The following is a 72,089-nucleotide window of genomic DNA, read 5'->3' as shown; positions in this document are numbered from 1 at the left end:
TCATCGCCGTAGTGGGATGAGCGACGAGGATGTTTTCAAACCGCGATGGATAAATATTTTTAGGTTACGTTTTTTTGAATTATGTAATGTTTAGTTTTTTAATACTAATGAATTTATTTTTATATCTTATTTAATAAATGTTAAAAAAGTAGATGAAGTTAAAAAAAAATAAATAAATAAAGTTGGTGAGGTAGGCTCATCCTCCATTTCCCATTGTTTCTACCTTGGAGGGGCGTCCTCCAAGGACTATGACGTGGCGTCTACGTGGCGGATTATCCTCCAAGAGATGACCCTCTACCATACCGCATAGCCTAAGTGCAATTGCAGTCTCTGCTACAATAAAGAACTTGACTCAAAAGTCTCAGGGTAAAACCCACTCAAAGCTTGTTTGCCATGGGAACAAGCAGCACAAGGAAATCTTCAAAGGTGAGAATCTATTTTGTCTTTGGTAGCATTTTCAAAAGTCTCAAAGTCTATAAATTGGTGATACCAGATGATTTTGTCTTATATGATTTAGTCTTATAAAGTAATCAACTGGTCTAGAGTAACATATCATCATGACATTAGTTTAATGAAACTTCAAAGTTATTAGGTTTGTAGATTGATGTCACTGGCAGATTCTCAAGTACATTCAGGGGCGTAGCATATAAGGGGCCGGGAGGGGCGCCCGACCCCCCGAACTTTTCGTTTAGTAGTGTTGTACATGTAATTTTCGTATAGAAACTTTTGGGTATATACGTTTTCGACCCCCCGGTTCTATAGAAATTTTTGGATATATACGTTTTCGACCCCCCTGACGAAAACTTCAAGCTTCGCCACTAAGTACATTAAAAATATTACTCATATATTTGCTTTCACATGTTTTAGATTCTACTTCCTTGCATAGGTTGTGTGCTTTCTAAAACCAACCTTTGCTCTATGACACTAATTTCATTGCCATATGCCTCGGCTTTTGTCTTCATAATGGTTTTATGACATGTCTACATGTGTCATGTGTGTATACTTGCACACTCAGAACAAGGAGTTTCCATAGGGTAAACTTTTTGTAACCTAACTACAGATTTATGGCATAGAGGTCCGTTGCATTCTTACTTACTTTTAGTAAAATCTTCTTTTTCCAAGTAAACTTGTTATTAGCATGGTTGAACCTTTTATGACCATTGGTGTTTTGAGTAGGGGTGTGCATGGGTCGGTTTGGGTCGGTTTTGACCAAAAACCATAACCATAACCACGATGTCGGTTATTGGATAACCATAACTGTAACACCCCCAAAATCCCACCTGCGGAAATCCCACGAGGCGTGTTACGCATCAGAGTTCGAGCCACCAATCACATTGAACCAATGGTAAATACTTAAATAAAACATAATATCAATTCCCAAAGTGTTGTGTAGCGGAAGCATGTAATAAATCGTTTAGCAAATGTTTCATAATAATACTTAAAACCAATGTATTAAATGTAAGTTAATCCAAGAGATTCGATCCATGACCACTCCAGCACTCCCATATAGCAAGTCCATGTTCCAAGGTTAACGACCTACAAGCATGCAAACAAGTGCGTCAGACTACGCTGGTGAGTTCAAGGTTTTGTTAACGTGTTTTGTTACCAGAGGTATGTTAATGCGATTCAATGTTGCGTTACGATGTTGCTCATAACATGCTAGATACCCTAGGGAGTGTGCCCATATGTATCCGGGGAGTGTGCCCCTTAATAACCTGGAAGTGTCCAGACCCCAATGTTCAATAATCAAAACCCAATTTAAATGTTTACCCAGTGTTGCCTTCCAATGTTTACTAGTTGTCCCAAACCACCGGGACGCATGCTTGAGAAAATGTAATGAACTCGCCTGGGATTGCTCGGTATGATACACAACAGTTCAATTAAGCTACGAAGTGATCAATCACGTCCTATCACAGTTATCATACCAATCAGATTTATATACTAGTATTGCACGTATGTTCTACACGTCTCGTAACAAGTTGTGTACAAGTATTGACCATTGTATTCACGTATAAACATAGCAGTTCAACAGTAGCTTCACATAAACAAAGTCCAAATATGCGGCCCAATCAGATGGGCTCGTGACAGTGTGCAAGTCCAACAGTGTGTACGTGTATATGGTCTCGAGTCGAGACCAGAGATCTCGAGTCGAGACTAGACGGTCTCGGGTTGTACTGGTTTCGGGTTCTCGAGTCGCAACAAGGAGTTCTCGGGTCATCTTGGTCTGACCGAGACTACACGGTCTCGAGTTGTGTTGCCATGTGCCGGTGTTATGGTCTCGAGTCGAGACTAGGAGTTCTCGACTCGCAATCTCTTGTCGAGACAAGGTGTGTAACAGATTTCCATGATTAAACAGCAACAATCACTCCGTAAATCCAGCTAACAACTTATCGGTTTCACAAGTCGGATCAAACACCATGTTCAACAGTTTCACTCATTCAAATCATCATCAACAAAAACAGTAATTCAATATCAACATAGTATGCAACCGGATCATTTGATTAACAACTACACGGCTCCAAATCAATGACATGTAACCCGAATCATGGCAACATACGTTTAACATAACATGTCCGATTTAACAAGCATTCGGTTCAAAATCAACTTAACAAGAATTCGAACAACATATTGCAAGATATCCGATTATCATGTAAACATCCCTACTCATGAATTCTAACACATAATCATATACAATCAAATCATCATTTGCGAATAATCAAGCACTAACCGGTTAATAAAGAGAATAATCCGAACAAGGAGATCTTCGATAGTGGAGGGTGTTCGGTTGCCTTGGTTTCGGTTGAGAGAGAGAGAGAGCTAGGGTTTCTTTGTGTGTGTGTAAAGTGCTTTGGTAACAACGGATGGTGGTTACAAACACCCTAATTGTTAAACAATCAAAGAGGGATGGGCCGAACCCCACTTGGGTTGCCCATTGGTTCCGGTTACAAGGAATACGGCCCAAATGGCCTTGTGCGTTCAAGTAAGTGTTGTGCGTTCGTGAGTCTTGTGCAGTCGGGTCACTTGTACAAACACACATTCACATAAAAATAAACATAACATTCAATCAACATAGTTCACGTAAGCACGTAACGTTACACAAAGTAGGTTCAAATTACGAGTTGTCACAGTATCCCCAACTAAAAAGAAATTTCGTCCCGAAATTTGGTACGCACTCACTGACAAAGCTAGGTAAGTTAAAGCAGCTAGATAAGTTAAAGCTAGGTAAGTTATATCGTTTGCTGGTTTTCCTGGGGTGTCACATCCTCCCCAACTTGAATGGGAATTTCGTCCCGAAATTCACTAGTTGCATCAACATTAAGTTTGCTAGGTTTTGCCTGGTCTTTGGGGAACAAATGTGGATACTTAAGTTTCATCTGGTCCTCGCGTTCCCACGTGAACTCTGGACCACGTCTTGAGTTCCAACGAACTCTCACAATCGGTATACGGCTGTGTTTACGAACTTTAACTTCCCGATCCATAATCTCAATTGGTTCTTCGATAAACTGCAATTTGTCGTCTATCTTCAGTTCTTGAAATGGTACAACTAGGGTTTCATCAACCAAACACTTCTTTAGCTGCGATACGTGAAATACATCATGGACATTACCCAACACAACCGGTAATTCCAACCTGTAGGCCACCTTTCCAATCCGTTCTAAAATTTTGAATGGTCCTACATAACGAGGGTTTAGCTTGCCGCGTTTCCCAAAACGCACCACACCCTTCCAGGGTGAAACCTTTAACATAACGCGGTCATTAACTTCAAATTCCAGCGGTTTACTACGCTTGTCAGCGTAGCTTTTCTGGCGATCGCGAGCTGCGGCCATACGGTTTCGGATCTGCACATTGCTTTCTGATGCCTCATGCACAAACTCAGGGCCTGTGATCTGACTATCACCCACCTCAAGCCAGCAGAGAGGTGAACGACATTTCCGTCCGTACAATGCTTCGAATGGAGCTGCCTTAATACTTGTATGTTAGCTATTGTTGTAGGAGAACTCTATCAATGGCAAATGTTTCTCCCACCCTTTCCCAAAATCAATCACACACGCCCGCAACATGTCTTCAAGTGTCTGGATGGTGCGCTCGCTTTGACCATCCGTCTGCGGGTGATAAGCGGTACTCATGTCGAGTTGGGAACCGAATGATTTATGCATTGACTGCCATAACTCTGAAGTGAAACGCGGATCTCGGTCTGAAATGATAGAAGTTGGCACCCCATGCCTAGAAACCACCTCCTTAAGATACACTGCTGCCAGCTGAGAGAATTTGTCTGTTTCCTTGATTGCCAGGAAATGTGCTGACTTTGTGAGTCGATCAACAATCACCCAAATGGTGTCATTCCCAGCCTGAGTTCTTGGTAGTCCTGTCACGAAATCCATGGCGATCTGTTCCCACTTCCATGTGGGTATTTCTGGCTGTTGAAGTAGACCTGAGGGCTTTTGATGTTCTGCTTTGACTTTAGCACAAGTCAAACATTTGCTGATGTAGGTTGCTATGTGTGCTTTCATGCTAGGCCACCAGTATGTAGTTTTCAAGTCGTGGTACATCTTATCTGATCCAGGATGTACGGAGTAACGTGATTTATGCGCTTCTTCCATTACAAGTTCTCGTAAGTCGCCATAGAGTGGAACCCAAATGCGTACAGTTACGTAGTAAGCACCGTCTCCCTTTTGTTCTAGTCGTTGCCTCGAGCCACGTAAAGCTTCAGCTCGAACGTTCTCTGGTTTCAACGCTTCTAACTGAGCGTCTCGTATCTGGGAAGGAAGGTTGGACTGGATGATGAGTTGCAATGCTCGTACACGCCTAGGTGCATTATCCTTTCTGCTGAGGGCGTCAGCTACAACGTTCGCCTTGCCCGGATGGTACTTGATGGCACATTCATAATCGTTCAATAATTCCACCCATCGTCGTTGTCGCATATTCAATTCTTTCTGGTCGAAGATGTGCTGGAGACTCCTATGGTCGGTGTAGATGGTGCATTTGGTACCGTACAGATAGTGCCTCCAAATCTTCAACGCAAATACCACTGCTCCTAACTCCAAGTCGTGTGTCGTGTAGTTCTTCTCGTGCACCTTTAGCTGACGAGAAGCATAAGCTATCACCTTCTCGCGTTGCATCAACACGCAACCGAGACCCTGAATCGAAGCATCACAATAAACCACAAAATCTTCGGTACCCTCTGGTAATGACAAGATCGGTGCACTGCAAAGTTTCTGTTTTAACAACTGGAAGGCCTCTTCCTGCTTCGTTCCCCAAGAGTACGCCGTGTTCTTCTGTGTCAGCGAGGTGAGAGGTTGTGCGATTTTCGAGAAATCTCTAATAAACATCCGATAATATCCAGCAAGACCAAGAAATTAGCGCACCTCAGAGGGAGTCTTTGGTGCCGCCCAATTTTTAACCGCGTCCACTTTCGCAGGATCCACATGTATCCCTTGTTCATTAACAACGTGGCCAAGGAAATGTACTTCTCGGATCCAAAAATCGCACTTAGAAAACTTCGCATACAGCTGCTCCCTTCTCAAAAGTTCCAAGATGAGACGTAGGTGTTGCTCGTGGTCTTCCTTGTTCTTCGAATAGACTAAGATGTCATCGATGAATACTATAACGAATTCATCGAGATAAGGCTTACATACGCGGTTCATGAGATCCATGAAAACCGCTGGTGCATTGGTCAATCCAAACGGCATGACCAAAAACTCATAGTGTCCGTAGCGCGTTCGAAAAGCCGTCTTGGGAATATCCTCTTCCCTAACCCTTACCTGGTGATAACCCGACCTTAAGTCGATCTTCGAATAGAAACTTGACCCCTGTAACTGGTCAAACAAGTCGTCGATCCGGGGTAACGGATAACGGTTCTTGATGGTCACCTTGTTGAGCTCTCGATAATCAATACACATACGGAATGACCCATCTTTCTTCTTTACAAATAGTAGTGGGGCTCCCCAAGGCGAAGAACTGGGTCGAATGAAACCTCTATCCAACAACTCTTGTAGCTGATTAGACAGCTCCTGTAACTCTCCAGGTGCTAGCCGGTAGGGAGCTCGAGCAATTGGAGCCGCTCCCGGCGCAAGATCAATCTGAAATTCTACTTGACGGTGAGGAGGTAACCCTGGTAGCTCCTCTGGAAACACATCGGCGAAGTCTCGCACCACTGGCGAGTCTTCGATCTTTCTCTCCTCAGACTGAGCGTTAGTGACTAACGCTAACATTGCAGGGTACCCCTTTTGTAGGTACTGTTGTGCACGCATGGCCGAGATAATACCAACCATCGTCCCACTACGATGCCCTTGAACTAATAATGACTCTCCATCAGGGAGAGGAATACGCACAATCTTCTCCTTACACAGAATTTCTGCTTGGTGTTTAGACAACCAATCCATGCCTACCACTATGTCGAAACTACCGAGCGTAACGGGAAGGAGATCAATATCAAACACTTGACCCACGAGATCTAGTTTGCACCCGAAAAGGACATTCGAGGCTTCTATCGTCTTACCATCTGCTAGTTCTACTACTTGTTTAACTTCTAAAGGTGTTGGGGTTATCCCTAATCGTTGACTAAACTCTAGGGACACATAACTCCAATCGGCACCCGAATCAAATAATACAGAAGCAATACGATTGTTAACAGGGAACGTACCAGTTACAACGTTGCCGTCATTCCTGGCATCCCCTGCTCCAAGCTGGAACACTCTGCCTCGAGCACCACTACCCCCGTTGTTGCCGTTGTTGTTGTTGTTGTTCCCAGCATTGTTATCATTCGGGCGGTTGTTGTCGTTAGCGTTCTGGTTTAGCTGAGGGCAGTCCCGCTTAAAGTGGCCCTCGTCACCACACTGATAGCACCCCTTCCTGAAACCCTGGTTCTGCTGAGGTGGTTGTCCCTGTTGTCTCTGGTTTTGCTGGTTCTGTTGGTGCTGGTGTTTGGGCTGGGAGGCGCTACAGTCCCTGGCCTCATGGCCCGCCTTACCACACCTGTTACATATCCGACCACACGGCCTGAAATGATGATAGCCACACTTGTTACACCGTGGCTTCCTCCCTGCATATGAACCCTGACTTTGGCTACTTCCCTGACCTTGATTGACAGAAGACGACTGGCTGATGTTGCGGTTGTTGTTGTTGTCTGGCCTTTTCTGAGTCTGACCAGCACTGGATGCTTTGTCGTAGTCGCTCCACTTCCGTTTGTTATCATTAGCAGATGTAGTAGCAGTGGGTGTAGCTGCAGTAGCTGAAATGCGCGAGGGTAACGAATTGCTCTCTACCTCTTGGTCCACAATCTTATGAGTCAGTCGAACAATCTGTGTCAAATCATTGAGATGGGCTGCAGTGACCAAACTCTTCACACGCGGAGGCAACCCTTTGATGAATAACTCAATCCTCCGAGACATAGGCCGGGACAAGTTCGGACACATGTCGGCCAATTCATATGATCGCTTCACATATGCTTCGACTTCAGATCCAACCATCTTCAAGTCGTAGTACTCGTTTTCCAACTTCTGGACTTCATCCCGAGGACAGTACTCCTCCCTGATCAGTTCTTTAAAGTCTTCCCAGGTTGTGGCATTCGCTGCCTCGATGCCCAACAACTGTACCTGGGCGTTCCACCACGTTAGGGCGCCATCCGCCAAGGTACCCGCAGCATATTTCACCCTGTCCCCAGCGGGACAGTTACAGATGGCAAACACAGACTCTGCTTTCTCGAACCATCTCAGAAGTCCCACAGCCCCCTCAGTTCCGGTGAAGGTCTGTGGCTTACAGTCCATAAACATTTTAAACGTACACGCAAGCTGGTTGGGTTGAGGTTGCACTTGCTGACCTAAAGGACGAAAGAGAACACATTATAGGAGTGAAAAGACGTGTACGCGGTATAAGAGTAAAGAGTACTTGGTACGTTCCGTACCAGCTTGATAGGCTGCTAAGGCCTCAGCCACACGGGTATTGATTAAGTCAGTCAACTCAGCCTGAGTCATGTTGATGTTGCCACGTCCGTGTCCTCGTCCACTCATGATTCTATAGTTGGAAATGAACTGATTTAGGAGTCGATCAAGGTGGAATTCATGTATCATACTAATATCTATTCACTACCAAGTTCGTACACAAAATAAGGCAGAACCCTTCTCACGCTCGATAAGCCTCACTGGGACTTGCATGCACCCCGCGTTATTATTAAGTGTGCACCCATAATAATAAGGCAATTTGCATGCTTATCTCAGTGCCTCTTAGCTTGCGCTCGAAGCTTCCCCCGTTCAAGCAACACAACAGATGGTATCACAGGTCTATGGTTCACATGAGTCGAAGAGTAGTGTCACACTATCAAGTCACTATAGTGTTAAATGTTTCAGTTCATATACGTTGTGAGGGTGTGACTGCTAAGCAAGTAATGTATAAAGTGAGAGAGACGAACCTTGCAATCTGGAGCTGAGTGTCATGATCGATCTTCGAAGTTGTTTGGTTATAGTCTGGTTTTACAAAACGTTTTAAAACCTAGTTCACTATAACCAGTGGCTCTGATACCAAACTATAACACCCCCAAAATCCCACCTGCGGAAATCCCACGAGGCGTGTTACGCATCAGAGTTCGAGCCACCAATCACATTGAACCAATGGTAAATACTTAAATAAAACATAATATCAATTCCCAAAGTGTTGTGTAGCGGAAGCATGTAATAAATCGTTTAGCAAATGTTTCATAATAATACTTAAAACCAATGTATTAAATGTAAGTTAATCCAAGAGATTCGATCCATGACCACTCCAGCACTCCCAGATAGCAAGTCCATGTTCCAAGGTTAACGACCTACAAGCATGCAAACAAGTGCGTCAGACTACGCTGGTGAGTTCAAGGTTTTGTTAACGTGTTTTGTTACCAGAAGTATGTTAATGCGATTCAATGTTGCGTTACGATGTTGCTCATAACATGCTAGATACCCTAGGGAGTGTGCCCATATGTATCCGGGGAGTGTGCCCCTTAATAACCTGGAAGTGTCCAGACCCCAATGTTCAATAATCAAAACCCAATTTAAATGTTTACCCAGTGTTCCCTTCCAATGTTTACTAGTTGTCCCAAACCACCGGGACGCATGCTTGAGAAAATGTAATGAACTCACCTGGGATTGCTCGGTATGATACACAACAGTTCAATTAAGCTACGAAGTGATCAATCACGTCCTATCACAGTTATCATACCAATCAGATTTATATACTAGTATTGCACGTATGTTCTACACGTCTCGTAACAAGTTGTGTACAAGTATTGACCATTGTATTCACGTATAAACATAGCAGTTCAACAGTAGCTTCACATAAACAAAGTCCAAATATGCGGCCCAATCAGATGGGCTCGTGACAGTGTGCAAGTCCAACAGTGTGTACGTGTATATGGTCTCGAGTCGAGACCAGAGATCTCGAGTCGAGACAAGACGGTCTCGGGTTGTACTGGTTTCGGGTTCTCGAGTCGCAACAAGGAGTTCTCGGGTCATCTTGGTCTGACCGAGACTACACGGTCTCGAGTTGTGTTGCCATGTGCCGGTGTTATGGTCTCGAGTCGAGACTAGGAGTTCTCGACTCGCAATCTCTTGTCGAGACAAGGTGTGTAACAGATTTCCATGATTAAACAGCAACAATCACTCCGTAAATCCAGCTAACAACTTATCGGTTTCACAAGTCGGATCAAACACCATGTTCAACAGTTTCACTCATTCAAATCATCATCAACAAAAACAGTAATTCAATATCAACATAATATGCAACCGGATCATTTGATTAACAACTACACGGCTCCAAATCAATGACATGTAACCCGAATCATGGCAACATACGTTTAACATAACATGTCCGATTTAACAAGCATTCGGTTCAAAATCAACTTAACAAGAATCCGAACAACATATTGCAAGATATCCAATTATCATGTAAACATCCCTACTCATGAATTCTAACACATAATCATATACAATCAAATCATCATTTGCGAATAATCAAGCACTAACCGGTTAATAAAGAGAATAATCCGAACAAGGAGATCTTCGATAGTGGAGGGTGTTCGGTTGCCTTGGTTTCGGTTGAGAGAGAGAGAGCTAGGGTTTCTTTGTGTGTGTGTAAAGTGCTTTGGTAACAATGGATGGTGGTTACAAACACCCTAATTGTTAAACAATCAAAGAGGGATGGGCCGAACCCCACTTGGGTTGCCCATTGGTTCCGGTTACAAGGAATACGGCCCAAATGGCCTTGTGCGTTCAAGTAAGTGTTGTGCGTTCGTGAGTCTTGTGCGGTCGGGTCACTTGTACAAACACACATTCACATAAAAATAAACATAACATTCAATCAACATAGTTCACGTAAGCACGTAACGTTACACAAAGTAGGTTCAAATTACGAGTTGTCACAATAACAATAACCAATCGGTTATGGTGGTTATGGTTATTCGGTTTTGATGGTTATAGCAGGTCGGTTATGGGTGGTTAACCGTGTATTTAGCTTAGCTAAAAATAACTTAATTTTTTTAACATGGAATAAATTGCTATTGCAGATTTGTATATATTAGTATATTACATAGTATTAAGAAATACATATAATCTATAATATTAATACCAATTATTATCGAATATTAAAATAAAGTGATATGATACATTCCATAAATTCAAATAAACATTCAACCAAAACCAAAAAATGATATGAAAAACCCATAAGTACCAAAAATCTTCGGTCAAAAACATCAAATATTAAAAATATGGTGAAAAGTCCTAAATCCTATAAAGATTTATTACATGTCGGTTCGGTTCGGTTATGGTGGGTATAGAAAAAATGATAACCATAACCGACCTGCTACTTTCGGTTTTCAATAAAACCATTAACCGATCCACCGGTTTTTTATTTGGTTCGGTTTTTCCGGTTCGGTTTTGTCGGTTAATTCGGTTATCGTTTGGTTAATTTGGTTTTTTGCACACCTCTAGTTTTGAGGGATAGGTTGAAGTTGTCTTTGTTAATTGTGATTGCAAAAAGTATAGTACTATGATAAGTATGTAGATCTTTGAATTAAAGGATATAGGAGGAGGTGATATGAATAAAAATAGACTTTTGATGATTTTGAATGTGTTCGATCCATTATATTATGTTTTCCCATTGGATATAATTTTAGTGGCCCATTGAAATAAGAAAAGGAACAACCCAGAACATCCATGTTGTAATGCACTGAAGTTATTAATCTTTAGTGTTATTTGTGCAGGACCTGATGGGCTCTTTACGTGTCACCATGTTAACAGGTTGCCTCTATTTTTCATAAGAACTTTTATTATAATGTTTATAGCCTTTTCTTATTTAAAATTTTGTTGTCTACATCTTTTATTGCTTTAAATTTTGAATTATGTTCTCGTCCTTTATTGTCGATTTCGTTGGAATGCGCGAATTCCCCACTATTTTAGGCTACACGGTATGGGGGTCGTCCCCCTACCGTCTCGGTCCGGCGACGGCAACAACACCAAGCCGCCCCTCCCCGTCCCCGTCCTCAACGTCGCTTCCTGGACGTTGGCGACGAACCAAAATTGTGGGCCCCAGGTTTGCTTTTTAACCGTTAGATAAAAAAATAAAAAAATAAAAATTCCAGGTTCGCCGGAATCTTGCCTGCTTCGTCAGAGAGGACAACGGCCTTTCAAAGTGATAAGGTGTTCCAGGTTTGCTTATTTACAACAATGGTCCCTGTAGAATCAACAATGTTTTTTAAGTTTATTTTTTTTACAACAATGGTCCCTAGGCCTTTCAAATTTTCTGTTTGAATTTAAGTTATAACTAGGATTGCGACCCGCCGTAATGCAGCGGGGATTCTTTAGTTATAACTAAGTGGATCTAGGACCCGCATATTATGTTAAACCTGTCAAACGTGGAAAAATAGACGATGTAAAAACGTTAACCCACACACGCACGTTGCGTCGTGTTAACTCGCAAAATTTAGAATGAAACGTACAAATGTTAAACCAAAGACACAGCTGCGATGTGTTAAGTCACAAAATTTAGAACCAAACATAAAGCGAAAAATTTGCGAAAAATGAAAACTATAAATGACCAAAGTTGAAAGTAAAAAAGTTATAAGGATAGATTGCAAAAGATAAAAAGTTTTGGGTTAAAAGTAAAAAACAAATAGTTTTGGGTTAAAAGTAATTTATGAAATATTTTGGGTGAAAAGTAAAAAAAACATTTTTTTTGGAAAACCCTCAAAGCCAACGTTACGACAACAATATACATAACCATTTTTTCTTTGAAAACCCCCAAAGCACACCCCGCGTTGCGGCAGGACATAAAACGGTGTCAAATAGTACTAATGTCACACAACCGTCATCGACCACCAACACTGACTCGACCTAGGATATGCGTGTTGCGACGAACCTGTCAAACATGAAAAAATAGAGGTAAAAATGTTGAACCACACATGCACGTTGTGTCGTATTAACTCGAAAAATTTAGAACTATACGTAAAACAAAATTTTGCGAAAAATGAAAAGCATAAGTGAAAAAAGTTGCGAAGCTAAATTGCAAATAATGAAAAGTTTTGGGTTAAAACTAAAAAACAAATTATGTAGGGTTAAAATTGAAAAAGGTAATAACCTTGAGGTTAAAAGTAAAAAAATCAAGTTTTTTTTTTTGAAAAACTCACAAAGCACAAGTTACAACTAATAATGCACAAAAAACTTGTAAATTTATATATGGAATAATGTTTTTAAGTTTATTTTTTTTAAATTTATTTTTTTTATGATTATGTAATGTCTTTTAATATTAATGATAATTTTTTTATTAGTTTATTTGTTAAATGTTAAAAAATAAGTAGAAGATTAAAAAAAAAAGTAGAAGATTAAAAAAAAAAACATAAAAGTGGTGGGGAGGACTATGACTAGGACCATCCTCCCATGCCCTCTAGTTTTGGAGGATGATCCATCCTTGAGAGGACTATGACGTGGCGCCTACGTGGCGGATCATCCTCCAAGGATGGACCATCACCATACCCACTAGCCTTATAAAATGTTCTTTCGTTGGAACAATCATTTTTTTTTATAAATTTCACCTTTTCAAAATCATTAAATTTGGTACACATTAAATATAATTGTTAAAGTACCAAGGGGTTTGTGGGAAAATAAACTCCCGATAAATTTGTAGTTAGGTTTTTAAAACTTCAAGCAATTGTGTTAACGTTTGAAGACATCTTCAATCCACGGGTGTAAATTCTTCAACCAAATTGTCTAATGCAAGAATACCATGTAACATATTCAAATTATCTTTTTGTTGTACTGTGCCAGCAAACATTTTCCAAGTATAATTCCATCGGGTCGGTACATCCCAATTCGGGCCAAATAATGGTTTTCTTGTATCGTGACAAATTTTCTATATTCCCAATATTTTTTTACTAACGATAAAAACGTCGTGTAACATTTTTTTTTTTAATCTTCTTTGATTTCTTTTATTTTTTCAACTGTGAGTTTGTCTTACACAACCAAGTTAACGATGTGTGTAACACGTCGACTATGGTAAAAAAAAAAATGTCACCACAAATACGACTATATTTTATTTATTACATTTGAACCACATTTATATTGTTTTATATTGTTTGAGACATTATCGAAAGAGACTAAGAATATATTTTTTCTTCCGATTTATAGGCTTTATTATTTTATCTAAAACATAAAATATTTTTTCACTTGTATGTCGATATCAAAATAATTTGAGCGCAATCGTACACTTCATCATTTGCCTCGTATTGGGATCGATCCAATGGGCGGTAACGTAAATAGACGAATCCGGCAAACTATGTGAAGCCGACCAAACATTGGTAGTTAAGTTTGTCACACCCCTAAAATACCACGTGCGAAAATCCTCGCGAGGCGTGTAACGTATCAGGATCTAGCCAGTAATCACGTTGAACTAACAATAATATAATAAGTAAAAATTCTCATTCAATGTAAATAGTGTATCTCAAAACATTCTTTTAAAAACAAGTTTACGTTCAGCGGAAGCATAAGTTATTGTTTAAGCAATTCAAAACCATAATATTTGAAAACAAATCGACACATGTCGTCTTTCCATATATCACGACCCATGACCACTCCAGCATTCCTGACTGCAAGTCCCAAATCACGTATCTTTCGACCTGCAAGTATGCAGAAAAGTGTATCAGCATAAAGCTGGCGAGTTCACAGTTTTGTTAAACGTTCAGTTGTCAAGTGTTTAGTTTAAAGTCATGTTGATAATAACTAGATATCACAAGACGGCTGTTTGTTTGCCCTTCCCCCACGCCTATCAACATTAGTCATGTGTTTAAGGTCATTAGTTCACGCCCCTCCTATCCAGGTACGTCGTGAGATTGCCAAGCCTAATAGCGCTACCAACTAATACCCCGTTGCCCTCCAAGCAACTAGTTCGGTAGTAAGATGGGACTTAAGTGATAGAGGTGAGTAGACTATCCAACATCGAATTTAAACTATAGTTTGTAACGTATCCCCTCCAGGGATATATGTTTGTAAAGTATCCCCTACAGGGATGTAAGTTTGTTTGTTTGTCACCTCAGGACGCATGCTTGTGAAAAGAGCAGTGAACTCACCTTAGTTTTGCTCGGTAAGGTGGTATTACTTTGTTTCAAGTTGGTCAACCAAGCCCTATTATGGTTACCAATAACAGTTAGGATTTCATCCAAGTATTCCACATGTTTAACAAGTTGCATTCACTACAAAAATCATCTTATAACACATAGCAGGCATTCGGGCCACATACGGGTTCATGTCATAGGTCCATGATTTCTAATAATAATCTACAGTCCATCATACCACTCACAATAGTGTGCGGCCCATTTAGTTCAAGGCCCGTCGTGAGTGTGCGACCAAGTTTCGAGTGTGCGGTCCAATAAGCCCCATGGCCCAATTTGTGAGTGTGACCCAACTCAGAAGGGTTGGGTTCAGATCAAAATGAGAATTCTCTTGTACAAGTTAATGTGGGTCGGATCAGTTTGACCCAACTCCCTTTCTATCCAAAAAGCTGAACTTCTCATATATATATTTAGTTTGTTAAATATGACTAGACGTTTTACATACTATAACCTGAATTGCCCATTAATATGTAAATAGGTTGAAGTTGTCGCATACTATTCAACATCATATCTTTTTTTGGTAGACCGAGGAAATAGTGAGGCTAAATAGAGTATACAAACATATACATATACTGGTAGCAACTGGTAGCTGGGCACAACGTCTAGGGGACGATCACTGCATTAGAAGCCATTTATAAAGCAAGAACAAGATGAAAAACAACAGTTCTTTCGGTAAATCTCATTACATTATATGACTTGTACTCTAATTACAAACTTTTTTTGATTTTGTTTAGAATTCAAAGAAAGAAAGTTTTGATATTTCATTACACTAGAGTACCCAGCCACCGGGCGGGTATAAAACTAGTTCAAATAGACACCAGATAAAGACATAACTTAAACTTAATTTAAACATAACTTAACTGTCCCCGGAACTTGTGTGTTCCAAGATCTAGCCTAAAAACAACAATCAATGAAAAATACAAAGAACCACTGATTTGGATCAGTGATCACTATTATTTGAGCTCATTATATTTCTAGAGACCAATGAGTGAAGAATCCATCATTGAAGAAAGTAGAAGTTTTCACCAAATCTTAAACAGCCGAAGAAAATCAAGAAAATAGCCCAGGATCAAGATTGATGAGAAGAACCCAACTGGGAAACCAATCCAAGTTCCCTCCCATAAAAACCATGATTGTTTGACGTCTTCATCTTCACTTCCTTCTGACGGTTGTATATCTTGAGGACATGTAAACCTGATCTGCATACCACATAAATCGGTGTTGTTTTCAAAACCATTCATAGTGTCCATTTGCCCACCAACAGGAATCTTACCTGTTAGCCTATTGTTGCTTAGATCTAGAATTGTAAGCTGGCCGAGCTTCACTAGTGATTGAGGAATCAAACCTGAAATTTGATTGTGTGACAAATCCAAGCTTTCTATATTCTCTAGGTCACCAAAAGACACTGGAATGTGCCCAGAAATCATGTTGTGAGAAATGTTGAGCACTTTTAGAGCTTTGAGATTGCCTAATGACGGCGGGATTTTGCCGGATATTCTGTTACCGGACAAGTCCAACAAAGAGTAGATATCAAGATTGTCAACTCTTAGGCCACGAAAATATTTCTTCCAGTTCACAACTAAGTCACCAGGCAAAAGATCGTCATAGGTGGACTGATGAATTGAATGGGAAGGGTCTAAGGATGTTGGGATGTTTTGAGTTTCAATCATTCTTGGAAGGCTTATCATCTCTTGCGGAATACTTCCAATTAGGTTGTTACACGAGAGATCAAGAATTCGAAGAGACCGGAGGTTGGAGATATTTCTTGGGATAAATCCTTCAATGGAATTGTTTCTTAGGATAAGGGCTTCAAGAGTTGTGATTTGAGGAAGGGTGTTCTGTATATTGCCTGTGATATTGTTTTCATGAAGATCAAGAAGTCTGAGGTTGACCAATTTAGTCAAAGTCCAAGGCAGATTGCCAGACAACTTATTCCCACCTAAATAAAGAAACTGGATTCCTTTAGGAAAATTTGTAGGGATCTTACCAGATAAATCATTGTAGGATAAATCAAGGGAAGTTAAAGTTGAATTATCTCCCGAAAGAGGTAAATTAATGCTGGATAATCTGTTTTTGGACAAGTTAATACGCTCTAGACTATCACTCTTGAAGATAGACAATGGAATTTGTCCTGAAAAATTATTTTCAGACAAAGAGAGATAACGAAACATTTAGGGCTTACCTATGTTTTCTGGCAACTCTCCTGAAAAATTGTTTCGAGACAATTGAAGTGTAACTAAATATTCAGATTCAAATAGATGATGTGGAACTAATCCGCTGAGTTTGTTATCTGATAGATATATTAATTGCAGTTTGCTCTTAGAGATCCAATATGGTAATCTCCCCTCCAATTTGTTTCCCGTCAAATCAAGATATTGCAAATCTTTTTGGGATGAAAGCCATGCAAAAATTTGACTAGAAATTCCACAATAAGCCATAGAAAGATGATGTAGACTACATTTGGGAATAATCTTAGCTTTGTTATTCCAAATCAGGTTGCTTCTTTTTCCACCAAGGAACAATGCCTTTAGAGTTGTGATTTGGAATAACCAAGTTGGGATATCTCCGATAAGCATGTTGTCATGGAGACGAAGAATTTCTAAGTTGCTCAAGTTTTGCATCGAAGATGGTATATGCCCAACAAATTGGTTCTTGCTGAGATCAATTCCAGTCATGCTTTGTAGTCTACCTATGAAGTTTGGAATTTGCACTGAGAAATAATTTTCAGATAGATCCAGTATTTCTAGTTTCTTGAGGTTTACAATTGAAGATGGGATTTCCCCGAAGAAACGATTTCTTTGTAAGGAGATTTCCCTTAACTTGGTTAAGTTTCCAATCTCTTGCGGGATTTTTCCATAAAGAAAATCAGCCCTCAATGCAAGTGTTTCAAGATTTCGAAGCTTACCAACTTCAGGGCTTAGAACCCCTGTGATATTATTATCACTTAGATCAAGATTCTGAAGATATTGGAGCTCGAAAAGTTGAGAAGGAATTGGACCTTGGAAACGATTTATGTTTAACCATAGTGTAGTCAAATTTTCAAGAGACCGTAGTTGGGGTCCTAGTTTCCCCTCCAGATTATTAACACTTAGATCTAGAACTTGAAGAGAATCGAGTTTGAAAAGCTGAGAAGGAATGAAACCATGGAGACGATTATCATTTAACACTAGTGTAGTCAAATTTCGAAGAGACCCTATTTCAGGTTCTAGTTTCCCCTCGAGCATGTTGTAGCCCATGTCCAAGTAGCGTAGATTCCTCAACCCAAAAAGTTGGCTCGGGATGGAGCCATTGAAAGAGTTGTCATGCATTTCAAGGTGAATCAATTCTGTGAGATTTAGAAACCCATCACCGGAGATTTCGCCATGCAATGAATTGTTGGAGATATCAAGTAGTTTGAGTGACCTAATATGAAAAAGAGGAGCCAAGATATTGGAAAGTACCGGAGCCGGATCAATATCAGGAAGAGGAACAACTAAGCCATGCAGGTGGAGCTCCGTGACTGTTTTGGTTCCGTCGCAATTAACACGCTCCCAGGAGCAACAATTGGAACTCGGATTCCATGATTTTAGTTGTAAGAACTGATAAGAAGTAGAATTGATCATACTCGTGAGACTGGATTTAAAATGAAGAAGAGCTTGTTTTTGATGTGAAGGACAAGAGAATGATGAGGTTGGAATACAAGTGAGTATGAACAAGATTGAAAATATTATTAGTGGTGTGCTTATGGTGGTGGCCATTGTGGTTTTAAGAGGTTCTATGTTTAGTTGTGATTCAGATGTACTAGAACTAGCCGAGGTTACATACGGAATGAGTCGTGAGGCTGGTTTTCTTTCTTTGGTTTGTCAATCCAGAACAAAGTACAATCATTCTTGAACTAAGTACAACTTATATAGGATGACTATTGAAAAAGAAAATTAAAATAGGATTTGTTTTGTTTTATTCCAAGTCAAGTCAACTGGTGGAAAATTCTAAATAACTTAATGTTCATGACATATTAAAAGATATATTTCCTTTCATCTTAATAGAATTTCTCATATTATAACATTTTATATTTTTTAAAAACTTTATAGTTTGAGGTTGTTGTTCGCTCAAAGTATGTTTGTAAAAAGCTCGTTCGAATTTAGCTCGTTTGTAAACGAGTTGATTTAGGGGCTGTTTGGTAGCCTGTTAATGACAATTCAGATGCTACCTCTTAATGGTTTAAAACCTCTAAATGAATAACAGGTAACCTCAAGTCTGAATGGTTAAGAGGTAACCTTTGAATGGTAAATCATCACATGTCACATTCTTCTATCTTCTCATTGGTAAAATTCTTAATAGTTCCATTAAGAGGTAACCTCTTAATGACCATTCAGAAACTACCAAACAGCCCCTTAGCTAAGTTTGTAACCGAGCTCAAGCGAAGCCATAATAAGCTTCAATTTATTGGCTAGTTTAACTTATAGTCTAAATTATATTTTTATTATATTATAATTTATATAAATTATAACATTTTATTCAATATTATATTTTACTTTTGTTTAGTATCATTTCGGATGAGAAAATACATAAAAATATAGAAAATAATTTTCGCCTATAAAGTACCTTTCGCATGCTACAATTATTTCAACGAGTTAAAAGATAAACAAATTAAAAATATCTTTTATTTTATACATAGATCGATATGTGTCAATTGACAATTTAAAAATAAATGAGCGACAATTCGGCTTGATTTAACGTCCTTTTATGATTTAAACGTGCGCTCACCTCATACTATTAAAATTAAAACTACAATTTTTAACGAACTTTAAAAAAAATTATTAAACACGACCTTTAAAAAAATTATTAAACAAAGCTAACTCATACTAGTTAAAACTACAATTTTTAAACGAACTTTCAAAAATTATTAAACAAATAAAAGGTTTTCAGGCATATCAATAATTAACGATCTTTTTCATCCAACAAACTTTTCTCCGATTGCCCTCCTTTTCGTTTACTTATTCAAGGCATATCAATAATTAACGATCTTTTTCATCCAACCAACTTTTCTCCAATTGCCCTCCTTTTCGTTTACTTATTCATATACCTATATTAATTTCAAACATAACTGAACAATAGTGAATTGACGGTAACGGCCGTTAATATGTTGAAATTAGAGTAAGAAAGAACCAAAGTAAACTCACACTTGCAGTTTTCTACACCGATGAATGACAGAGAGATCGGGTCAATTACATATCAGAAATTTATTTATTTTCTGGCCAAAAGTATGCTAAATCGTTTTGGCCACCAGAAGAAACCGTTAAACTTCGGAGGAAGAACCGCCGACACCGATTTCAACGGCGTCGGTGGACCTCCTAGAGTGGCGGTGACTGTCGGTGGGTTTCTGACGAAGACGAGGAGACTGCGTGTCTAGATCTATACCAGATCCGGCTTCGGTAGCGACCACGTGGTTGTTCAACAAGATGGTTTTTTTACAGGGACTTTGTAAACATATACGTTCTAGAGAGAGAAAGACGGCGATGTTCTACAACGTTCAAGAAGAACCACAGTGGAAATGGCGGTGGCGTGTATGGAGGTACATGGGTGGGTGAACTGGTGAAGGAGAAAGAGGGATAGATATGAAGTTAGGGGTTGTGAACCCTAGGTGAGTATGAGTTTTTGTAAGGGAATGAGGTTGTGTTCAATTACCGGTGGTGGTTGCGACGGTGTTTACATTTGTTCCATTGGTTTTGTTTTTTTTTTTTTTGGTCAACATAAGAACATTTTATCATCCCAAGCATGGATTCCCTTCGCAAGCAATTAAGGGGAGCCCAATTATTAATTTTTGACTTTTTAGTTGACTTTATTCATTTAGTTTTAGGGTTTAATTTTTAGCATTTAGTTGGGTTTGGAGGGTGAAGGGTTTAGGTTTTTGGTGAAGTTGGTATCGTCATAGTCAAATATACACTGAACAGCACAGCGGAAGTCTTGAAATATAAAATATCATTACAATTCAATTGTCTGAAAATACCAAAGTAATAATTACAGACGAGCTTGTAATATCAAATCCATAGGCGGATCATTATAAAATGTATAAAATGAAGTTTAACAGACTTTAGGGCATCCTAAGGATTTGCAAGATCCTTTATTGACACCAAGCAGCTCCCAGCCTATTTGCGTATAGTACCTGTCACTTAATCTTTTGAAAATACGTCAGTTTACACTGATACATATAATTAACTGACTCATTTGAAAATGTTTTAAGAAAATTTGGTTTAAGTGCACAAGGCACGAAAGATTCCTTTATAACTTGGGAAAGTTATGCTTATAACCTTGTATACAGATTCACATGTTGTCAGTACATATGGGGCCCAGTATAGAAACCAAGACATGATTAACTGACTCGCCACTTATGAACCCACGGAGTAGTTATCCCCAACTTATGGGTAATTTATTTAGCATTTGCATATGTCAGGTGTATGCCTACACCCCGTGCTTAGGTCGTGGCCATTAGTAACTTAAATGAGCCGAGGATATTCAGGACACGGTCGTTAACCCCCAATGTTTAAGTTATCAACAAAACAGTATCAAAATGGGTTATGCGGATTTAATAGCCACAATCCGGCATTCGATTGATCCCACACCTGACCAAGCGGTAATAATTTACCGTATCCCAAGCCCGTATAGGGGAAAATAAGTTAAAAGTATTTACCTGAGCTAATACTCGATTCATAGTAAGGTTTAAATAACTCAGTCGTATAATTCTCTTGATAAGTGTAGATAGCTTTTACCGGGAGGCTCTAGTCTGGAATGATGGTAATATATAACCAATTTAGAATGCTAATGGGTCTTATTTAAGTCGTAGACCTAGACTGGCTAGCTTAAAGTATTAAAAACGGTACGATACGCTAGATTAAGCGATGACCGAAATATAATGTAATTTAGACCCAACAAGTATGAAGACTTGTATAATATGGGTGAACTAAATACATTCTGGATTTTTAAGTAAAAATGATAAGGTTAAACCCGTTTCGGTAAACTTACGTAAACTAGTTACGTGAGTCTAATCGTGCGCGTATAAGCGATAACGAGTAACCGGATGAGTCATGAACAAGTTCCATATGCCAATATACTTTAAACAAGTTATAATATCAGTAGGATATCAACTTGTATGCCTGTTAAGGTTTTAAAATTAAACTATGCCTCATAAGGGCGTTTTGGTAATTTTACGATTTATGAAAAGAACTTGCGTACAATCTGATGTTACGACCATAAATCTTCTGTGAAAACACTTTATTTATGATATAATATCAGTAAGATATCAAACATATGTGCGTTTATAGTTTAAGACCAAACTATGCTCCATAGGGTCCTTTTGGTAATTTCACACATAGTTTAAAAGACTAATTTGGGAATCTGAGTTTATATCATGTACCTAGTGTAAAAATATTTAAAATGATTTATAAAATTAGTAGGTAACAAGTCTTGGTTGGTAGTTATGGTTTAAAACCATACTATGCGCCGAACGGCGTTAAAGTCGTTAAATGACGATAAGTTCGATGTTTAAGGAAAACTAATGTTATGACCAGGTTTATATGATCCAAATATGTTAATTAATATAACATATCAGTGGCCAAAAGGTTTTGTACGAAAAGAGAAAAATGCCCGGATAGTCCCTGTGGTTTCGTCTTTTTTCACCTATAGTCCCTAACTTTCTAAAATTACCTGAATAGTCCCCAAGTTTTCAATTTTTGTTCCCGGATAGTCCCTGGGTCTAACTTCAGTTTGTTTTCTCTGTTAAGAGGGTGTGAAATGACAAAAATACCATTTCCTTAAAAAGCCAAACCACAGGGACTATTCGGGCATCTTCTTCATTTTTATTTATAAAACCCCACTACCACACTTCATCTTCAACCTCCACCCACCATCACCCTCCGCCACCCTCACCATCACAGAGGTGATTGAGCCGCAACAGCCACGGCACCGGTTGAACCGGTCAAACAGTTCATCGATGGTAGAGGGCGTGGATATATGTTTCACTTTGGCACTGATATTTAAAAATAATTTTGTGAAATTATAGGTATTGGAGAGTTTAACGACCTTTTTCATCGATGGTAGAGGGCGTGGATTGTGTAAGAGATTGATATCTGTTGTAAAGGCTGCAAACGTATTGGGTCTCACATTTTCAGAGGCATTTGATAAACAGCCAATCGAACTGCTACAATTGCTATCTCTCAAAGCTCAAGATTCATTTGAGGAAGCACATCTTTTAATTCAAACTCATTCCATGCCAGCTGCTAGTATTGCTCAGATTCTCGCAGAATCTTTTTTAAAGGTGCAATTTGCTTGCTAATTTCATACATCCGTCTTATATCTTCAGTCTTATATTAGTCAATACTAGGTTGTAACTTGATGCAGAGGTGGCAAAATGGCATTTTACTCTTTAAAATAAAATGGTTTAGGGGGTTTTCATAGGTGAGATTGCCCATGATGTTTTGTTATTAATTTCAGGGCTTATTAGCAGCACACCATGGTGGATATATTGATTCTCAGAAGGAAGAAGGTCCTACTCCGTTATTGTGGAGATTTTCAGATTTCCTGAAGTGGGCTGAGTTGTGTCCATCAGAATCAGAAATTGGTCACGCATTGATGCGTTTAGTGATTACCGGACAGGAAATTCCACATGCCTGTGAGGTAACATTATCATCTTATTACTATCAATTAATCTATTTAAATATTAATACATTCCTTTTCAGGTAGAGCAAAAGGGAGTCCCGTTTAACCGGTTCAACCGGTGCCGTGGCTGTTGCGGCTCAATCACCTCTGTGATGGTGAGGGTGGAGGAGGGTGATGGTGGGAGGAGGTTGAAGATGAAGTGTGGTGGTGGGGTTTTATAAATAAAAATGAAGAAGATGCCCGGATAGTCCCTGTGGTTTGGCTTTTTAAGGAAAGGGTACTTTTGTCATTTCACACTCTCTTAACAGAGAAAACAAACTGAAGTTAGACCCAGGGACTATCCGGGAACAAAAATTGAAAACTTGGGGACTATTCAGGTAATTTTAGAAAGTTGGGGACTATAGGTGAAAAAAGGTGAAACCACAGGGACTATCCGGGCATTTTTCTCGTACGAAAATTATGCTTTAAAATCATTTTAGGTGCAAAAAGGGCATTATCGTCATTTAAGGACATAATTCAAGAACGTATGCATAAAACCGAGGCAATGAGTTTGGTATGAAAAATTATGCTTAAAACCGATCTATGCGCCAAAAGGGCATTTTGGTCAATTTAAAGCACAAATTACGACATTATATGCAAACTCAGTTTATGATTAGATTTGTAACATCAAAATATGTTAAACATGTTAACATATCAGTACCTAAATCATTTGCAAGCTTATTAGTGTTTAAAACCTTATTTTTGCTAAAAAGGCCATAACGGTCAAAGTATGGCATAATTACGGTAACTTGCCTAAAACTCAGATTACTAGCATGATCATATAATGTAACCTTATAGGGTTATGCTACAGAAGCATACTATCCTAATTCGGTTCATAATCGAAAGTCAACGCAGAAGTCAACCTTCGCGACTTTCGGTTGCGAACCGACCCTAAAACTGGAATTGACGATCTGAACATGTTTATACATGTTCTAATAATTATTACTAAGTTGTTTAAATGATAAAACATATTTTAGAACAATTCTAAACTCATATCGTAATTATTTCAAAAACTGACCCGTTGACTTTTTAAAACAATATTATGTTGACTCGTTAATTGAGCAAGAAAACGTGATTCTTAGGAGGCGCCCTTTTGTGGGATTAACACCTACCTAATTACGATCGCGTAGCCATGTTCGTTGCGAACAATGGCTTGACCGTTTAAGGTCTAACTAAAAGTCAAACTGTTTATCGTAAACGCTTGACTTTTCGCTTTTAAAAGCCAAATAAAAGAACTAGTCACAAAAGGAACACTTACAAGTGGTCCTAGGGACTGAAGAAAACTCAAAGGAAGTTCCCAATTGCTCAGGACCCCCCAATATGAGAAGTATAGAAAGAATGAATGAAGGTGTGAGTTTGAATGAATGAACTCACTACCTATTTATAGTATTTATGAGTTGATAGGATGATGCCAAGTGTTTTAGGGACTCATTAGGATTATAACAAGTGTTATACCAGGTTTTTAAAAGCATTAACAAGTCCCTAGATTAATCACATGGTTTAGATTTTTTTGTGTGGTGATCAAGTAAACTAAATAACAAAACAATTCATTAAATCATGATACTGTGTTATTGTTTCTCTTGCTGGCGGCCCGCGAAGACAACAGCGCCCACGGGTCGCGGCTCGCAACTATGTCTGGCCCAGCTTCACAATTTGTTGATTTGGCAGAAACGGTCCCTCATTCTTTTCATGTATATTTTAACTTTCAATAGTTGACAATTATTGCACATTAGTTTCTAGTTTAATTCATAATGTCGTTATGAGGTATGAAAGTGTTAGTGGCCAATCTTAGGCACACCCGGGAGTATGACCAAGCATTACGGAGTTCCCGCTTCTTTTAAAAGGTTGTTCAAAGGTGTAGATTTACACGTTGATGCTTTTAGTCCTTTTAACGCATAAACTTGCGCGTATTATCGTTTAATGGCATCAAAGCCCTACATAGCCCATATTAGGCATTCCCGAGAGTATGATCGAATATCATGATGCTTCGGGTTCACTAAAAGGTCACTCAGATGTAAGAATTAACATGTTGACATTTTTAACCCTTTTAACGCACAAACTTGTGCGTATTATCGTTTAACGGCATCGAAGCCCTAAACGGCCAATATTCGGCATTCCCAAGACTATGATCAAACATCATAACGCTCCGGGTTCGTTAAAAGGTCACTCATAGGTACGAATTAACATGTTGACGCTTTTAACCCTTCGATGCATAACTTTTGATTTTTATTGCAAACGGTTTCGTTTATCCAACAAGTGGCTCTAAAAAAGAATACGAAAACCGTGTAAGGTAATTCAAAGGCTTAGTTTAAGCATGTTGACACTTTTAGTCCTTCCACATTCAAAGCTTTTGATTTTTCGCAAAATTAGTCCTTCATAGTCAACGTTTGACTTCATTAGGGTTTAGTACACGTGTCAACACATCATTGTACGTGATTTTACGAGGTGTTACAGTGGGTTTAGGTTTTTAGGTGGTGGGGTGGGTTTATTTTCGTTGTGCTTACATTGGTTCTCGTGGTTCTTGTGATAATGGTGATTCTCACATGAACCCTACCCTATATATATAGGGAGGGAAAATTTCACAGAATAGTAACCAAGTTTTAAAAGTGTTCTAATTAAATAACTTAACATTCAAATCGAGTCATGTCTTTGTCCCAATTAAATAACTTAACATTCAAATCGAGTCATGTCTTTTTTTCCATGTGTCAAGAAAAGAATGGAGCATAAGATGTTGGGGTCGAATTATTTTAATATATGAAATTATATTTATTAAAAATAAAAACCATTTAGTTACATTAAAAATTAAAAAAAAAACAAGTTGCAATCCACGTCATTACTCTACGTTAGCATCAAATAAAAGAGAAAAAAGAAACAAAAAACCCACATCGCCACGGTTAACTATGAAATGGATGAAAAAATCCCTTAATTTTAATGAAGAATGAATGTTGAGTGACCTGATTGTAACACTTTTGAAACTTGAGTGACCTAATTGAAACACTTTTAAAACTTGGTTACCATCCTACAAAGTTACCCCTTTAGGCCACACGGGGTGGCACGTTATTTTACCGTGATAAACTCTATCACGCGTTATAACACCGCCGCCTCCACTCCCTTCACGCGTTATAAATTCAACGCGTCGACTTTATCACGCGTTGATTTCAAAAAATGGACCGTATATTTTTGACCGTTTGGCATTTTTTTACCGTTTGAATTTGTGGGTTTTTATATAAAATCCAAATTATCCCCCTCCCCCCCCCCCATTCAATCAAAAAACTCTCCAATTCAATTCCAAAACTCTCTAAAAATTCAACTCAAAAACTCAAAAATAATACAACAAACATGGAAGGATCAAGCAAGAGAGGTGAGGGTTCGAAAAAAAGAGGTTCGGGTACGAAGAAAAATCCCGTAAGACCCAAGGTTCGAGCGAATCTTGGCGAGCCGACGCGCTTTAGGTTGCAAGACGAACCCGACCAAGTCCCACCCTTTCAAACCCAACAATATCCACCCTTTCAATCGCAAACGTATCAAAACCAACCCTTTGTCCCACCGTTTCAACCTCACCAATTTCAACCCAAACGTATCAAACCCAACCCCACACACTCGACCCACTACAAGAAGACAACACCCTCATCCATCTTTTGGCAAACGCGTATCGTGAACCACAACAAAGTCTTGACGAGGAAGAGGAAGAAGAAGAAAATGACGACGTTCAAGAAATCGTCCCAGCCGTCCGACAACATTGGACGAGCGAGGAGGAGGTGTCCTTGGTGAAGGCGTACTTGCACATCTCGGAGAGCAAGAAACATGCCAACGCGCAAAGAAAAGAAACGTTTTGGAGACGGGTCATTAATCATTTTGTCCGACTTCCTGGTGCAAAGCAACGAAACATGGACCAAATGACGTCGAAATGGATGGATTTGAACGGGAAAATTAGTAAGTTCAACGCTTGTTTCATTCAAAAGGTATGTATTTTTTATAAAGTTTAATTTTTTTTTAAACTCTTATTTAAAAAAAGAAACTGTTTTTAACAAAAAACCGAAAACTGTTTTTTTAATAAAACAGAAAACTGTTTTTTTTTTAAAAAGAAAGCTGTATTTTTAATAAAACAGAAAACTATTTTTTTTAATAAAACAATTTTTTTTTATAAAACAGAAAAAAAATTAATAAAACAGAAAACTGTTTTTTTAATAAAAAAGAAAGCTGTTTTTTTAATAAAACAGAAAACTGTTTTTTTTATAAAACAGATTTTTTTAAATATATTACCTTTTTATATTTTATGTAGAACCGAAACCCACAAAGTGGAGCGAGCGAGGCGACAATCATGCAACAAGCCACCGAAGAGTATTGCCGACTGTACAAAAAGAGGGGTTTTCCACACGTGGCGGCATGGGAAGTTGCGAGAAATCACCCGAAGTGGGTCCCCGTTGAGTTGGTTGACATGCGTGGTCCTACGGCTCCAAAAAAAACGAGGAGGTTCGAAAAGATCAAAGACATCCGATTCGGGGAACTACACGACTTCCGCGTCGGATAACTTGCCCCAAATGAACTTAAACGACGACCCCCTTGACGAACCCGATCAACCCGTTGACGACCCCGTTGAAGAAGATACACCTACAAGGCCACGACGCAAGAAAAGTGGCGAATCGTCAAGCAAAGGGAAGGAAGCGGTGGCGGAGTCGATCTTCAGAATCGAAGAGGAGAAAATGACCCAATTCAAGAAGGCCGAACAAAGAAAAGAAACAATTATGTCCCTAAAAGTTGAACGCGAGCAGGCGTACATGGAACACTTGAAAACGAATGAAAGACAAAATGATTTAAAAATCTTGTGTGAAAACCACGCCCATCTCGACGAACCGTTCAAGTCAATTGTCATTCAACAAAAGCGCGCGATTTGTGCAAAGTGGGGTTGGGAGATGCCACCCGTTTAGTTGTTTTTTTATTTGGCTATGTAATTTATTTTTTAAGTTTAATGAAATTTATAATTTAGTGTTTTATTGTTAATTTCTAATTTTAAAATGAAAATTAAAAAAATTTGGGAGTGATAGAATTGTATCACTAGTGATACCACCCTCTACATTTCTATCACTAGTGATAGAATATTGGGTGATGACATGACATGATTTAATTGGATAGTGCGAGTGACAGAATTCTATCACTAGTCCCCTTATTATATGTTTTGTGTTTAGAGAGGAAACAATCACATTTTAGTTTTTTAATAATAATAAATAATTAGAAAATATTATTTTGAAATGTAAATAAAGATTAAATATAGTTTACGATCTGAATTCTTCATCAAATTTAAGCTATGAGAAGAAATATAAATACAGAAACATAATAGAAAATGAAAGAAGAAACGTATCTCCTTCCTTTTTGTCTTTAGGATTTCGTTATTCCTTTCCCGCACGTAATGTAAGAATCGAGCACGGAATAAAACATTCAAAACACACCTGGTTTCCCTATAAAACAACATCCTAATCTATCCCTCAACATCACCCGTAATCCCTATAAAACACACCGTAGCCATGACGTCGCTCCCAAAGTTTTTCGTGCTGCAATCCCCCTCTGGAGGTCCGTATTTGTGCCCCGTCGAAAATCCCCTAACAAATCGGCCATCGAATATCTTAAAATGCGGTGAAAGTCAAATTTTGAGTCCCCGTGTAAAGTTTGCAATGGAGCTTTCAAAAACTGGGGATGTGACACTAGTACACATAAGATCTTGCTTCAACAATAAGTATTGGGTAGCCCATAAAAGCCAAGGGACATTTTGGATTGTTGCCGCCGCCGACAAACCACAGGAAGACACAACAAATCCCGCATGCACCTTGTTCCGTGCTTATTCTAATTTGACTTCACAAAAAACGCCAGGTTTCCAATTTTTAAGCATCGGCAAGTCTATGTACGTAGTGAACGTGCGTGACAGTGTAGGAGGTTTGGCGCTCCAGTCTGATAAGGGACACACTTTCCCTACAGTTGATTGGGAAACACTTGTTATACTTCCCTCTAAAGTCTCATTCAAATCTAACGACCTAAGTGGCAATTACCTTTGCTCCCGTACGTGTCCAGGACAGATACTATAATTACCATAAGTTCGAGCCAGGATTGGACATTGGAGATCCACGGGTGGCCCACGAACTCTTCCCCACTTCCAATGGAAACTATCGGATAAAGAGCTTGTACTATGGAAAGTTGAGTTCTGGCGGCGAAGCCCCAACTGGATATGGGCTGACGCAGAAGAGAACGACCACTCTAACGACACGTTGTTTTCATTTGTCAAAATAAGCGACGAACTCTTTGCTCTTCGCAATCTGGGCAACAACTACTTCTGCGGTGCACTCATAACCGAGGGGAAAACAAACTGTTTAAACGCACACTATCCAACTATGTCAAGACAGACAAGGCTTATGGTTTTTCCAAGGCTGCTTGTGATGTGCCGTTCTCCTACACGCAACATGATCTTCTTACAAATGGTGAAAGGCTTACCGCTGTCAAGGATGATGGAGTTTATACTGGGATCAACTCCTACAACTTTTATTTTCAATCCTCAGAAGTAGACAAGGTTGGTCAACCAAGAACGCTTGCGCCCCTGATTTCAAGGACTCAGAAGTAGACAAGGTTGATCAAGGACGAACACTTGCTCTGGCTAATCCTGATTTCAAGGAGAAAAATGTCAAGGATAAGAGAGTTCGTTTATATATCAGATTATTATTTGTTATGTTCATAGGTACGTAGGGTAACTTATAAATTGTTTCACAGCTTGTTCTCCAAATAAGTCTAGTATAAAAGTGTCAAGGTGACCTTAAACTCGGAGTGTTAATCAGCGACGTGTGTGATGCAATCTTTATGTGTATGATCAATAATGGGGTCTCTTGGATACTACAAATTAATACGTACGTAGTTTATCAATTTGCACGCGAGTCATATTTTTCTGTCCTTGCTCTTAAATACATCCTTTCGTTTTCGTTTTGATAAAAATTTTAAGCTAGTTGGTTATTTTACGTATTTGACTTTACTTTTTCATGTAAAACTAATCATCTTTATATGTAAAGAAAGATGACATATACACACATATAGGATTCGGTTCTCACCTGAGAACCACTCTAAGTTGTCCGAACTCATGAACCATCGGTGGAAATCTTACTTCCCATATGAGTTTTTCAACCAACTTTTGCATAAAAACGTAGATGAACATCTAACCAAGACATCTATCAAAAAAACTTGCCGAGCCGGCACTTACTCGACATGTAAATTTACGTTACATTAATGTAAGTTTGTTTAACAATACGCATTTCGTCACCCATAAATTTGTTTTGCAGTAATGTAAATTTATGCTGCCGGTTTTTTTTTTTTTTATTTTTTTTCTGAAACAACTGATTTTTCTTTTGAATTTTTTGGGGAAAGAAGGTCAGTAGCATTAGATTGATTGCCAAGTGATTGGATGGCTTGGAAGGAAGGTTTAGGGTGAGCGGGGCACTTCTCGAGGAGGGGGTCGGGGACTAGTTATCGCGCGGGGAGGAGTGCCGCCATCATCATTCACCGCATGGAAGGGATGGAAGGTCGGGGACTAGTTACCGCATAAGGGTGAGAGGGGCACTCCTCTCTTAGGGGAGAGTCCCCTCTCTTACACACACCCAATCACCACACGTCACGTCAACTCCCCCCTTAACTCCCCCCATACCCTCAATTTGATGGCGGCACTCCTCTCTTGGGGGACTTGTTTTTTTTTCTTATATAAATATTTTTATCAAAGTAAAACATAATTTAAATAAATTAAAACTAAATAAAAATAAAAAATAGAACATTTCATTTAATTAAAAACAAATTTGAAGGGTATTTTTAAAAGTAATAAAAAAATTATAGAACATTTCATTATTTTTCTTCTTCTTTCTTCCTCCTCCCCTTCTTCTTCTTCTTCTTCTTCATATTTGTTATTCTTCTTCTTCATATTTGAAAGTGTAACAGGTCTCAAAAATTAACTCACAAACTTAGCATGTATATTAGATTATCACAAGGAAAAAAAAACTCAAATACATACAAATCTCATCGGTGAACTCTCCCCGCTCCCGCTCCCCGATTACCCTCCCCAATTTGATGGCGGCAGTGTTCCCGCTCGGGGACTTGGCTCACCGCACGCCTCCCCGCAAAGTGCCCCGGAACCCTAAAGGAGAGAGGGAGAGGGTGGCCCACCAGATTTTCAACCAATCAAGTTATTTTCCTTTTTTTTCTTTTTGAATAAAAAAACAAGTCCCCTAAGAGATGAGTGCCGCCATCAAATTGAGGGTGTGAGGGGAGTTAAGGGGGGAGTTGACGTGGCACGTGCTGATTGGTTTTTTGTAAGAGAGATCACTCCCCTAAGCGAGAAGTGCCCCTCTCACCCTAAGTTAGTGTAATATATGGTTGGTGATTGACTAAATGGTTGGTTATTGACTAACTTATCTTTCAAACTTGATGAGACCCAAGCCCCTGTTCCATTAGATTCCAAGCCCAAGTCAGTGTTTTTTTTTTATGTTAAAAAAGTGTGTTGCTAGAATCTAATTGTATTCTATGTGTTTGTGAAATTGAAAAGGCTAATTTTAAAGTGACTATGACGGGGTTTGTTCAGATTAAGGGATCAAAATTTGTGTTTGATTCAGAGACCATTACGTTAGTCTCTCTCCCTTAGAGAGGACGGGGCGGTTACCTGATAATATCACGGGAATATTAATAACGCGTGGAACTTTCCAAAATCCCACCCCGCCATTTTCTATAACGCGTTATAGCATCACGAAATCAAATTTTCGTTATTTTTATCACGCCGTTATTGTTTTATTTTGTGAGGGTGGTTGTTGGTTGGGGGGAAATTGTTGGGTGTGGTGGTGAGTGATGGAAAAATTGTTGATGACATGACGGAACTTGATTGGTGCTTGTAAGTGATAGAATTCTATCACTAGTGACCACCCCCTCCCCTTATCTCTCTCTTATTCTCACTTTACCTTTAAAAGTTTAAAATAAAATAATGATAATAATAAAACCTAACATTTAAAAATAAGTTACTATAAACGTTTCTTTACTTTAATATAGTGCTAGATTGGAGATTAGCGTAGTACATGTCACCAAACCAAAATATCAAAGCTGTGAAACTCTGTAGGTAGCATAAAGGATAAAAAAAATGATTCATATATACACCTCTAGTTCATTATTTAGCCCGAGCCCATTTACTCTTGTTGTTTCTTGAAGTATTATATAAACTTAGCTCCAGGTCTATATTTGAGCTACTAAGTGACCCCGAAGTGATTTTTACGTGTATGGTTGACGCAAAATCATATTTAACCAAATAATAATCAAACATACTTTGTAAAAAAAAGTTATGTATTATTATTTTTTTTTGTGTGTGTAAAATATATGTCTTCATCGTTCAAATTCAAATCTGCACAAATATTTCCAATTAACAATTCAACCTCGTTAACATTTAAACACTGGTTCAAGGCGACAACACAAGTAATAACAGAAGGCATTTCTTTAATATATTTTATCATTTAGATTCAAATCCGCACAAATGTTTCCAACTAACAATTTAATTTTAAACACGGGTTCAAGGCGACAACACAAGTAATAACGGAAGACATTTTTTAATGTATTTTATAAAATGTTATTTCGTTAGAACAATCATTTTTTTTATAAACTTCACCTTCAAATTCAAAATCATTAAATATAATTGCTAAAGTACCAAGGGGTTTGTGGGAAAATAAACTCCGGATAAATTTGTAGTTAGGTCTTTAAAACTTCAAGCAATTGTTTTATTGAAGACATCTCCAATCAACGGGTGGAAATTATTCAACCAAATTGTCTAATACAAGAATACCATGGAACATGTTCAAATTATCTTTTTGTTGTACTGTGCCAGCAAACATTTTCCAAGTAGAATTCCATCGGGTCGGTACATCCCAATTCGGGCCAAATAATGGTTTTCTTGTATCGTGACTAATTTTCTATATTCCGAAATTCTTTTACTAACCATAAAAACGTCGTGTAACATTTTTTCAATCATCTTTGATTTCTTTTGTTTTTTCAACTGCGAGTTTGTTTCACACAACCAAGTTAACGATGTGTGTAACACATCGACTATGGTAAAAAAAAATGTCACCACAAATACGACTATATTTTATTTATTACATTTGAACCACATTTATATTGTTTGAGACCTTATCGAAAGAGACTGAAAATATTTTTTCTTCCATTATTTTATCTAAAACATAAAATATATTCTCACTTGTATGTTGATATCAAAATAATTTGAGCACAATGGTACACTTCATCATTTGCCTCGTATTAGGATCGATCCCATGGGCGGTAACGTAAATGGATTAATCCGGTAAATTATGTGAAGTCGACCAAACATTGGTAGTTAAGTTAACACCAACATTTAATTTTTGAAAGCCTAAAGTTAATTCTTTTTTAGATTGTTTCCACATTTTTTAAACAATCGTGCCTAATAGTCGAACGAGTTACCTGACTATAACGAGGTTGGAGCATATCTTGAATCACTTTTGTCAAACGCAGGTTGTCAAAGTGATCAAACGGCAACCTTTCTTGAATAACAAATTGCGTCATACTCCCACGAACCATATCGACATCGTAACTCCAAATTCTTCCATCGTTTGATATTTATGTTTGACCGCAACCCAAACTATTTTTCATTGCCTTGCAATATTTTCCCAAATGTGATCTGAAAATAGAGGTGGATCCGAGTTGGAAAAACGTACCATAATTCTTGCACCTAGGCTTTTAACTACCATCACATTCACCAACGGTGAGGGCTAAACGGTATTTATAGATTGAAACTAGAAAACATCACATACTTTGATATGTGCCCAAAGGTTTGGACCCTTCATTGTTTTTAGGATTCTCTTCACGGTTAACTCACTCAAGGAAGCACCAACTTCAAGCAAACCTTGAGCATTCGAGTTTTCCATTTGATATTGTTTTTTAGCGGGTTGAGATTAACGAATTATGAGCCTTTGTTTGAGTGTTATAGTGTTTTATAGTGCTAGAGAAGTGATGTGACCAAGCCAATACACCAAATAGCATTTTATACTTTCATGGTGGGTCAAAAGGGGCTCAAAACCGAGTTCTATCGACCATATATCCATTTTATAAAATGTCCGTAACAATTGTGCTACCATTCCAATGCCAGATTAAAAAAAATGCTTAACTGGTTAAAAATAGATAAAAACCTAAAGTTAGGTTAACTCACTCAAGGAAGCACTAATATACGTTTATTTATTAACCTAAACCAAGGTTCCGGTTACAATTATTAACAGATTCAGTTAAAAATGTGGTTAGTATGTGCACCACTACTTGTGGTGTAAGAGGTTAGAAGCATTATTCATACTAGTCGATCATATTGTATAACTAAACATGGTCCATGTTTTTGCAGAAAATCAGACAAACAACATTTCCAGTCATAATATAACTCTTTTTAAATAATATCTTTTTAAGGTTTTATGCATTAAAACACACTTTGGGTTTTGTTTTGTTTGGCTTTTTGATAAATACCCTAATTTTGATTTAATTAAAGTTAGAACAAACACGATAGTTGGACTGATTTGAGAGGAATTAGTCTCCTTAATTCTAATTGGAGATCACAATACAAATAAAATATTCAAGACACCTAGTAAATTAAACAAGACCTAAATATAAAGACTCTAAATCTAATAAGTAGTTTTACCATACTTCTCCTCCTTATCTTCCTCAATTTATGGATCACCCCACTTCCATAATTTTTGAACATCACCACTAGCAATCTTTTCCCGCCACCCAGCAACAACTGGGTTTGTCCCGACCCATGGGCTTGCCCTAACCCATTCTGTGTCACACCCTGACTTTTGCGGAAGCGTGATTATGGTGTGTCTTTCTTAATATCATTGCATTCAATCATAACAACCACTATATGATAAAATCAAAGATTTGTCATCCATTAAATAAGTTTGAAAACATCACAACATCATTCTTTAAACACAGACTTCAAATTCAAGTTTTACAGGCCATACAAATTGTTTATGAGTTTCACTAAGGACTCATCAAAAGATATTAAATAAAACCAAGGTTTGGAAGACGTGTCTCGTCCAGGAATAAGACACCCAACCCAAACCTCAAAACCATGGATGACATCTTTATTCCTAATGCAACATGAAACTTCCAACGCCCGCCAGATCCACTTACTAATTCCCTGAAATACATGTATTTTGAAAACATCAACAAAAGTTGAGCGAGTTCATGTGTTTGTTCGTGTGTATGAATAAAGCTTTGAAACCATTGTAAGTATGAATGTAAGTTTGTAAAACCCGGTATGAAAGCAACAAGGAAAAACAGATCACCAATGGTTTGCAAGGCCATTGATATGTGTGACGTGATGCAGGAAAGCTCAAACCTAGCAAATTTTGCACCGGGCTTCCCGCTGTAAGACATAGTCTACCCATGGGCCAACCCTGGTCCAACATGGGCGGGGCTTGCTACACCCAAATAGATATATCACTCATGTCTCTCGGTCCTACAACGAGGATTGATGGCCTTAAGCGTTATACCCACCACTCACATGATCTAAGTGTACCCTTCCTTAGCTAACTATACCAAATAATAACGTTTGTAAATAGCTGTAACATGTACTTCACCCCGGAAGTTATAAAACCGAAAACAGTTAAAAGAAAAGGGGGAACACAAAACTCACAGTCTTGCGTCTTTAACAATCGTAACTCGAACTTCTTCGGTGAACACGACTACCTACAACGTACTAATGTCTATTAGACGAACGGGCCGTGCCTCGACTTAGTATTAATGTCCTTGAGTTACGTTTCTTTAACATTATCCCAAGTTATATAATTATTTGTTAAAATAATTAATATTTTAACTTAAATTATATTTATAAATTTTGGAATAATTGTTAAATAATATTTTTGTAATAATACTTCCCAAGGATGGGGTATCTTATACATGTGTATTTTTGCCATATTTTGGGGTCGTATTCCGGTGTGCATTTATACGTACGAGAATACGTATTCTTATTGTATTTATTAAGTATCCTCATACTTAATTAATTATTAAACTTTCCGGAATATTATTTCTAATAAAAGTCCACCAACATATATATTTCCAAAATATATATTTAAGAAGTATTACTTAGAAAAATTATTTATAATTTTTCTTTGACAAAAATATCTGTAGTTCCAAAATCATATATTTTCAAGTCCAACTTAGAAAATATTTATAAACTTATTTTTATCCAAAAATAATGTATTTCAAGTTTACTCAAGGAAATATATATTTTTCCCAAAAATAATATATCTTCTAATAATAATTCCAAGGAAAATATATATATTTATACTTGTCAAAAATGCTATATTTTTCCCTTGTCAAGATATGATATACTCTTGAAGTAATTGTGAAAATTCATATTTTTATTCCTTTGTGTCCAAAATATTATTTACCAAAATATATTTTGTGAACATATTTTCCGGAATATTTTGTAAGTTACATTTCTTGTTCGGTTCGCCAATATTTTGTGTGTAACTTGTATGCTTATTCCTTGAGATTTTGGTAATATTTTGGATTATAATTCTTGGTGTTTTTGTGAGTTATATTATTTCAAGTCCTAAAATAATATATCTATTACACAAGTATACAAATATTCACACACATGTGTCTTCTAAATATATATATATATATATATATATATATATATATATATATATATATATATATATATTCTAAATACATGTTTAGTTACTTTTTATTTATAAAAACCAACATCCAATATTTGTATTTTTGTAACCAAAATTTATGGCAAAGTTTATATAACAATTTATGGTTTAAAATACACTTTGTAAATATTTGTTTAAAAATATTTCTCTAAATGTTTATATTTTTAGAAAATTTTGTCATAGTTTCCCCTAAAAATGGAGGTTTCCATGCTTTCAAGCATATCATTTTCTTTTGTAAAAATCATCACAATCAAATTACAATCTTCCATAAACAACTTACACTTACCAATTTTGCCAAAACCATGCTTAATCTATCACTTCATGAACTTGAAAGTTTATGAAAATTTGTAGTAACTTGGTAGTGTGTTTAGTGAGTTTAGTTGCCCTTTAAAGTGTGGTTGTTTATTTAAAAACATCATTCTTGAAGGATTTAGATGTTTACAACTTGTAATCATGTCTTACAAAAATGTTTCTTTATGAAATTTTCTTGTTACACAAGTGTTAGTGTTTGTTTATGTAAGAACCAAGTTTTAACAAAACTTATATTTTAGCTTGGTTTCTTTAGAATAATCCATGAAATATTTAGATCTACAATATTAACAATATACTTTGATTATTACTTTACATGAAAACATTATGTTTCTTTCAGGTTCATGCTTTATGTGTGGATGACCCATCATCCTACAACAATTTCTATTCTCACATCTTGCTAGATTATGTTTTCAATCATGATCTAGCAAGATCGAATGATGATCAACATCATTTCTACAAACAATCAATGATCAACAAGCATAACAACTTATATTCGTCAAGATTACTTCACATTTAAAGCTTATGTTCATATTTACTTCTCATGATCTTTAGTGTTCTACAAGATTAGTTACTTGTAACATCTTTTAACCTACTAAAATAGAAGTAAAATGGAGTGTACAAGGATCTTACCACTAGCTCAAGGCTAGGGATGATTCAAGTGTAGAAATGAAGGGGATAAAAGCAAGCAAGAGAGGTCCTTCAAGATCCAAAGCCACCAAGCTTCTTTGTAGGATCTCTAACACCTTTGTATGAGCTTGTAATGTATGAGAATGGTTGAATGAAGGTGGATGTGTGGGTGAGGGTGTTCGGTCGAGAGCTCCAAGGGGGAAGGGAGAGAGTTTGTGTGTGTTATTGTGTGTAAGTTATGAGCTCAAGTGTAACACCCCGAAAATATTAATGTTATATTTTAAACTAAATATCAGTAATAAGTTAACACAAAATACTAGGAAATGGTAAACTAGTTAGTTAGTATCATGACATAACATGACAAGTATGATTAAAATGCCCTATTTATAGCCTATGCATAATTAAGGGACCAAACTTGTCAAATCTGAAACTTAAAATGATATTAGTAAAATAACACACCAAACACACACCTAAGTGTGTGTTTGATCGACCCAAAACACAGACAAGAAAGGGGGTTCCTACATCAAACCCTAACACTCACAAATTCACCAATTGAAGGTTCAAATTAAGTCCGAATTAAAATCTGAATATAGATTTGTGATCACCTTGGCTAAGGGATCGTAAGGTATGTGAAATTTCATGATTTGGTTCTATCTTAAATTTTAGATGAATTCGTGAGGTTCAAATCGAAGCATGCATGATAGTTGTTTTGATTGAAATAATGTATAGGGATGAACCCTAGTCGATTTCTTGTTGAAACCTAGCCTAATTTTTGTAGAGTACATAATCACCATTAGAGGTGATATGAGAATTTTGTAGAAAGGTATGAACATTTGGATTATGGTGTTGTTTTAGTGTAATTCGGGTTCTATAAAATAGGTCCAGAATTTACTAATGAGAAAATTATGTGAAGTTTGCCTAAGTTGGTGTTTATCATGGTTAAATGACATATGTTGAACTTAATTATGAATTGTGAGAAATCATGCACATAAGATGCTCGATAAAATGCCTAAAAGAAATTTGTAGACACAAATTGTGGTGTTTGGCTAAGTTAACAAGCTTAAGTCATGAGCCGAAAGGTTCTAATGATAATTGGCTTGTGTATTTTAGGCAACACGAGTGAGGCGTCGGGAAGTCAAGCCGGTGCGGACACTCGCTTAAAGGGGAAGCTTTGAGGTACGTGGCTAACGTTTCGACAATATTGATAATTTCGTTTTCATTGTTAATGTTTGCTAGTTATGAACAATATAGGGTTGTAATGGTTTGGTTGCTTGAATGAGGGACTTCATGATGGCAAACCAAACGGGTTATCAATGGTGGGTACAAACCGGGTAACGGGAGTACCTTATTCGTAGACCATAAACCCGGGTGTCGGGTAATGGGAAGAATAGTATTAACACGCAAACCGGTAATGGGAGCGTGGGTGTTGAAACAAGGGACCCAAAACGGGTCATACTTGTTGCAAAGAAATGTCCCGTATTGCGCTTTGATGTCTTAAAAGTGCAAAAACTGGAATAAAGGGGTCAAAACAACAAACAGGAAAATATGCAGAAGCTACCGTAAGTTACGGTAGCTACCGTAACTTACGGTAGAGGATGATCTGTTACGGTAGTTCTTTACTGATTTACGGCAGGCCATAGTTGCCCAGTGGCCACCGTAACTTACGGTGTCCACCGTAAGTTACGGTGGAGCCCAACCAAATTTGTTAAACTTTGTTTATTTTCATAGATTGAATCCGTTTTAAGCGTACTTTCGATTATGCGTAATTTCTAAGGATTCTCACACTAATATTTTTTTAAATTTTCCAGCTTCAAGTATGTCAAGCAAGCGGATGATGATCAATTCAAGGCTCACGAACCGAACACATTCGAGAATTAGTTCCGCAACTTTTGTCTTAGTTAATCATTAGTGAAACCTTGTAATAGAAGGAATACTTATGTATCCTATTATTGTCTATGGAAGGTTGGTAAACTAGTATGTACTAAGTTAGGATTAATATTAATGTTTTGTTTTAAACTGATCATGAATATTCTTATCTAGTTGGTAAGAATTAGTATAATTAAAATTAGAGTGTTACATCAAGACCCAAATGTGCATTCTTATAGCCCATTTCAAGCTCTTAACCCTTGGTTACTATGTTTAGGAAAGTATTAACAAATCCAATAAAATATTAAATCAAATCCCCTTGTGGGACCCTTGTTGGAGCCGAAAATAGTGGGGGGGGGGTCTAGCATAGGTTCTAACCATCTAGTTACTTACAAGTTCAAATCCAAGTGTTAGTTGTATGTATTAGTTATTAGATATTTTTAGGAGGTGTTATTATGTTCGGGGATCATAACTAGCATGGAAATGTTAAAACAATGCCTCTAGTGTAAATTTGGTGTTTCGGGTAGTGTCCGATTGTTCGGTTGGTTACCGGTTCGTTAAAGTGTTAAACTATACAATTTAGTGTGCTTTATGTATCTTTTTGTGACACTTCTGATTCCCGACACTTAGGAAAGCATTCAGGACCATTTAACCATATTTCTGCATAATATTAGTGTGTTTAAATGCTGATTTATGCTGATTTCAACACTTTATGTGAGTTTTAGGCACTTTCCGGCACTTAAACTATTCCCTACAAAAGCAGTTTTGGGATCCTTACTTTCCTACACACTATACTAGTGTGGTACTTAGTTTCTGGCTCATTCTGTGTCCCAACACACTGTCCGTCTATGTACTGAACTCCGTCAGCATATTCCTGATTTATCAGATAACTGTGCTAATTGTACTTAATGCATCATTTGAGGCAATATAGCTTTCATGCAATATTGGTATGACATTTGACAATGTATGATGTACATGTTTGTGTATGGCAGTAATCAGAATGCAGTTAATTGTAATTTCAGCACAGTCATTAAGCACTAATCAAGATTAACTGCACTAATCAGAATGCAGTTAATTGTACGGATACCTGGATTTTTGACAATTGTCACATTCTGAACCAGCTCTAGGTTCATGTCAATACATTCCGGCCGATGAAGTGACTTGTCCTCAAGCCAACAATCCGATATTTGTTGAGTGTTGTGCCACACAATAAGCGATTCAATCGTAGGTTGGCCCACTTCGAAGTCCCACTCCATTGGTGAGTTAAACAAAATGTGATTGTAAGTCTTTGTCCCAACTTTTAATAACCAAAAGAGCCATAAGTGCGGCAGTGCCTTTGAGGAAAGTCTTGCAATGGGTTCATTAGATGTACCACATCCTAAGGTGAAGCCAGTGGTTGGAGTGTTAACCTGTCTCAATTTTTCGGGCTCTACTGGAATTCGGGCACGGTGTTTGTTCTTTTTTTGGCCAATATTCCTTTGAACGATTATGTTGATCCAAATCTTTGACCTTCGGTTAAACACCCAATACATGTATAAACTTATCTTCATCAACAATAGGACTATTTTCTGATATTTCCTTGTTTTACTGGATCTTGATTGTTGCACCGAAGGGGTGTTCCAGACATCACAGTCTTGAGTTCTGCAACATCATCCCTCAATTGTGACTATATGGCGTCGAGCTTGGCTGTGATGGCCGCCAACTGAGTGGCAATTTGATCACCACCTAGCAACAACTGGGTCTGTCCTGACTTATGGCCCCCAATCTTTTATTAAAAAAAAAAAAAAACCGATTTGCCCTGACCCAACTTCGTATCACTTGTTTAATTTAAGCTAGATCTTTTAATAGTTATTTGCCAAGAAAAAAACCTTTAAAACACTAAAAGGGCTACAATAATTTTAATATAACAACAGTAAATATAATATTTTTATTATAATAAGGTTTTAAATCGATTTTGAGATTTATGAGCATAAAGAGCGTTTTATAAGTGTTGCGATTAAAATCAATACAACAACTAGCTAATTATACTAACACATGTGGTAAATGGTAAAACAATTGACCGCTAGAAAGCCATTTCTAATGGCTAGATTGAACTCACCATCGATGACAACTAATTCTTAAAACCTGTTGGATAGATTGAAATCACTAGATCCTGTATAACAATGAAAAACCTATTCGAAACCAGTGGGTAGGATTGGAACCAAACTATTTCCTACAAAAACTGGTTTTCAAACCAAGTCGGGTCGTTGTTTTTGAACCGCTTTCGAATCGGGTGTTTTTTTTTCCCAACTTTTAATCCGTTTGGGTCATGTGGGAAATTGAAAGCTACCTAGGCCTTGCAAATTCAAGGATTGTGATAGCCCAATCATCATCATTGGCCCATGTTGGCATTCAAACCCTAAATTCCAAATTTAACCTCACAAACCAAAGTTCCCACTTCCCAAACCATCAAGTTTGACAAATTATCTCACGGGTCCTCCACTTTTCAACTGAAAATAATAATAATAATAATAATAATAATAATAATATTATTATTATTATTATTATTATTAATTAATTAAAATAACAATGATAATAATAATATTATAATATTAATAAAACACTTTTCACTCCTAAAAACCGGGTTTTCTTCATTTTTCCGGAGTAATTTGGTATAGAAAAAACCAAAAGTGTCTGCACAGCAACATTCCCCACGCGCAGATCACATCCACTCTCCCCACGAACCAATTAAACCCCCAGTCAAAAATCACCAGCCATCCATGATTGGCAGTGCACCCCACGCGCCACTTCCAAAACCAATAAGTTGAGCACTGCTGTTATTATTATTTTATCATTATTTACAAAACCACTATCCACTATCCCCCAATCTTTTACTCAATTTTCTTCACTGTGTGAAACTGTGTGTAAATAGGGCTTTAACATATCGATAGGGTTTCATCTCGAACACAAATTGAGCCTGAAATTGTTGAAATCGTGCATCTATACGTTTCACTGAACCCTAATTTGTTGTTAATTTTGGTTTTTTTACTACGTGGTGGTGTTATCTAGCTGGAAGCTTAACTTATAAACCCTAGGTTTTGAAGAACTCAATTGCGTGCATTGGAAGCTATCGCGATGCTGTTAGAAGTTGAAATTAGTTCGGTGAAGTAAGGTTTTTGCTTCAATTGCATATTTGTGTGTGTTAATTAGGTTAATTTTTATGTGATTTGTTACAATTGTGTGTTGAGATATGCGGCAATTTGTTAGTTAGTTAGTTAGTTAGCTAGTTATCACAATGTTGTTGGCGGTTGAAATCAGTTCAGTGAAGTAAGGTTTGTGCTTTAATTGCATATCTGTGCGTGTTAGTTAGGTTCATTTTTATGTTTTTTTTTGTTATAATTGTGTGTCACGATATGCGGCAATTTGTTAGTTAGTTAGTTAGTTAGCTATCGCGATGTAGTTGGCGGTTGAAACTAGTTCGCTGAAGTAAGGTATTTGGGTCAATTGCATATCTATGTGTGTCAATTAGGTCAATTTTTAGGTCAATTGCATATTTTAGTTAGCTAGCTAGCTAGCTAGTTAGTTGATTAGCTATCACGATTGTTGGCGGTTGAAATCAGTTCAGTGAAGTAAGGTATATTATTCAACTACATATCTTTGTGTGTTAAGTAGGTTTATTTTATGTTTTAGTTACAATTGTGTGTTGAGAAATGCTGCAATTTGTTAGTTGGTTAGCTATCGCGATGTTGTTGGCGCATTGGCGGTTGAAATCAGTTCAGTCAGTGAAGCATATGGCTCAGTTGCATATCCATGTGTGTTAATTAGGTTAATTTCTATGTTCTTTGTTACAATTGTGTGTTAAGATATGCGGCAATTTGTTAGTAAGTTAGTTAGTTAGCTATCACGATGTTGTTGGCGGTTGAAATCAGTTCAGTGAAGTAAGGTATATGATTTAATTGCATATTTATGTGTGTTTGTTAGGTTCATTTTTATGTTTTAGTTACAATTGTGTGTTGAGAAATGCTGCAATTTGTTAGGAGTTAACTATCACGATGTTGTTGGCGCCTTGGTGGTTGAAATCAGTTCAGTTCAGTGAAGTATATGACTCAGTTGCATATCTATGTGTGTTAGTTAGGCTAATTTTTATGTTCTGTTTGTTACATTTGTGTGTTGAGATATGCGGCAATTTGTTAGTTAGGTAGTTATTACGAATCACGATGTTGTTGGCGGTTGAAATCAGTTCAGTGAAGTTAAGGTATATGATTCAATTGCACATTTAGGTGTGTTAATAAGGTTCATTTTTATGTTTTTTTTTTTGTTATAATTGTGTGTTGAGATATGCGGCAATTAGTTGGTTAGTTAATTCGTTAGTTAGTAGTTAATGATGAATTTTATGGTGTAGTTGAAGGATAGAGAGAAAAGAGGAAAGAAGCTATGGCTGGGGATGATAAGGAGTTAATATTGGCATGCACTATTTCGGGAACTCTTTTCGCTTTGTTGGGGTCGGCTTCTTTTGCGATACTTTGGGCAGTTAATTGGCGGCCATGGCGGATTTACAGGTATTTGTTTACTACATTTTGTGCTATCAGTTTTTGAGGTTTTGGGTTCTCATTTCTAAGCAATGTGGATTGCGAGAACATGTATTAGACTTGTTGATGCTGAAATCAATTGGTATTTTTGGAGAATAAAGATTAGGGGACTTGAGAATGCTACTAATGGAGACTTTTGCAAGCTTCGATAGCTTTGTGGGTTTAACTAAATGTTTAACAGATGATATAAACACATTAAAACGTTGGAAGCTTCATTCTTTTTGCACTTTGAATTCTGCAGGACTGAAACATAGGCAGACTATTATGTTCTTAAATAGGTTTGTAAGTTGTTTGGAAACTATAGAATCCAATGTACATGCCAGGTTATAAAAAGTCCGCGTGATGTAACATGTTGTACTCATGATTACGATCTTATGGACATTAGGCTACTGGTTATAGCTAAGAGGAAAAAGCACCCGATAAGAATAATATATACGATTATTTAGAGGATTCATTTACGTAACAAGACACAAAATTTCATAATAAAAAAAAATCGTTTCCCTTTTCTTAGTTAGCCTAATGTCTGGTTTATGATTTAATGCCTAAAGTATATGATAGATTATAGAACATGTTACATGTATAGGAAATTATAAACTAGTGGCATCAGTTTGCTTTTTTGACATTCTTATTTACATTCTTATGCAATCAAAAATCAATTTATATTACATGACACTTTTTTTTTTTGTGCCATGATCAGTTGGATATATGCTAGAAAGTGGCCAAGTTTCTTACAAGGGCCTCAACTGGGTATATTATGCGGATTTCTGTCACTATGTGCATGGATAATTGTCATCTCTCCAATTGTAGTTCTAGTAGCATGGGGAAGTTGGTTAATATTAATATTGGGGCGAGATATTATCGGTTTAGCAGTTATCATGGCTGGAACAGCTCTGCTTTTAGCTTTCTATTCAATCATGCTTTGGTGGAGAACACAATGGCAGAGTTCAAGTAAGCTGTGCTTAAATTATTATTATTATTATTAACATTTTCTTTTTTTTAAATATATGAATAATTAGAGATGATACAAAACTATTTTCGTTGAAATAGGGGCGGTTGCTGTTCTTCTACTTCTGGCGGTTGCACTGCTATGTGCATATGAACTGTGTGCAGTATATGTGACAGCTGGCTCAACTGCTCCACAACGATATTCACCTTCTGGATTCTTCTTCGGGGTGTCAGCAATTGCTTTAGCAATCAATATGCTCTTCATTTGCAGAATGGTCTTTAACGGTAGGTGGTTTTTGAATTGATATTAATCATTTTATAAAATATTAGTTGTTGACTTTCTATGACTCTATCTTTATTTTATATTTGGGTGTGAATTATACAGGTAATGGTTTGGATGTTGATGAGTATGTTCGAAGTGCATATAAGTTTGCGTATTCGGACTGTATTGAAGTGGGGCCCGTTGCATGTTTACCTGAACCACCAGATCCAAATGATTTATATCCTCGTCAGTCTAGAAGGCAAGTTATTATTGCAGATGAAGCTTTATTTTAGGAAAATATCACATTTTACAAATTATTTAACATTGCTTTTCCTAAAACCTACCATTATTTCAGGGTGTCACATCTCGGGCTTCTTTACCTTGGGTCACTTCTTGTACTTCTTGTGTATTCTATATTATACGGTTTAACAGCAAAGGAGTCCAATTGGCTTGGGGCAATTACATCAGCTGCCGTTATAATTCTTGGTATTTTTTAAAATTTGAAATAACAATATCTTATTATTTGTTATGTATTTATGTCTTATGACTGTTCTTGTTTAATTTTTTTTGACAAAATTTAATTTAATTTCGTAGATTGGAACATGGGTGCCTGTTTATACGGTTTTCAACTTCTTCAAAGCCGTGTTATTGCTCTCTTTGTTGCTGGCACTTCTCGTGTTTTCTTGATTTGCTTTGGAGTTCATTACTGGTCTCTCTCTCCCCCACATAATTAAACATTATTATTTGTTTTTAACTTTTTTTAATTATCAAAAATATATTTTTTGGTTATTTATAGGTATCTTGGGCACTGTATTAGTTACGCTGTTGTGGGGTCCGTTTTACTTGGTGCAGCTGTAACTCGTCATTTATCTATCACAAACCCATTAGCTGCAAGGAGAGACGCTTTACAAAGTACTGTAATTCGTTTACGTGAGGGTTTCAGAAGAAAAGAACAGAACAGTTCATCAAGCTCATCAGAAGGGTGTGGGTCAAGTATCAAACGAAGTAGCAGTGCCGAAGTGGGCCACCTCGGTAACAGTACACATTGCATGGGTGAGCCGAACAGCTGGGCCCACATGGAAGGGGTCAACAGTGAGAAAAGTTTGGATAGTGGAAGACCAAGTTTAGCTCTACGTAGCAGTTCATGTCGATCAGTTATTCAAGAGGGTGCGGTTGGCCCGTCATCATACGCAGATAGAAATCCTGACCCGAATAGCTCATTGATGGTCTGTTCTAGCAGCGGGCTCGAGAGCCAAGGGTGCGAGTCTAACGACTCGGGTAACCAACATGTTCTTGAAAATCTGGCGATGGCGTTTCAAGAAAAATTTAACGACCCCAGAATTGCGTCTTTATTGAAAAGGAGAGCACGTGCAGGAGACATTGAGTTGACTAATTTATTGCAAGATAAAGGGTTAGACCCGAATTTTGCTGTTATGTTGAAAGAAAAAGGGTTGGATCCAACGATACTCGCACTGTTGCAAAGGAGTAGTTTGGATGCAGATAGAGATCATCGTGATAATAACGAGATTATGATAAACGATTCTAACAACGATGTTAATAACGATTTGCCTAATCAAATTTCGTTATCTGAAGAACTTAGGATTCGCGGGCTGGAAAAATGGTTAAGAATCTGTAGATTGCTTTTGCATCATATCGCTGGTACACCTGAACGGGCATGGGTTCTTTTTAGTTTTGTGTTTATTGTTGAAACTGTTATTGTGGGCCAGTTTCGTCCGAAAACAGTTGAAGTCATTGGTGCAACACACCAGCAGGTATGAATGGGAACTCTTTGTTCAATGTTTAGTCAAATGTTTGAAATCCGAAATCTTTAGGGGTACTTTTGTTTTTATAACGCTAATCTGCAAAACGCATGCAGTTTGAGTTTGGGTGTGCGGTGCTGTTATTATCCCTCGTTATTTGTTCCATCATGGCATTCCTGCGGGCCTTACAAGCAGAAGACATGGTCATGACATCCAAACCTCGAAAGGTACATTCACATTATAATTATATATACTATAAATATGCTATTTTGTCACATCAACCAACTTTGGCCCCTCAGCTTTGACATTAACCGACTTTAACCCCTTGACTTTAATAATGACATGTTTAGCCTCTTAACTAAAACAACTTTAGCCCCTCAACTTTAATGATGACATGTTTAGCCTCTCAACTTCAATAATGACATGTTTAGTCGCTTAACTAAACAAGTTTAGCTCCTAAACTTTAATAATAAACAACTTTAGCCCATCAAATTTGATAATCACATGTTTAGCCCCTCAACTTTAATAATGACATGTTTAGCCCCTTAACTAAAACATCAAACAACTTTAACTCTCGCGATTTGCTTATTTTTATCTATTTTTCGAAACCGCTGCGGAGCGCGGGTGGTAACCCACTAGTTATCGTTATTTTTTAAAGTCCACTAGTTGAAATTGAAATTTTACTGAAATCTATTATGAATTTTCAGTATGGTTTTATTGCTTGGCTACTGAGCACATGTGTTGGCCTTCTGCTGTCTTTCTTGAGGTGCGGTTGTTTATCTTCTCCCCATGACTTTGCCTATAATGGTTGTCAGTTTTAACGGTGCATGTTACTTGTGCAGCAAGTCATCTGTTCTTCTTGGGTTGTCTTTGACTGTTCCACTCATGGTAGCATCTCTTTCTGTTGCAATTCCTATTTGGATACGTAACGGCTACCGTTTTTGGGTATCAAGAGATAATTATGGAAATCAAGTCGGAAATTATCGCTCATTTTGGATGAAAGAGGTTTGTTGTCTTCTTTTGAATTTTTGTTCTGTATAAATTTTCTTGGATTACGATAGTTTTATGACATAAACTGTCATCAGGGAGTTGTTCTTTCGATCTGTATATCAGTATTTGTCGGATCAGTATTAGCTCTTGGTGCAATAGTCTCCGCAAAACCTTTAGAGGATTTGGGCTACAAGGGTTGGGCCGGTGGTCAAAACAGTATCAAATCACCATACGCATCGTCAGTTTACCTGGGTTGGGCCATGGCCTCCATAATTGCTTTAATAGTTACGGGTCTGTTACCAATTGCATCATGGTTCGCCACATACCGATTTTCGCTCTCTTCAGCTATATGTGTAGCCATATTTTCAGGTAATTATAATAGTAAAAACTAAAAAAATGCTTACTTTCTATGCCTTCTGTCTAACGAACTATTTATATTACAGTTGTTCTGGTTGCATCTTGTGGTGCATCGTATCTGGAAGTTGTGAATTCAAGGGATGATGATGTACCAGAAAAAAGCGATTTTCTAGCTGCGTTACTTCCATTAGTGTGCGTCCCCGCTTTGCTATCTCTTTGTTCTGGTTTGCTTAAATGGTAAACGATCTCTGGACTTTCATATACACTATATAAATACATAAATATATAATCTTGTATTGGTAGTTCATATTAATCATGGTGAACAACTTGCAGGAAGGATGACAACTGGAGGCTTTCACGAGGTGCTTACGTGTTCATTATCATTGGTCTTCTTCTTCTTCTTAGTGCAATATCAGCTGTTATAGTCATAATCAAACCATGGACGGTAATTTCACAAGATTTACATGTTTACCCTTTAGAGTGTGTAACATTATAATATTATATTAATTTTATCTTTTTAAATGGTAACAGATCGGGGCATCATTTCTTTTACTTCTCCTACTCATAGTCCTAGCTATCGGTATCATTCACTTCTGGGCTTCGAATAACTTTTACTTAACCAGAATGCAAACATTTGTGGTTTCTTTTCTTGCATTTCTACTGGCCCTTGCTGCATTCTTTGTTGGATCACATCAAGGTAAATAAAAACCTTAGTTTCATCATGTTATTTTTTTTGTATAAAAGGTTCACAAAAGATATATGAATATATGATGCAATTCTATATTAAATTTGCAGGCAAATTTTTTGTTGGAGCTTCTGTGGGTTACTTCTCGTTTTTGTTTCTTCTGGCTGGCAGAGCATTAACTGTAAGTTATATTCACATTTTACAGTCATCTTAAATTTTCTGAAGGTTTAAAAAAATATATCTTAATCTTTTTGTAATAATAAATCTTCCATAGGTGCTTCTTTCACCTCCTATCGTAGTATATTCTCCACGAGTGTTACCCGTATATGTATACGATGCACATGCAGATTGTGGGAAAAATGTCAGGTTTGTTGGAATCTCTTGCACCTTTTAAAATGCTTTCTTCTCAATATGGTCCGTCAACTATTCTTTATACACAACTAGTTGTTTTACCAGCCGCGCATTACGGCAGCGTCATATGCGGCGTGATAAATTATAGACTACAATCAACCCGACTTGTTTCCGAACTAAACTTACGTTGAAATGTAGAATGATCCAATTCATACCGTTGAATGAAAATGTATTATAGTTGACCCGACTTGTTTCCAAACAAAATATACGTTAAAACGTAGACCAACTCAAAATGTACATAAAATAAATACGTGCAACGGCGTCGCACCCGGCGTGATAAAGTATGGACTACAATCAACCCGACTCGTTTCAGAACTAAATTTACGTCGAAACGTATAGTAACTCAAATTTATACCCTCGAATGAAATATTTCACCCGATTGTTTCCAAACAAAATTTACGTCAAAACATAGTCCAACTCAAAACGTACATAAACATGCAACATTACATAATTGACCCGGCTCGAAACTCTAGGAACTTGAAGGGGTCAAAGTGACATTTACTAAGTTAGAGGGGGTTAGTTTTGACATTCTCACAAACGGGGTAGAATTGTAGAAAGGGTCGGTGGCTTACTGGCTTTTATAGTTTATACATAATTGGTACCTCAATTTTTGTCCTTTCATCAACAGTGTAGCTTTCATTGTCCTTTATGGGATTGCATTAGCAATCGAAGGCTGGGGCGTTGTTGCAAGTTTAGTGATTTATCCACCGTTTGCCGGAGCAGCTGTTTCAGCAATTACACTTGTTGTGTCATTTGGGTTTGCTGTGTCTCGTCCATGTTTGACTCTTGAGGTTTGTCTTTTGACTTGTTGACTTGTTTGACTTTTGTTTTCTACTTACAAGTCATACTGATTTTTTCACTCTAATTAACAGATGATGGAAGATGCTGTACACTTTCTTAGTAAGGACACTGTCATTCAAACTATTGCTCGATCTGCCACCAAGGTATATTATAAAATTTACTGAATATAGTTTCTTTTTGACTTTATTAATATTTTTTTTTAATTTCCTGATGCAGACAAGAAATGCGCTAGCGGGAACGTATTCGGCTCCTCAAAGATCTGCCAGCTCAGCTGCTCTTTTAGTCGGAGACCCTAACATTACACGAGATCGAGCAGGGAATTTTGTGCTCCCCAGAGCTGATGTCATGAAATTAAGAGATCGATTGAAAAACGAAGAATTAGCTGCAGGATCGATTATTCGAAAAATAAAACACGGGATATTATTTCGACACGACTCAGCTAATGACGCTGGTTATAGAAGAGAAATGTGTGCGCACGCAAGAATTTTAGCATTAGAAGAAGCAATCGATACAGAATGGGTGTACATGTGGGATAAATTCGGTGGTTATTTACTTCTTTTGCTAGGTTTAACTGCTAAAGCTGAACGTGTACAGGTGAAAATGATTCATAATATGACACTTTAAGAAATTATTTTATTTTATGTGTAATATTTTTCTTTTAATTTGTGTCAGGATGAGGTTCGTTTAAGACTTTTTCTCGATAGCATCGGTTTTTCAGATCTAAGTGCTAAAAAGATAAAGAAATGGATGCCGGAAGACCGTAGGCAGTTTGAAATTATACAAGAGAGGTAACGACCCGAAACAAGCTTGGTTTTCTTAAAAAGCCTAATTCATCTGACGCCGTTCTTTTTTCATTTTTTAAAATGTGTGTAGTTATATAAGAGAAAAGGAGATGGAAGAGGAAGTATTGATGCAGAGACGTGAAGAAGAAGGAAGGGGTAAAGAGAGAAGAAAAGCTCTTTTAGAAAAGGAAGAAAGAAAATGGAAGGAAATAGAAGCTACTCTTATATCATCGATTCCAAATGCCGGAAGTCGGGAAGCAGCCGCCATGTCAGCGGCAGTCAGGGCGGTTGGTGGTGATTCGGTTCTCGATGATTCTTTTGCACGGGAACGAGTGTCAAGTATCGCACGAAGAATTCGTGCCACTCAGTTAGCCCGTCGGGCCCTCCAGGTAATTTAGTTTAATATTTGTTTAATTTAAATGAACTAGAAATTTTACATTTTTACCCCTGCGTTGCGGCGGGATTTTGATTATCAGTACAGTTCGACACTAGGTGTAGCAACCAAAAGAGATAACATAAAACCATGGGGAAAAGAACATTGAAACGTCAACATACGTATTCGAAAAAATCACTAAAAGACAGAACACTAAAAGCAAAAAAAAAAAAATACCTGTTCTGATAATACGGATAGTCGGATACCGGTAATGATATTGTTCAGCTGGAGTCGGTTTGGTTCGTCACGTTAGCGGGGAAAAACTCGAAAAGGCAAAATACGAGAAGGAATAAAAGTAGAGGGACTAAACATGTATATAAGCAAAGTTAATTTATGAAGGAAAAAACTTAATTAAAGTAGAGGGACTAAACAGGTATATTAGGAAAGTTAAAGTTGAGGGGCTGTGTAGTAAATATAGTAAAGGACATGGGGTATAATTAGAAAATTCACTTAAAGACTTAAGCTACTGTAGTTAAGGGTTGTGTTTTGGTAATGATAATAATAATAATAATTTATCATCTTATTTGGAATCTGATTCCATTGTTTGTTATCAGACGGGAATCTCAGGTGCGGTGTGTGTTCTTGATGATGAACCAGTAACGAGCGGTAGATATTGTGGCCAGCTGGATCCGACTATCTGCCTTAGCCAAAAGGTTAGTTTTTCGATGGCGGTTATGATCCAGCCCGAGTCTGGGCCTGTTTGTCTTCTGGGTACCGAGTTTCAGAAACAAGTGTGTTGGGAGATTCTCGTTGCGGGTTCCGAGCAAGGAATTGAAGCGGGCCAAGTCGGGCTTAGGCTCATAACAAAGGGAGACAGACAAACTACTGTTTCAAAAGAGTGGAATATTGGTGCAGCATGTATTGCTGATGGAAGGTAAGTATCATATTTATTCATTTTATAATATCATATTATTCCTTTTTAAATACTAAAAGTATCATATATACTCATTTTATAGTACATATAATATTATGAGTTACTTATGACATGTTTCACAAAATAAACAAACAGGAGAACAAGCTGTTACAGATAACTGATTTTATAGTGCATAATGTTTGCTTCATTTATTAAATAAAACATTATGTTGCATGTAACTGATTTTATTTTATTTTCCATGACATGAGTAATTGAGTATATGATAAAAATAAGAAAATCGAGAGAGTTAAAGTTGTTTGATGTTTTAGTTAAGGGACTAAACATGTCATTATTTAAGTTCAGGGACTAAACATGTCATTATTAAAGTTGGGGGGATAAACATGTCATTATTAAAGTTGAGGGGCTGAACATGTCATTAATAAAAGTTGAGGGGCTGAACATGTCATTAATAAAAGTTGAGGGGCTAAAGTTGTTTATTATCAAAGTCGACGGGCTAAAGTTGTTTTAGTTAAAGGGCTAAACAATTTATTACCAAAGTTGAGAGGCTAAACATGTCATTATTAAAGTTGAGGGGCTAAAGTTGGTTAATGCCAAAGTTGGTTGATGTAACAAAATAGCATATTTATTGTATATATAATGTCACTCAGTTGTAACCAAGTATAACAATTGTTCCAATTAGCCAGTTATTATAAGCTTATAACTTATATTAGAGGCAAATTATTATAACTTGCAGGTGGCATATGGTTACTGTTACCATTGACGCTGATTTAGGGGAGGCGACCTGCTACCTAGACGGCGGGTTTGATGGATACCAAACCGGGTTACCATTACGTGTTGGAAACGGCATTTGGGAGCAGGGAACAGAAGTTTGGGTCGGTGTTAGACCACCAACTGACGTGGATGCGTTTGGGCGGTCTGATAGTGAAGGATCCGAATCCAAAATGCACATAATGGATCTTTTCCTATGGGGACGATCCTTATCAGAAGATGAAATTTCTGCTCTATCTGCAGCCATGGGGTCCACCGAGTACAACATGTTTGATCTCCCTGAGGATAATTGGCAATGGACAGATTCTCCCCCTAGAGTTTGTGTTTTTATCACTTTATACCTCTTGACTTTAGGCCTGTAAACGAACCGAACGAACACGAACAAAGGCATGTTCGTGTTCGTATATTTAACTTTAACCAAACACGAACACAGACATATAATCGAGCAGTTTTTTTGTTCGTTTTCGTTCATTAAGAAAATTGGCGTGTTCGTGTTCATTTGTGTTAGTTCGTTTAAACATAAAACAACACAAATGAACATAAACAGACATAAAGTAGCGGTTTTTCATATGATTTATTGATTAATTACAATAAGTTATATTGGAAAGCCCATTTTTATTACTAGAAATCTCTATTATCAATTAGTTATATGTATATAAGTAGTTAAAAATCTTTTTTATGTTTATATTATATAAATACAACTCCATATGTATTTATTATAATGTTAACAAAAACATAAACGGACGTTCACGAACATAAATGAACGAACAACACGTGTGCTCATGTTCTTTCGTTTATTTAATAAACGAACTTCCCGCCGAACACGTTCACGAACAGTTCATGAACGTTCGGTTCATTTTCAGGCCTACTTGACTTGTCTCTGTTACACTATAATCATAATTGTTTTCGTTTAGGTTGATGAATGGGATAGTGATCCTGCTGAGGTGGATTTATACGACAGAGATGACGTTGACTGGGACGGACAATATTCAAGCGGGAGAAAAAGAAGATCCGAACGTGAAGGAGTGGTGGTTGATATGGATTCTTTCACAAGACGGTTGAGAAAACCGAGAACCGAAACTCATGAAGAGATCATTCAACAAATGCTATCTGTTGAACTTGCGGTTAAAGAAAATCTCCTGGCTAAAGGAGAAGCACACTTTACTGACCAAGAGTTCCCGCCAAATGACCGCTCGTTGTTTGTGGACCCCGATAACCCTCCCTCTAAATTGCAAGTCGTGTCTAAATGGTCGAAACCAACTGAAATCGTAGCGGAAAACCAGCTCGGTTCTCCCCCGTGCTTATTTTCGGGTGACGTAAATCCTTCTGATGTCTGTCAGGTACTAACGAGAAGTGGTTTGATTACATTCTTGTTAAGAGTAAAATGCCATTTTCGTCCCTGAGGTTTGGCCAGTTTTGCGCCTTCCGTCCAAAGGTTTGTTTTTCCGCATCTGGATCCAAAAGGTTTGAAATCTTGCCATTTTCATCCGGCTCTTTAACTCCGTCCATTTTTCTTCGTTAAGTCAGGGGTATTTCCGTCTTTTTGTTAACTTAAAGGGCAATTCGTTCTTTTTCAGGGGTATTTGGTCTTTTTACATATAGTGAAAAAGACCGAATTGCCCTTTAAGTTAACAAAAAGACGGAAATACCCCTAACTTAACGGAGAAAAATAGATGGAGTTAACGAGCTGGATGAAAATGGCAAGATTTCAAACCTGTTGGAACCAGATGCGGAAAAACAAACCTTTGGACGAATGTCACAAAACTAGCCAAACCTCAGGGATGAAAATAGCATTTTACTCTTCTTGTTATTACTGTTATTGTTATTATCATTTTGCATTGAGTTATTTGATTGCTGTTGAACAGGGCCGGTTGGGTGATTGTTGGTTTTTGAGTGCGGTTGCTGTTCTGACCGAGGTTTCTCGAATATCAGAGGTTATAATTACTCCCGAGTATAACGAGGAAGGAATCTACACAGTCCGTTTCTGTATTCAGGTACAGATTCCGTGTTTTATACTTTTATTGATTACAAATTATACAGGGAAAAAGTGTACATATATAATGTTATGATTCTTTTTGCGTAAAGGGCGAATGGGTTCCGGTTGTTGTTGATGACTGGATTCCATGTGAATCACCAGGAAAACCGGCTTTTGCCACAAGTAAAAAGGGGAATGAGCTATGGGTTTCATTATTAGAAAAAGCATACGCCAAACTTCACGGGTCCTACGAGGCACTAGAAGGCGGGCTAGTCCAAGACGCACTTGTTGACCTAACGGGCGGTGCTGGTGAAGAGATTGACATGAGAAGTGCACAGGCTCAGATCGATCTCGCTAGCGGGAGATTATGGTCTCAATTGTTACGATTCAAACAAGAAGGATTCTTATTAGGCGCCGGAAGCCCATCGGGTTCAGATGTTCATATATCTTCAAGCGGGATTGTTCAGGGCCATGCTTACTCGTTGTTACAGGTGCGGGAAGTTGATGGACATAAACTCGTGCAAATTAGAAACCCATGGGCTAATGAAGTGGAATGGAACGGCCCGTGGTCTGATTCATCGCCAGAATGGACGGACAGGATGAAACACAAACTTAAGCATGTTCCTCGGGTAAGTTTATTGACTAACAATGTATCTATTTTAATATTAGTATAATGTATTCATAAGCCACCCAGATGAAGGGTAGACATGGACAAATCGATTTTTCAAAAGAGACGGTCCGGTTTTTTTTAATATAAAACTGGTTTGAGTAGATGTGAACACCAACCGGTAACAACCGGTTAAAATCGTTTTTAAACCGGTTTGGGATTAAAAAAACGGGGTTTTCCAGTTTAAAACGGTTTTTTTTTTACAAACGAGCCGGTTTCTTAACCGGTTTCAAAGATCGAGATAACGAATTGGTATCCAAACCGCCAGGTCAAGTCGGTTTGAAACCGGTTTGTAAAGGTTTTTCAAAAACTGTTTCTTTTACAAACCGGATGGTTTTTTTTTTTCACACCGGTTTTTTTGCACATGTCTAATGAAGGGTATAATAGCCATCACATATTTTCTATTATTATTATTTGTACATTTGTGAATTTACAGGTTTCTGACAAGTTTTTTTTTTTTGTTTTTTTGTTTTGTTTTTTTTTTTTTTTTGCTGAAATTGGTATAAAAAAAGAGCTAAATTGACACTTGGTGGCTTAAAAACTGTTTTCAAATTTCGGTGACAAATTTAATCTTTTCAGTAATTGGGTAGCCTATGCGTATACTATTCCTATTTAATAAACACCATTTACGGTCTAAGCATTAATACATGTTTTTTTCAAACAGGCAAAAGACGGTATATTCTGGATGTCATGGCAAGATTTCCAGATTCATTTCCGATCTATATACGTTTGTCGGGTCTACCCACCCGAGATGAAATACTCGGTCCATGGTCAATGGCGAGGTTACAGTGCTGGTGGCTGCCAGGATTACGACACGTGGCACCAAAACCCTCAATTCAGAATCCGAGCCACTGGTTCAGACGCATCATGTCCCATACACGTGTTCATAACCTTGACTCAGGTAAGTATTTGTTTTAAAACAACGTATACATAATCGAGTAAAATGCCATTTTCGTCCCTGAGGTTTGGCCAGTTTTGCGACTTTCGTCCGAAGGTTTATTTTTCCGCATCTGGATCCAAAAGGTTTGAAATCTTGCCATTTTCATCCGGCTCGTTAACTTTAACCATTTTTCTCCGTTAAGTCAGTGGTATTTTCGTCTTTTTTGTTAACTTAAAGGGCAATTCGGTCTTTTTTAGGGGTATTTGGTCCTTTTACATAAAGTGAAAAAGACCAAATTGCCCTTTAAGTTAGCAAAAAAGACGGAAATGCCTCCGACTTAGCGAAGAAAAATGGATGGAGTTAACAAGCCTAATGAAAATGGCAAGATTTCAAACCTTTTGGATCCAGATGCGGAAAAACAAACCTTTGGACGAAAGTCGCAAAACTGCCCAAACCCCAGGGACGAAAATAGCATTTTACTCAAAAATTAATCTTTTTTTATCAGGTAGTTAAGTAATTTTGTTGGCTTTTAGGGGGTGAGTTTCTCGAGAACAACAGCTGGATTCCGAAACTATCAATCTAGTCATGATTCGATGATGTTCTACATTGGAATGAGGATAATCAAGACACGTGGACGCCGTGCTGCTTATAATATCTATTTACACGAATCGGTTGGTGGGACCGATTATGTAAATTCCCGAGAAATATCATGTGAGATGGTTTTGGAGCCTGACCCGCGCGGTTACACAATAGTACCAACAACGATACACCCCGGAGAAGAAGCCCCTTTTGTTCTTTCTGTTTTCACCAAAGCATCCATCACTCTCGAAGCTTTATAGATTTGACCATTTGGGATCGGGTCAATAGATTTGAACACATTGGGCTGCTCGGGTTTTCAGAGACCTGTGCGTTGCGGGCTTGGGTTTTCGCAGGCCCGAATGGTGGCTCTCGGATTCTTCGTTGTTGTTGAGGCTTTTGACGTTGTGAGAGGGGGTATGCAGTGGCGGTGTAAGAGTGTAATGATGTAAATGAATAGGAAAAGAGATAGGAAATTTGAGTTAGATAGTGCCCTAGGTGCAGTTTTGAAGGGAGGTTTAGTGGCTTTGCCTACCGTTCGATTCATGTAAATGTCGACTTTTTAAGGTTTTTTAATCGAAATGTGCAATATAATCTAATTTTACTGTTATTGAAGACGCATCTCCATACGAGGTGTTTATGGTCGGGTTCAGCCAGTTTGACGAGAATTCTTGGTCGGACCTTTGAACAGGCTTTAGGGAACGGCAAACCAAACTGATTGGATTAGATGGTTTAGCTGGTTCGGTCAACACGGTTTTGTAGTTTTGCGATTTGAACTAGTTCTTTTAAATGTGTTTTATTTCAAAATGGTAAGTTCGCATTACAATTTTACAGTGATGAAATTGGTTTATAAGTACATATAATGATTGTACATGCCATAACTAAATAAACACTGAAGGTTAAATGGTCGATTTGAAGTTCCAAATTGTTGACTAACTGTTAAACCTTGTTTTCGAATCGAAGACCGAATCGTATGATTCCCAAATAAGTTGAACCGGCCGAGTTGCGTTGGTTTGAAAGTTTGGTTGCCATGGTTTATGAACACATCTACAAGTTTGCAACATGTAGCATTCAAACAAAAATTTCTGATGCAGGAAAAGGTAAGTTGGGGGGAGGGGGTGTTGCAATGAAATAAATTTATTTCATTTCAAATAACATGTTTAAATAACCTCAAACTTTCACCAACTGACCGATAGCACTCCCAATTTTCGATTTGTATCACACCACCCAACTTTCAACTTATTGGCTGACTCCCAAACTAACCCAACACTAATTTAGTTTGATGACATCAGTTGTCACGTCATCAAACCAGTGTCACATCAACTGCCACGTCATCAAAAAAACCAAGTCTGATCACGTCATCAAAAAGCCAAGGCAGATGCCATGTCAACACACAAGTATCACATCAGCAAAAAACTAACTGGGTTAGGGTTCAGTTAGTTTGGAAGTGCTATCGGCTAATAAGGTGAAAGTTGGGAGTGGTATGGTACAACTACAAATCACTCCTATCGACCAATTGGTGAAAGTTTGAGTTATTTAAATCCAATATCCCTATAATTTATATTAGTCTAGGCGCTCTTTTTTTTTTCTAAACAATGTCACAGGTTTGTGTAATTTTATTTTATAAGCATTCAAAATTATAGAATATTATTAACAGGTCTCTATAACCTTACTAAATTCTAATATATTTGATTTTACCCAACTCGTTTTGTTGGACTCGGTTTTACCCGACATGTACTTAACCCCAACTAATGAGAATTATTGGATTCGGTACATATGTTAGATCACAATATCTCAAATGTCTTGCTAAATCTAGAAGCCAACATAAAGTATTAGTGAATGTGGGTTGTAAAGTAAGCATGTGAGTGCATTATTAATCATAAGAATGTGATAATTTGGGTGTCAAAACCTAACTATGTGGACTCTTGGTGAATATGAAAGAGAAGTGATTCCACATGAAGTGATGAACATAAAGTAAGACAACAAGGACAGAATATGAAGCTTCTAAACTGTTATTTCATGATTAAAAGTCTTCACTTTGAAAAGAAACCAACTTAGGGGTTGTTTGGCAACTTCTGAGTGATTAAGTGTTGAACTAATAAGAGGTGCTGAATTAGTTTCAGGTCTGAATCATTAAGAGCTGATATAACATTAGTCGTTCAGAGGCAAATGTCTGACCAATTCAGATTATTTCAGATTATAGGCCTTAACCATTCAGACTCACTATAATACTTAACCATTCAGAGGCAAATGTCTGAATCATTCATACATCTACTCGTGAAACAAACAGTCTGAACCATTAAATGCTGAACCAGTAAAAAATCTGAACTATTAAGGCTGGACGGTATGGTACCGTCTCCAGCCCAGTGGCGGACCCAGGATTTTATTTCAATGGGGTCCATTTTCGGGTCGGTCCTCGTTCTGATCGAGTTAAAGTGAGGTTTGAATTAGATTTAGAAAAAAATAAGAAAAAATGGGCTTATCAAGAATTGAACCCATGACCTCTTGGTGGAAAGGAGGGAGATTTACCACTACACCAGCTTTCTTTTTATTTCTATGGTGTCCACCTAATTGTATTTATGGGGTCCATATACAATTTAATATACCGAATCTACTATTTTTTTAAAAAGATTGGGTCCGGGGACCCCGGTGGCACCAATGTGGGTCCGCCCCTGCTCCAGCCCGTCTTCCATCGGCGACGCCCGGCACACCACGCCGGCCCCCCTCCGTCCCGTCCTCACCGTCCTTATGTTGCCATTTGCGACGGACCAAACATGTGGGGCCAACTCAAAAGTAGCCGTTATTAAAAAAAATTAAATTCTCCTTTTTTTTTCAACGGTTATGTTTTTAAAAAAATACCCCATTCACTCCCACTTTTATAAATACTCACCTCTTTTACATCTTTTTTCACAACTTTTCACCCACTACAATCTCATATCTCTCTCACAAGCGGACTTGGTGGAGTACATTTGGAACAACGCTCAAAACGAACCCGACAACATGGAAGACGAAGACTAGTAGCTTATTTAAATATATTAGGATTTTTTAAGTTTATGTTTTTTTTAAGTTTGTTTTTTTTAAGTTTATGTTTTTTTTTTAAGTTTATGTAATATTTTTTAATATTAATGAAAATATTGTGTTAGTTTATTTGTTAAATGTTAAAAAAAGTAAAAGATTAAAAAAAAAAAACATAAAAGTGGTGGGAAGGATTATGACTAGGACCATCCTCCATACCCTCTACTTTTGGGGGATGGAGGATCCTTAGGAGGACTATGACGTGGCGCCTACGTGGCGGATCATCCTCCATTGGAGGACCATCACCATACCCTCTAGCCTAAGAGCTAAACAAACAACCTCTAAGGCTGGACGGTATGGGGGTCGTCCCCCTCCGTCCCGGTCCGTCGCCGGAGCCAACACCATGCCGCCCCCTGCGTCCTCCTCCTCGTCCCCGTCTTCAACGTCCATTCTTCGACGTTCAGGATGATCCTCCAGGTGGGCCCCCTTTCTTCGACGTTCCGTCACCCCATCCCGCCCACCCCCGTCGAGCTCCGTCCCTCGTCTTCATCCCGTCTGCATACCGTGTAGCCTAAGACAACGAAAGAATATGAAGCTTCTAAACCGTAATTTCCTGATTGAAACTTGAAAGTCTCCACGTTGAAAACAAACCAACTTAGGCCAATAATTTATTCAACCACATTTTACCATATAATATTCTTTACATTTCTAGTCCAAAGAAAAAGGAATGCTACAAACATTTATGCGTGTTTTTAGTGCATGTGGGCTATGTGAATTAATCAACTCCTGTTGAAACAATGGTTAACACAAAAGGATAACTAAGAGGGTCGTTTCACTTATGGGGTTCAACCTCTTCTCTTGCTCGTATCAAAGGCCTGAGATCTGCAAAACAGTAAACACCGTTAGTCTCGTTAAGAGGGGGAAAGGGGGTTTTCCCTCTTAACCAGGCTCCGGCGTGAGAATAAGTACTGCTCTGAGATGAATAAAACAGTGTGTGTATAGAGTGAGTAAAGAGAGCCAAGATCCTTAACCTGAATGATGAAGGGTCCTATTTATAGCCGGATGGTGAAGAAGGAGGAAGCAGCTGTGCCAGCTGTGGGGTGTGCCAGCTGTCCGACCAAGGGGAATATCCTCTTGGTCTGCTCTGTCGCGAAGGGTGTAGTGGTACACGTGGCGTCCTTCTATTCGCTTACGCTGGATACCTCGTACTGGTTGCGTCAGACTTGCTCCCTGGATTGTCGCAGGCCTATGTGGCCTTCTCTCAATGGTGACACGTGTTGTCCTTTATGTTGGACGAAGCATCTTTGATGCCAGCTATGGACCGCCTAGTCGTCTTCTGGAAGCTTCTAGGAGGTCTTGGTGACATGGATGTCTTGTGTGCACAAAAAGTGGTGTGGTCCCTGCCATGTAGGCAGGGAATTGGGACCATACCTCTTCAACTCCTTTATGACAACATTCATTGTGATTTATGTTCAAGAGTAATACCATGACCATGTTCATCAATCATCATGTGGAATCTTTCTCACCACAAGCATGCATGTTGTTTTCAAGTACGATTAATTTTTTTTAAGACGACTACACCAATGGTCGTTGTGGCATAGCAAATCGCAAGCATCTTGTTTTCACGTATAATAAACGTTTCAAGACTAAATTACCCGAATGGTCTTGTTGAGTATCAAATTGAAAGCATCTTGTTTTCAAGTATAAATGATTATGTAAGACTAAATTACATGAATGGTCTTTGTTGAGTATCAAATCAAAAGCATTTTGTTTTCAAGTATAAATGATTAGTTAAGACTAAATTACACGAATGGTCTTTGTTGTATATCACTATTATAAGTTTCATCCAAACTTTTCAAGAAGAGTTGAATGCCATTTTAGTCCCTGTGATTTGGATCATTTTGCCAGTTTAGTCCAAAGAAATGAAACGTTGCCATTTTAGACCAAATAGTTTCAAGCGTTGTCATTTTAGTCCACTAGGTTAACTTCGTTCCTGTTAGCTAGAAGGGTAATCCGATCATTTTATATGGTCGAATTGCCCTTTTAGTTACAGAATTACATATAAAATGACCGAAATGCCCTCTAGTTAACAGAATAAAGGGATGAAGTTAACTCAGTGGACTAAAATGGGAACGTTTCAAATCTTTGGACTAAACTGACAAAATGGCCCAAAGCACAAGGACTAAAATGACATTTAACTCTTTAAAGAATTACAATTTAGTTCCAATGTTTTCTAACTTTATAACAAGCTTAGTCCTTAATACCAACAAACATTATAGATTTATAGATTCATGTTAAGTTAATATGTAATGATCAATTTATTATTAAAAAAAACTAAAAAAAGAACCTTGATATAATCAACCACCAAATACTTTTCATCGTTTCCGAAGACAACCACTCGCATTTGAAATTTCTCGCGAAATCTAAATAATTTATAAGTGGATTTGAGAATATTTGATTAAAAAAACTCAACCTAATTTTGAAATGGTTTTATAGTGTAGTTTTTTTTTTAAATAAATGTAACTAGTATTTTCCTGTGCGCGTTGCGGCACGTTAAACCGCAAAAAAAACGTCATTTTAACGTGTCTGAAACTTTATATTTAAAAAAAACCATAAAGTTACGATTGGTGTTTCTTTAAGTTTAGGCTGCTTTCCTTTTTCCTCTTCTGCATTTCTTCTACATCTACATCGATCGTTATCCTCCGTGCACAAATAAAACGACAACAAACATTAAATATTCTAACGGTATCAATAAAGATGAAATTTGTAAACGGTATCCATAAAGATACACAATGTTAAAAGTTAAAATTTGTAACGTTCAGTTTTGATGACTTATTTCCCAAAATATGTTACATCCATTTTTTAAGTGGTTATGACAAAAGTAGGTTATGAGAAGAGCACATGCAAATCTCAACCAAGTTTCACTATAATCACAAACAAAAACATCCATTTAACTAAACTTGATCTAAATCGGATATCACAAACTTATGCCGTACAAATCTCACTTCTTGATTGCACATTTTTATATTAAATTAAAGTAACTGTGCATACACTGAAGATTTGAAGTACTTACATCCATTGTAATTCTGAAGAACTCGATCCACACACTAATCGAACAAACGTGGAACCGAATTAACAAAACCCACAAATAATTAACGCCGCGTAGAACAAATTACCAGAAGGTTAAATGCAAACTGCGACATAAATAAGACATGATGATGATTAAAGAAATTAAAGTCTTACCAAAAAGAAGACATTCATATTTCGATTCGGGGATCTCTTTTTCGTATTCCATCTTCTACAAACATGCAACACCAGATCCAATTTGACAGGAGAATAGTCAGACACATTTCATGTTCATAACTATTGAATGAAAAATAATCATAATTGTTTTTAACTTTGGCAGCCTCTGAGGTTTCGTCCACGACATCGAACCTTCCCTCTCCTTTCGATAGCCATCTATTCTAGTTTTTGTGACGGAAGAAATCAAAATAAGTGATTGGATTGAACATGAAATTCAATTTGGTGGCTGGATCAGTGTCTGTAATGGTAAGACACATTACAAAATAGGCACATTCATACTAATTTAGGCAGACTACATCAGCAGATCTAGTTATCCTACTACATTCAACAGCAAAACATACAGAGTGAACAGTAGTTATCCTACAAAAGGACCATTTACAATATTACATTTCATTTATCGATTTGAAGAACTTGATCCGAAAGTAATAATGGCCGGAACCAAAGGTAAAAAAACTGTGAACAACAACTAAAGTAGGTCATTTTCTTTAAGCTAATCATAAAGAATTCATAATAAGGTATAAAATACATTCTATGAAACTAACTCAGACGCAAGGGAAAAATCCACAATTGACAATCCTAGTAGTAATGGCAAAGATGTGCTTGAAACAGATTCATAAACTAACTTATAAGCAACCCGTTAGAAAACTCTTTGTATTTGATCCTCAGATTTATCAAATTCATTAGCCGCTGGTAGTTTTAGATGAACCTTAGCCGTTTTACTTTCGTCAAACCCTACCTTCCGTCCAGGTATGTCGTTACCGTCGTCATACGCGACGGCGGAATCTCCACTCATAGCCTACATGCGATGCTTTCAGACAAACACCAGCGGGTCTTACTTAGCATCAGCCGCCACAGCGGGCCGTCTCCACTTCCGTTGAGGTGTCTACCGCCAATGTTATTTCCAATACCTCCCTGTCGCCGACGAACCAATTCAACGTGGTGGTAAGTCTTATTTTTGTGGCCAAATTAGAAAATCCCTCATCTCTCTGAATCTTTCAATTTCTATTTCCCCCATTTTCTATCTCTCTCTTTAATTTGAACAAAGGTTCTCAAACTCATGGAGATGAGGGTTGATGGAGATAAGCAGGCGGTGTACTGTTGCGGCCCTGGTTTAACCCAATTCAAAGATGCTCAATTAAAGCATTTTGTGTCGATCTACACATTAGACCTATGGTATACACATCGGCGAATAGAAGGGTTCGAACTGAAAAACATCGGAGAATCAAGAATATAAATTCAACGGGGGCGCCTGACACTAAATGTGACAATGAGGAAATCTGTTCTTTAACAATCCCTTTCACTTTCTTTAATAAAAAAACCCCCAAAAATCAACCGACAATACCCACATTCTAATGTTACCATGAAACTAACCGACAATTGGATGCAAACTAACCTAAGTGTAAATGTTACCATGATGCAACCAATCAAGCAACTCTTTACTCGATGGTCGTAACTTTGGAGACTCATTTAAGCAAACACAAGCAACGGTTACAGAAGAAACCCTATGCTGTATACTAATGCTCTAATAAAGGGAAGCTTACCTGATGTCGGAGACCTGCGGCGAAGGTGAGGGCGAACGGTGGTGCGTAGTGGTTCCGGTGTGGTTAGGACGGCTGAGGGCGTGGTGGTCGGAACCAGCGACGGGGAAGCGGATGTGTGCGACGGTAAGCCTGGCGTTGGGGTTCAGGACGATGATGGAGGGCGGTGGTGGGAAGGTGTCGATGTGGTGAAGAAGAGGCCAAGAAGAAACTGTGATTGAGGTATTAGGGTTTAGAAGATGATAAGTTGACGCCGTTACCGTTAAACTACTGTTTCTCGGTTATGTTATGTTTTAATACATATACTAGTGGTTTCCACCCGCGCTTCGCAGCGGCGGGGCAGACAAAACCCTTCCGTGATGAATACCACCCCGAAGATGGCACCGCAACCGATTGCTGTTCCAGAACTGATCCCCCATTTCAGGTCGTCACACACCGACTTTCATGGGTTGTCGCCGGAGCACAGCCATAGCTCCACCCTTTCTCCCCAGTTTTGTCAGAGATGGTCACTGTAATTCGGTACCTACAATAAGGCATGTGTTAGGTTTTTATATATGGGTGGTTTTTATTGCTTAATTGGTTGCTTACACGTGGTTTGGTATGGCGTAAAGTAACCTACACACTTTTTCATATATGAGATTTTGTATGGAGCATTTTATATTTGATGACTATAGCTTTTAAAAATTATTCACAGAGCACATTTTTGGCCATAAAAATGTGTTTCATAGGTAACTAACTTGGTAGGTGAACATAGCCGACTAAAAAAGAAAACGAATAGAACTACCTGGAAGCCATAAAGCTGCACAATAGAACAATCTCAATACGCTCGCCAAAAGTTTAAGCCGGTTACTGGACCAACGTAGACTAAACGGAACAATCTCAGTTTAAGGAAAACTTTGATGAATAATGACTCACATTTTGTTTGTTCGCCAATTCAAGAAAAAACTGTGACAAATAATGACTCATTTTGTTGTTCGCGAAACAGCAGTTTATAAGGACCTAGAAGTTTGTAGTATAGGCATAGATTACTAAGATTAATGGCTGTTGGTATATGATAAATGAGAGATTTTGATCCACCTGGTACATACTATATATATAGTTTAGGAAATTACTTTATATATATATATATATATAAAACGGAGTATGCAGAGAATGAAAAATAAAAGGGCAAAACACATTCCGGGCTTATTTGAGTAACGTGAAACCATCTGACGATTATGTTGTCTATGATAAACAGGTGAGGTTTATGGGCGTACCTCTCGGTCGACCAGCACATAGTGTGTTCGTTCTACCTAAAGGCTGGAATCCACTTGCATACAACGCGTACCTTAGCTGCTGGTGCAGCTCCCTCTGGTCTAAGGGCTGATATGCCCGCGTCTTCCATCTTCTGCGACCTATTTTCAACAGAAATGAAAGAATACAATAGAGTTTTTTAGGATAAAAAACTTATATTTACAGCTGTTAACTGCTTTTCACATATGATTTGTACCCAAACCGACGATACAAAGGCTGTACCAAACTTTGGATACCTCATTAACAGTGGATACCACAACTAAATGAAAGTTTCAAAAAACTTTTCATCAAAAACGTCATCGAAACAAAGTACACCAAAATATCAACCTCATAACTACAATATCTTTGGTTCTCAAATAGATCGAAATACAAAGGGATAGAATGGGGGGATTGGTGTTCGTTTGTAAATATGTAAGTTTCCTTGTTTGTTTGTTTGTTTTGTCGGCTCGGTTTGGGTCGTCAGTTTCGTAATGAAGTATACGTTTCAGAAAAAAAACTACAATATCTTTTGCATCCAGTTTTGACTTCTACCTACTCTCACCCAGTCATTTATACTTTCTCACGTGTTCTACTCTGCCAAAAGATAACTTTTGAAATACGTAAATTTTCAAACACAAAAATATTACAGATCATAAACATTACAAATTACTCATACCATCAGTGTTGACTACTACACTGTTGCCCGAATAATTGAAGTGGGTTTTTTTTTTCCAGTAGTTTATGTATATTCATTCGTTATATTGCATACTAAAGCAAACCTGAGATTCAAAACTTTTATAGAACCACATACCTAAAACGCCCGCTGATCATGTATTAAACCAATCTACTTTGAGCTGAACCTGGTATGACCCGTTACCCCCATTGGCATATTTAGTTTTCATTCCCCTAACCGACCCGTACCACCCGATTAATTTCCATAAATAAAAAATAATCAATCAAAGCCTAAAGTATATGCATACATTCTAAGTTTCTTCATTTTACTACCAAACTATTATAGGCACTTATTATAAGGGTGTTTGGATATATGTTCCCAAAAGACTAATGCAACCTTAAGTAACAGTATAACCTCTTCGTCCAAATCTCATCCCTCAATATCCATAAAATTGAAACCATTAATAGTTTATGCCAAACATTCCCAAATCAAATTACAACACTCATCGACCAAAATTTAGACAAATTCAAAGCACCATATGTACGATCAAGTAAATAACCATATAACACGATTTGCTAATAGCTACCAATGCAATATGTTAGCTAGTAGCATAAAATAACACGATTTAGATCTCTGTTCAGCATAAAAAAAATATCTAAAACCAAATGTTAATTTCTTGATTATTACATAGACCCGTTTGCGCGGTGAACTTTCAAGTAATCATTCTTAAGAATGTTGTCAACTTCTTTCTTTTGTTCTAACTAAATTTAAAACCCAATGTAATCATATTAGGTTAAATTCTAACTAAAAGTAACCCATATAAAGGTTTATGTGAAGTTTCTTACGAATTCATATTGTTGAAATCTCATGGCTGATAACATCAGGTTAGATGCTTTAAAGTCCAATAACATCTTTGGTGATGACAATGGCTTAATCAGGAAGCTTTAGCATAGCAATCAAAGTAACGTAAAGTTATGTCTATGCGCAGCCGTTGCATGTCGCCGGGGACATCATCTTGAAGCTAGATCGGCTGTGGGATACGGTAACGGTCGGAACCTTAGTTCCAGTTTCGCCGCCGCAGCCACCGGTCGACCTCGTACATACACCACCTGGACCATGTGAATAGAACCACCGTCGCTTATACCACCGAGCCGACATCACTGATGGAACCCTCGTCCTCCGGCCAGCGAGTTGCGGCAGTGTACGCACCGGGTTGTAATGTCACCGTCGGCGCGACTCCGTGTCTCCGCCGTAAGGATACAGGCCCCTAACTCTCTCTCTTGCTTTACCGTATACTCTGTGTGGCAGACCCGTAATTAAGATACCGTTTTTGTCCAAAACTTATACTGTTCATAAGATGCTACCCAAAATGTATATATAGAATAATAACAATATGAATTGTTTTAAGTTACTTCAGAAACAAAATGAGGTTTTTTTTTTATATTCTTGGGAAATTTGTGAGTTTGCTTTATGTAAAATTGTAAGTTTTTATTAGGGTAAATTACTTTTTGAGTCTCGTTGTTTTATAGGTTTTAACCATTTGAGTCCAAAAGTAAAAAGTTTAACGACCTGAGTCCCCATAAACATTTTCTTTAACCATTTGAGTCCAAATTTCTAACACTATTAATTTTTTGGTTAAATATTATTAAATGACCAAAATACCCTTATAATTAAAAAAAAATTCTTTGTCCTTCTTATCATCTTTCTCACACTTTTCATCATCAATCTCCATTATCATCTTCATCTTCTTAATCATCTCCATTATCATCTTCATCTTCTTAATCATCATCAACCTTTCCGATCATCCTTTCAGATCATGAAACTCACCGCAAAAATCAACCGTAAGAATCTCTTCGGATCCAAAAAACACAACACACTTTCCAGATCTCAAACATCATCGTTCGATTCCTCCGTTACCTTGTCTGACGAAGGAACACAGTTTTTATTATGGGTAGGTTAGGGCGTTCAATACGAACCAGTTTTAAGTAGAGAACCGCGAAACCATATAGCACTTGTATACTCCAGCACAGTTTCCAGATCTCAATCTTCATCGTTCGATTATCAAATACGACGTCGTTTGATTTGCCGGAGTCCAGTAACCACCACAAATTGGATTCAAAATCAAACAGAACTACAACTCCGACTAGCGTTTTACTGACGCAATCTCACGAAATATCTTCTGACGAGTTACAGTACGAGTTAACTCAGTCGTTCCGTCTTGGATGAACAAGATGAAGAAATTGAAGAATATGATGATGAAATTGAGCGAAATGGGGATTGGGTTTGTGTGACTTGTTACCACGATGATGTTTCAATTGTTGAAGATCGTCTTGTTGTTGTTGAAGATCGGTGGTGGTGACGATGGAGGTGCAGCGGTGGTGGGTGTTGTGGTGGTGGTGACGGCGGAGGTGTAGTGGCGACGGTGGTGTTGATGGTGTGGCGACGGTGGTGTTGACGGTGGGGGTGTGGTGGTGGGATGGAGATGGTTTAGGTAGAGAGAGAGAGAGAGAAAGTTTTGGAGAAATTTGGTATGACTTATGATCTGGATATGATCTAGAGAATGTATATGTATTTAATAATAAAATGGTTTTTTTAATTAAAAGGGTAATTTGGTCATTTAACAGAATACTTTTAACAGTGTTAGAAATTTGGACTCAAATGGTTAAAGAAAATGCTTATGGGAACTCGAGTCGTTAAACTTTTTGCTTTTGGACTCAACTAGTTAAATCCATAAACACATAAACACACGGACTCAAAAAGTAATTTACCCTTTTTATTATTTGTGATATTGTATCATCATTTTCTTCTAAGAATGCGACATAACCATCTATACAAATAAACATATGGCAAATTTCCAAAATAAACATATGACAAGTTATGTGTTTATTTTTTCATATACATCCATTCCAAAAAAAATTATACAAACATAAGAAATTAACTGCAATTCAATAAACCCCCACTAATATTAATAGACTATTTCATCAGTAAATATAACATTTACATTATTGCATTTTAACAATCATTATAGGATACTTTTTAGAATAAAAATTCACACTCATCTAAGAGCATCCACATCGTGAAAGTTAAGTACAAATCTATTGACAAGGGAAGGGATGAGTGGTGAAGTTTGCCAAGGATACGTGGCTCAAGTTTGTAGTGGGGGAAGTCCTTGGTCCTGGACTTCTTCCGTACCAGAAAAGGGGGTCGCCACTCTAGTAAATTTATTATACTATATATATTATAAGTATATAGTTTTAATATTTTTAATAGGGTTTGTGGAACTTTAGAAATTTGGAAGGGAAGTTGTGAAAAGTTTGGAAACTTGGTATGACTGTGGGTGCTTTAAATTAGGGATGAGTAAATGGTATTGGATACCGGTTCAGAACTGGTATTGGTATCGAATTTTTGGAACCGACATGATTTTTGGTACCGGTTCAGTATGGTATCAGTTCGATACCAGTTTTTACCTTCACATATCGATCCGTACTGTGTAATTTTGATTCCGTTACTCATTTTCTGAGATTTTCGATACTGGTACCAGTTGGTACCGTACTCATCCCTACTTTCAATTACCCTTAAATTCCACCTATTGCCTCTTAGAATATGGGGTGTGGAGGGGCTTGGGTTTGGGGCATTGCTCGACACGTGGCGAGGGTGGGGTCCATAAGGTAATACTCAAAAACTAGGGGTGTGGTGTGGTATGGCCAGCCATGTGGATTTTTTTTTGTGGCTTAGATCGAACCAGCCACATCACCCGAGCCCCCCGCCCCACGCCAATCACAATCCACACGCCAAAAAAGCAACGCTATGCCGAACACCAACCCAGGGTGAAGCAGCCGACGTTGAACCCAAACCACCACCCCTACCCACATCCCACACCCCACATCCCACAGTCTTATGTGAGAGTTGTACCCACGTAACCCACGCCACATTAGTTATGCCAAGAGGGCCAGGGGTATTTTATTTTATTTTATTTAACACCAATTAAAAATAAAAAAAAAAAAAACCGAAATTAAGAAAACAGGACAGGTGTCTGAAACCAATTTCCTAAACGGGCAGCGGGCAGCTGGCAGTGATTCTTGTGTTATTGGAGGACCACCTTTTTATCACAACAACCTTTCTAGTTTCCTGTCTATAAAACCCCCTAATTCTTTATCCCTTTCAGTTGCTCAAACACCCTTTCAATATTATTCTCTCACACATTATCCTTAAAATTCATTGCACAGACCTCTTCCATGGAAGCGACAAAGATGACAAACCTTTTCGCCGCAATGCTGGTGATGACGATCGCCGTCGCCGCCGTCTCCGTCTCAGCCGCCGACGCTTATGCTCCTGCTCCGGCGCCGGCTTCTGACGCTACCACCGTCTTCCTCTCCACCGCTGTTGCCTCCGTGTCCGCATTCGTTTTCGCTTTCTTGTTTTAAAAAAAAATATATATATTATATTTATGAAAGAGAAGAAGGTAGAGATTTTATATATATGTAACTCTACTCGGTTTGCTAGATCTATATAATTATGTTCGTCATGTTATTATTTTGAGATTATTATTTGTGTAATGTTGGAGTGTGCAATTAATTTCGTATTTATATTCATGTGTTACTTGTGGTTTATGTTCTTGTTGAATTTATTTAATTTGAAGAATTAAATTTTGTGGTTTTAGTGTTGAGATTGTTTTACTCAATTCTATAATAATATCAATTGGCTTGTATGTAGCTTA

At 37.7% G+C, this 72,089-nt stretch overlaps 2 protein-coding genes, 2 long non-coding RNA genes and 1 pseudogene across 11 annotated transcripts; 3 read left to right on the top strand and 2 right to left on the bottom strand.

Moving 5' to 3' along the window:
* Positions 1 to 15,648: 15,648 nt before the first annotated feature.
* Positions 15,649 to 18,228, bottom strand: LOC110901374 (receptor-like protein 46). Its single transcript, XM_022148205.1, has 2 exons — positions 16,809 to 18,228; positions 15,649 to 16,757 (listed from the first exon to the last, which is right to left on the bottom strand). The coding sequence occupies exons 1-2, from the start codon at positions 18,226 to 18,228 to the stop codon at positions 15,649 to 15,651; spliced, it is 2,529 nt and encodes an 842-aa protein (XP_022003897.1).
* A 10,559-nt stretch (positions 18,229 to 28,787) lies between these two features.
* On the top strand, positions 28,788 to 30,141 carry LOC118485699 (annotated as a pseudogene).
* Positions 30,142 to 38,462: 8,321 nt separating this feature from the next.
* On the top strand, positions 38,463 to 39,932 carry LOC110903033. Its single transcript, XR_002571614.2, has 3 exons — positions 38,463 to 38,596; positions 39,082 to 39,147; positions 39,780 to 39,932. It is a non-coding gene; the product is annotated as an uncharacterized LOC110903033 (long non-coding RNA).
* Positions 39,933 to 42,690: 2,758 nt separating this feature from the next.
* On the top strand, positions 42,691 to 58,186 carry LOC110898773 (calpain-type cysteine protease DEK1). 3 transcript variants are annotated; one of them, XR_002569615.2, is made up of 29 exons: positions 42,691 to 42,983; positions 44,219 to 44,375; positions 45,103 to 45,353; positions 45,453 to 45,635; positions 45,736 to 45,871; positions 45,968 to 46,098; positions 46,207 to 46,321; positions 46,409 to 47,384; positions 47,489 to 47,599; positions 48,080 to 48,138; positions 48,215 to 48,377; positions 48,458 to 48,731; positions 48,806 to 48,956; positions 49,053 to 49,164; positions 49,251 to 49,416; positions 49,515 to 49,585; positions 49,679 to 49,770; positions 50,444 to 50,606; positions 50,688 to 50,759; positions 50,833 to 51,210; positions 51,289 to 51,404; positions 51,490 to 51,787; positions 52,386 to 52,705; positions 53,439 to 53,790; positions 54,388 to 54,813; positions 55,339 to 55,467; positions 55,611 to 56,077; positions 56,780 to 57,016; positions 57,529 to 58,186. XR_002569615.2 is itself a non-coding variant. In XM_022145614.2 (29 exons), exons 2-29 carry the CDS (start codon positions 44,251 to 44,253, stop codon positions 57,832 to 57,834), a joined length of 6,432 nt encoding a protein of 2,143 aa, XP_022001306.1. In that variant the 5' UTR covers positions 42,694 to 42,983; positions 44,219 to 44,250; the 3' UTR covers positions 57,835 to 58,186. The 3 variants fall into 3 exon arrangements, 2 of the variants coding, with proteins under 2 accessions (XP_022001306.1, XP_022001307.1); XM_022145614.2 differs by having other exon boundaries at positions 42,694 to 42,983; positions 55,559 to 56,077; XM_022145615.2 differs by having other exon boundaries at positions 42,694 to 42,988; positions 55,559 to 56,077.
* Positions 58,187 to 63,161: 4,975 nt separating this feature from the next.
* LOC110898774 lies at positions 63,162 to 68,721 on the bottom strand. 6 transcript variants are annotated; one of them, XR_004877546.1, is made up of 3 exons: positions 68,218 to 68,719; positions 63,830 to 66,821; positions 63,162 to 63,693 (listed from the first exon to the last, which is right to left on the bottom strand). It is a non-coding gene; the product is annotated as an uncharacterized LOC110898774 (long non-coding RNA). The 6 variants fall into 6 exon arrangements; XR_004877544.1 differs by having other exon boundaries at positions 63,162 to 65,950; positions 66,212 to 66,821; XR_002569616.2 differs by having other exon boundaries at positions 63,162 to 65,093; positions 65,431 to 66,821; positions 68,218 to 68,718.
* Positions 68,722 to 72,089: the final 3,368 nt, after the last annotated feature.

The sequence above is a fragment of the Helianthus annuus genome, chromosome 13 (genome assembly GCF_002127325.2).
Source record: "Helianthus annuus cultivar XRQ/B chromosome 13, HanXRQr2.0-SUNRISE, whole genome shotgun sequence".
Classification (NCBI taxonomy): Eukaryota; Viridiplantae; Streptophyta; class Magnoliopsida; order Asterales; family Asteraceae; genus Helianthus; species Helianthus annuus.
Note: the sequence above shows the minus strand (reverse complement) of the source record. Positions and strands in the feature narration are given on the sequence as shown.

Bases quoted from the DNA above. Each gene is read 5' to 3' on its own strand.
- LOC110898773 (XM_022145614.2), top strand. From the start codon at position 44,251: ATGGCTGGGGATGATAAGGAGTTAATATTGGCATGCACTATTTCGGGA. The intron at 44,376-45,102 runs GTATTTGTTTAC...TGCCATGATCAG, and splicing joins CGGCCATGGCGGATTTACAG to TTGGATATATGCTAGAAAGT. The intron at 48,139-48,214 runs GTGCGGTTGTTT...TTACTTGTGCAG, and splicing joins CTTCTGCTGTCTTTCTTGAG to CAAGTCATCTGTTCTTCTTG.
- LOC110901374 (XM_022148205.1), bottom strand. From the start codon at position 18,228: ATGATCAATTCTACTTCTTATCAGTTCTTACAACTAAAATCATGGAAT. The intron at 16,758-16,808 runs GTAAGCCCTAAA...ATAATTTTTCAG, and splicing joins AGAGTTGCCAGAAAACATAG to GACAAATTCCATTGTCTATC.